At 37.7% G+C, this 72089-nt stretch overlaps 3 protein-coding genes across 4 annotated transcripts in view; 2 read left to right on the top strand and 1 right to left on the bottom strand.

Annotated features, from left to right (window-relative positions):
• Positions 1–6414, top strand: part of LOC111874659 (macoilin) — a 50948-nt gene extending 44534 nt beyond the window's left edge. For both annotated transcript variants that reach the window (XM_023870351.2, XM_023870352.2), the window contains exon 13: positions 1397–6414. In XM_023870351.2, the coding sequence (XP_023726119.1) occupies positions 1397–1632 (236 nt within the window). In that variant the 3' untranslated portion in view covers positions 1633–6414. The remainder of the gene's footprint in view (positions 1–1396) is intronic.
• Positions 6415–14696: 8282 nt separating this feature from the next.
• On the top strand, positions 14697–46121 carry LOC111874639 (homogentisate 1,2-dioxygenase). Its single transcript, XM_023870295.2, has 10 exons — positions 14697–14875; positions 22406–22541; positions 24458–24588; positions 25602–25785; positions 27924–28003; positions 30563–30662; positions 38221–38447; positions 39513–39639; positions 41662–41843; positions 42070–46121. The coding sequence occupies exons 1-10, from the start codon at positions 14858–14860 to the stop codon at positions 42211–42213; spliced, it is 1329 nt and encodes a 442-aa protein (XP_023726063.1). The 5' UTR covers positions 14697–14857; the 3' UTR covers positions 42214–46121.
• Positions 46122–47793: 1672 nt separating this feature from the next.
• LOC111874678 (probable histone-binding protein Caf1) lies at positions 47794–65406 on the bottom strand. The gene is made up of 10 exons (XM_023870377.2): positions 65211–65406; positions 63470–63617; positions 62015–62160; positions 56900–57104; positions 55239–55416; positions 52427–52621; positions 51872–51949; positions 51057–51191; positions 49901–49999; positions 47794–49184 (listed from the first exon to the last, which is right to left on the bottom strand). The coding sequence occupies exons 1-10, from the start codon at positions 65227–65229 to the stop codon at positions 49104–49106; spliced, it is 1284 nt and encodes a 427-aa protein (XP_023726145.1). The 5' UTR covers positions 65230–65406; the 3' UTR covers positions 47794–49103.
• Positions 65407–72089: the final 6683 nt, after the last annotated feature.

The following is a 72089-nucleotide window of genomic DNA, read 5'->3' as shown; positions in this document are numbered from 1 at the left end:
TGCTAATCAAAAATTGTTTGTTACCATGATTAATAGTACTCAGCATCAGACTTGCCAAATATTCCTTTAAGCATTTGTATGTTGATATGAGTGCCAGTGCCCCACCTTATAATGTAGTATGCACTGACATTGCATCAAATGGTGAGTTGCTTTTTCTGGCTACTACAGTAGTCAGCGATGCTGCTCAACTGCATGTTTGATGGTCACAAGAGATGTATACTGAAGTAACAATATGCTCCTTCTGGCTTCCTTCACTATTTAATTGTTCTCACAATTGTCACATCCCTAGAACAAAATTACAACATGGGAAAGGCATTCATTTTGTTCCTAATATAATTTCAGGATCTTAGATTATCATTGGGTATGCCAGAAGATATTGGTTGCCCCAGTGCTGTTTAATCCTCATGGCATGCCCTGTGGGTAAAGGGTTTCAGAATTATGTTCTGTAACTGCCTTTTCAAATCAAATTTCTGGCACAGAGCTGCCATAGCCATAATGCTGTGGTGTGATTTAAGTTTAATAAATTTTGTGATTAGGTTTTTTCCTCATCTGCCACCTTCATTATTTAAGGTATGCCTGTTTCCTTCCCTTTTGCTTTTTATTTTTCCCGGGCCATAGGTTGGGTGTCTTCAGAGTCCTTCACCTGCAGCATAGATTTAGAGTGTTGAGAATCTCCTAGTGTTGCCACTATCTCTTTCAGCTCAGCCATCAGTTTCCCCTCTCCTTGACTCCAGAGGCTGAAGGATAACCTAAAGCTATCTACTGCAAGGAATTCTGCAGCCCATAATATGACCACTGTGCAATCCCATTAACAGTGTGTCATGTTTTTAGATAATTGCCCATGATGCAGGTCATTTTTGTTCTCATTTGGACATTACTTTTACTATGTATTTTTGTATTAATTTATCCTTTATCCTTAGGCTGACCCCTAAATGACCTGTTACTGTTTATCACACCACTTTATACAGACTTCTTTCTTTGTTATTAATTCATGAAGGAGAGAGAGAAGGTTAGTGGACAGAGATGCTTTTGTCCTTTTATTCCAGTTATTCCATGTTACTTCATTCTTGTTTTGACATTTGTCTACCTCAGTATGAAGTAGGTAAATTTGTGTATCACCATTATCACCATTACCACCACTGTCATCACCACCATCAAAGCCCTTTGTAAATATCCATATTTGAAATTGGGATCACATGCTGTAAAGATTTTAAATTTTTTTAATTTTCTACTAATTTGGCTGTTTTAAGGTGTATTATAAGCCTTTCACTGACAGACAGATAATGTTTCCATGACTAATGTATTAGCAAGTCATTATAAGAATACATGGCATAAGAAACTAATAAAAATATTGTGAAGAGCGAACACTGTTCTTATGTTCCTTTGAACTTTGCAGGTGTAATCCGAGCACAAGAAAAGGAAATAGAAGAATTAAAGAGCAAAATAGCGCAGGTATTAGCAGTGATGCCGACAGACACATTTGGTCCTGGTCCAACAAACAGTAGTGGGATGTCAAAGCTGCGACTGGCTGAGACACCAAGCCCCTGCCCTGGCTGTACTGTGTCTAACCTTGACCCTAATGCTACAGCTTACACCCCTAAGGGTAGTCTCATAGCATCGACAGAGGCCTGAATTGTCACCAGGCAAGTGTAAATAACCACGGGACAGCGTAAAAGAGAGGAGAAGAGTAAAATGTAGTATTCTGTACAGCAACAAAGTTGAATATGTTGGGCACTTTCCCATGACATTCTTTCTTCTTACTGTAGTCAAACTTTTTTCACACTATTTTCGTGGCTGCTCTTTTCCTGATTTTGAAAGTTGGGCAAATTACCTTCATCTGAATGGTTACACATGGCAGAATTGCTGTTTGCCAGACTTTGTACAATATTAACATTTTGTGACCCAAGCATCAGAGGAGCGCCTAATTTACATCGCCTGTACTTGCGGGCTTCCGTACCATACATTTCTGTTCAGTCTTGGAACATGCCAAAGTAAAAGCTGTTACACAATTTGACCATGTTGCCTTCCATTTTTCAGTATGTGCAGTATACTTGGTAACTTATTTATGCTTCATGTGATAATGGCTGTGGATCAGTGTCTAACTGTAGGGTAGTGACTGTTGAACGAGTACAATGTGAATGCTTTCAAATATTTATTTCTTGCACTTTGTTTGTAGTTGGTGGTGAATTAATTTAAGGCGCAGATTCTTCACGGAAAATGAAAGTTGTCTACTGATCCACATTACCTATCATAGCGAAGGTGGATTACTGCTTCTCATTTTTGAAGTGCTGAACAGATATTTGAGTAAGCCTGTAGGCATGCTACAAGTGATATTCTGAGTTCAGCACTTTCATTTACTTGTCATTTTTCTGGCTGTGCCAAGTTGTTGCATTTAGTGCATAGTTCCATGTGTTCAGTTTCTTAGATGTGTTCTCACGGGATATATGTATTACCTTGATGGAAATGTCCAAAATTGTCTCAAGATCTATTGCTGGAATGACTGACTCTGTAATTTGCCTCATGAAATTCAAAGAAGTGTGTTAATTTATTAACAGCTGGTTTGGTTCCAGTGCCTCTCTTCTCATATTTATCCTCTTCTCCCTTCTCTTAACTTACTGTGATGTAGCTCTTGAAAGAGTGTGAGGAGCAGGACACAGGCAGAGAACAGTGATTTGTTCTGTAATTATATCAGTTATTTATTACGATGCAGTAGTCTGGTAGAAATAACAGTGCATATGGATGTCACATTTTGGCAGTTTTATCTAAAAATTCATGAGTATCCACTTCGGTTACAGGAACATTATTTTTCACCAATCATGCTTACAACTATAGTGTAAAATGTTCATATCTTGGTGTATCATATTGGAAGTTCTCCATTGCAGAAATGGGTATTAAAGTGGCAGAATAGCTTAGTAGATTGTTTTGTTTAATTTAATATACTCTTTAATCAGTACATGTTGCAACTGCACTTGTCACAGAACTACCTGCAAATAAAAATTGAATGTGTAATTTCAAAAATGTACTGAAAACTGTAGTTACTGCTGACTGGTGTACATTGGACACTGTATGCTGATGACTTACATGTGGTAAGTTTTGGTTAGTTTAAATTAGTGAAAGTTACATATAATGGTAATTATAATTTTGGTACAGTTTTCAATATTACAGACAACTTCTACATGGTTAGTTTAAATTAGGGAAATTTAAATATGGAATTACAATTTTGTTACAGTTATAATATTACAGGTGACTTGTACATGCAGCAAGCATATCACCACTATCATTGAATGCCACAGCATGTAATGTACTCTAGCTTGTTACTTTCCTGATCCATGTGTACTGAATGTGGTAGTCTTTAACTTTCCATATTTGTTATTGTTACCTTTCATAGATTTATAGTTTAGAAGTCAGAAGAACTGCCATAGCATTTTGTATTATGGAGTCCAGTGATATTGACAAGTCACAGTGTTCCTGCCCAAACCTGCAACCTCCATCACATCAGAGTTGCTACAAGTAATGCCTGTCTTGTTTGCCTGCTGCTGCTGCTGCTGCAGTAATATTGCATCAGGGTTTGACCCTTCTTTCCATAGAATACATGGAAAGATGTCATGCAGGACAGAAATGTTTGATTCATATTGTTGACCCAGTAGGGGCATTAGCTTCCCTATCGAATTGCTTCCATGATGTTTATTATTTAACAGTGTTCTGTGTAGGTCACTGCGATTTAAATACTCTTGGTTTATTGCTGCTTAGATTGCAGCAAATCCAAATGAAGGTTGGTAGCATTATGTAGGAGAGTGTCTCTTTTTTTTATTGTGTGATATATTGCATGTAGACTTAGATTGTAAATATTTAATTATAAGTATTAAAACAAATTATTTTTTCATTCTGTATTTAAAAGAGCACAAAGGTACTGTAATAAACCTCAACATTTCTAGGAACTTTATTTTATGTATGCATGTATTTCTCCATTACTAAATTAGAAATATGCATTTAGGTACGTGTTCAGGTTAATTTCCTGGCACTGCCCAACTTTGAAGTACTTAATTAAATATTGGTTATTTGGTTTATCATTCGTGATAAATTAATAAAAAGTACCTTGATCCGTTACTGTTGCTTGTGCTGTTCAGAACTCATAAAATCACTTTCATGCACAAACACATACCAGTGTTGCAGCAGTTGAAGGAAACTATTCAGTATTTTATATATTTTGATAATGTGCACGCTGCTTTCCAAAAGCATAGAGAGTATGATTTTGATTTAATATTTTAAATTGTTAAACAGTTTAATTTTATTTGAAATGTTCTTGTAGAACAATGCTGAAAGTAATTTTGCCTTGTTTCTGTTGTTAACAAAGTCTATCATGTTCCTCTACTTTTCTTCTGCTAGGTACTGTAATTGATATTGTAAACAATATCCTTTCAATGAGCAACAATACAATTCTGCTCATTGCTTTTGTATATTGATTTGGGTTGTGTTCACTGAATGTCTAGATGAATGTACTGCCTTATGTTTAAAATCTTATGTCTTGTTCATTCTATTAGAGTGCGATCTAAAATTGTCATTATGGTTACAGATAAATCTAATGATCTCGAAATCAAAGCAAAATTATTGTTTATGACAGAAGTTTATTTCATGTTCACATGTTTGCTAGTCTCTACTGGGTCAATTCGGGACATTTTGCAATTTTTACTTGAATCAGGGGGATTGATCTTACTGCACACATCTTAGTTTCATATTCTTGTGTGCTTGATGTTTTGTAAAATGCTTTGCATACTTTAATATTACAAACATGAAAGCTCTGTTGATCTTAATTATAAAAGATTAAATTAATTTACTAATTCCTTGATAGATGATTTTTTTTTTGTTGTATAAGGTACCCACGTACTGTTTTAAATACTGATAGAAGTGTGTGTGCCTAATTCCAGTGATGGATGATTTAATATAATGATTGTTTTTACTTATTATAGGCATGTGCATGATGAAAATGTGATAAAGCATAACAAGGTAACTTTTACTAGACTGTGGCTGTTATTTAGAAGCTATACAACCTAATTAGGTTCCACACTCTTATTCACCAGATAAGGAACCCAGTAACCTTACTGAAAGGATCTGCAAGAGGGTGTTGATAATAGGAACTGCTGCTTTATTACACAGAATTTTATTGTACGCATGAAAGGATAGTAACAGACATGTGGATTAGCTATGTTTCATGCACACCATATTGTGGATGGACAGTCGTGCTAATGAACAGAAAAGATAAGAGGGCATGTGCTTTTGTACCAGAGATTTCCAACATTTTCATTAGACACACATCAGTACAGTTAGGAATCATTTGCTTTGCAAAATAGAAATGGTCTTCGTACTAAACTTAATTGTTGCTTTACAGTATTGAGTAATATACTATCCATTATAGAAGTGGTTTATATTGGCTTTCAGTACACCATATTTCCCCCCCCCCCATTTTGAAGAAAATGACATTGTAGACTATATGGGGAAAATTATGTCATGGAGTATCTGTGATTATGTCAGACTTATAACATCACTAGCCAAACTTTTACATCCAGAATCCTGTACCATATGTAAAAGAATCTGAATTTTGGACAGAGCACATTGAATGTGCCTTTAAAATGCCCTGAATATATTTATCTGTATACACCTGCCTAAAATATTTTCAAAGGATATTGAAGTTGTTTTGTTTGTTATTATTTGATGCAGCTCATTTTCCATGCACTTAAGAGAAAAATGTAATTCTTAATAAAATATATTAAATGAAACTACTAACATATTTTATTAGTTAAGTTCTGAAGGTATTCTGAAATTATTTGGGCATACAGGTTAAAAATGATATGATTTTAGACTTAAGTGCAGGATGCCCCCATATTATGAAAGGGATATTTTGCTAAAAATTTGTCTCTATCATGAAATTCCAAAATATGAGCCCTATTTTTCCATTTAGTTCCCTTGTAAGTGAAGATGATTTTCTGTGGCCCCTTTTTCTTTCACAGTTGTAATGAAAACATGTTTACCTGTCAGAAACAGTAGTATGCAGACAGCTGAAATAAGGGAAGTACTTTGTATAATCTAAATATGTTGGGAATAGCATTCAGCTTTCCATTTATCCCTCCTATGTCACTGGTGTATGCACATAGGCTACCCAATGGCTAGCTACATATCCTGCTGCAATAATGACATGTGCATATGCAATCTGAATTTATTAAAAAGTGACAATTTCTTTAAAAATTGTTTTAGATGAATTTTGTGTTTAAAAATCATATGTTAGTACAAGTGAATTTAAGGTCTGTATTATGATTTTTATGGCCACGTTTTATAATTTGCATAAGGGCAAAATTCCTAACTCAAATGTCTGTAATGTTGGGATGTATTGTGTTCAGAATACAGCCTTTAGCATTTTGATCACTGACTTCATATTTTATCCATGTCTTAACAAACTAACTGCTGACTTCACTAGTGAGGTCTGTAGTATATCTATGTGATATAGCTCTAACCTCTTTTTTTTTTCTGTGGCGCTACAGCCCCAATTTGGGCCTAGGCCTACCTCCATGAAACTCTCCATTTCACTTGGTTTACTAGATCTTACACATTTGGTAGGACTCCTTGGGCGAGTGATCAGCTCGTCGCAAGGCCTCTACCTGTAGACAAACACAGAAAAACGCGCACAAACATCCATGCCCTGAGTGGGATTTGAACCCACGATCCCGGCTTCCGAGCGAGTGAAGACAGTGCATGCCTTAGACCGCTCGGTTACCGTGACCGGCAGCTCTAACCTCTTGCACATTATAATTCTGTGCATACTTAGAGAACCACCATTGCTTGTGCATGCAGTAATCACTGATGTCATATTTCAAGTTCATGGCTTGGATACATGATGCAAGCATTTACACAATATCATGCGCAAGTCATAGAACATGACTGTAAGATGTGTGATGAGGAATTTATAAAGTATGCAGCCTCTTGTAATCTGAAATTTATCTGGCTGTAATGCTCTGTATTGATTTTAAGTGAAGTGTCCTAATAAGTTATTGTGTTTATGAATGTGGTACAAATAATACACTTGCAGTTTGCTGTGAATTCACAGTTAACTGGCTGTTGGAGCACTGAACATTGAGCATAAATAAATGGATGTGGAAAGCTGATAGAGAATGTATCTTACACTTTATATTCATATCGATCTTTAACATTCGAATCTTACGAGACGTGAAGAATTTTTCAGTAGTATTTAACACAGGTAGCTTTTTTCAGCTTATGTTAAAGTCTGTAGTTGGTGTTAGAATCTACTGTGTTATTTGCAGTTTTTCTTAACAGTTTAAAACTGTAATAGAGCTGATGAGGACTTAACCCATACCTGAAAAACATGTAATTTTATCCTGACAAACAATACAAAGCTATACAGCAGTGGAGGAGGCTGCTGGACTTGCCCAGTCAACCAGTGTTGCCTGCAAACCTATTGCCATATTTTGTATGTGGGAATTTTGTACTCTCCATGTTGCCATTTTTCATGCATTTTTTGTATTGTGGTGGGAAGATCTGTGGGCAGTGGTAGATATCACATGTGGGAAATGTGCAGGGAATGCTGGTAATGAGGCAACAACTCAATCTTTGTGACCAGCAAAATAATATTTCGATGTTTGGAGATATTCTGCTCTCTATATGTGTCAAGTCAAAGAAAAATAAAAAAAGAAAGTAAAAAATCTGGGACTATGAGAACCCAGAAATTGCATTATAAATTTCTTGTAACTTCTTTGTATTTTTGTATCCCCATAGTACCCTACCCATATCCATACTATTCAAGATGTATAATTAATTAATTATTTAATTAATCAAGATGTCTAATCAGTTCTATGTTAGGTGGGTCCCTTGTCACCACAGCATGGCTCATCCTCAGGTATGGAGGGAAGCTGCAAATATATTGAATAAGTAGTCGCGGACAGCCAACAAGGGGTGGTCCTCCTGATTTGGGGTAAAAGAATAATCCTGTTACAAAAATGAACACAAAGGCTCAGACCTGGATGCATCCTGTGGATAAATGACCTAGGCTAAAGAAAATGGACATGAGATTTGGTACTTGGAATGTCAGAAGAATGTATAGGGCAGGTTCGCTCAGGGCAGTGGCAGAAGACATCTTAAAATGTAAGTTAGATTTAGTGGGAGTACAGGAGGTCAGATGGGATGAAAGTGGCATCAAACCAGCAGACGAATATACATTTTTCTATGGAACGGGGATTGAAACTCATGAATTAGGTATAGGCTTCTTCATACATAAGAGAATCGTATTAGCAGTTAAGAGGGTCGAGTTCATTAGTGGTAGGATATCATATAAAATACTAAAAGGTCGCTCGTGTGAAATCATTATGAATGTTCATGCCCCAGCAGAAGATAAAATTGATGATATAAAGTACAGATTCTATGAAGAACTAGAACATGTATTTGATAAATTCCTGAAGTATCCTATGAAAATTTTGTTGGAAGAAAATACAGTGCCGAAGTAGGGAGGGAAGACATTTGCAAACCAACGATTGGGAATGAGAGTCTGCATGTAATTATTAATGATAATGGAGTTAGAGTAGTAAACTTTGCTACATCAAAAATTTTACTGTCAAAACTACAATGTTGCCACATCGTAACATCCATAAATTTACTTGGACATCTCCTGATGGGAAGATACACAATCAAATTGACCATATTCTGATAGACAGGAGATGGCATTCGTGTATACTCAATGTCCTGTAATTCAGGGCAGCAGATTGAAGACTGGCAGTGAGCAAACAAACAACGCACAGAGTTCATATGGATAGGTTCAATCTCAAGAAATTAAATGAGGTAGAAGGTAAAGAGCAGTATTGTGTTGAAATCTCAAATAGGTTCATGGCTTTGCAAAAATTGGACACTAAGGTGGATGCTAATAAAGCTTGGGAAACTTAGAATATCAAAATTTCTGCCAAGGAGAGTGTAGGTTATTATGAACTGAAGAAGCATAAGCCATGGTTTGATGAAGGATGCTCAGAATTATTAGACCAAATAAAACAAGCCAAATTGCAATGATTACGGGATCCAAGCAAAATAAATTGGGATAATCTGAACAATAAGCCGTGAAACCAGCAGGAACTTCAGGAATAAAAAAAGAGAAAATCTGAAAGACAAAATTAATGAGCTTGCAATAAACAGTAAGAACAAGACATTAGAGACCTGTATAGAGGAATAAGTGACTTTAAAATGGGTTACAAACCTAGCAGTAACTTAGTGAAAGATGAGAACGGTGATCTGCTTGCAGATTCTCACATTTTGAATATACATAGGTGGAGGAACCACTTCTCTCAGTTATTGAATGCACATAGAGTCAGTGATGTCAGGCAGATAGAAATACATACAGCTGAGCTGTTAGTACGTGATCCTACCCCTTTCGATGTTGAAAGTGCTGTTGCAAAATTGAAACAGTATAAATCGCCAGGTAGTGATCAAATTCTGGCAGAACTTGTTCAAGCGGGAGGCGAAATATTACATCCTAAGGTTCATAATCTAATTACTTATGTTTGGCATAAGGAAAAATTTCCTGATCAGTGGAAGGAGTGTAGTATTGTACCAGTTCACAAGAAGGGTGATAAAATTGACTAGTAATTATCAGGGGATATCACTGCTATTAACTTCATACAAAATTTTATCCAATATTCTTCTCTCAAGGTTAAGTCCATATATAGATGAAATTACTGGGGATCATCAGTGTGGGTTTCAACATAACAAATCAGCTACAGATCAGATCTTTTGCATTTGTCAGATATTGAAGAAAAAATAGGAGTACAGTCAACTCAGTCTCTAACAGATGTGTACCAGGAATCTTCCTAGGGGTAAGGGGCTGCAGGTGCATAAGGCTGACAACCTCACCACCATCTGTGAAGCAGCTGTCTAGAAAATGTGGGAGCCTCAACGTCTCACAACCCTATGGGCCTCCATGGCCTGTTAGAGGAATAGCTTTACCTTAGAAATACAAATGCCATAATCTTGCAGATTGTCAGTGTAATAACCTTACTATTGCCTGAATGTCTGAACCAGCCTTCATGAATCATGCCAACTGAGGCCATCTCAACTGTGTACTTCATAATTCAACCTCAACAGTGATACCAACAAGTATGAGCCATTTTCTCAGGAGACAGATGTAAATTGTATTAATATTTTCAAGTTTCCATTGATTTCATTGACCTTTGCGCTTAGTGAATTATATTGAGTCCTGTGTATTTCAAATATCTTCCTTATTAATGTTGAAATAATCCCTGCGATAATATTAGGAGGAAGCTACAAATATGTATACTCTGTTTATGATTATGTGAGATGAAAATTAAAACCCATTTATGTTTTATAGTTTCAGCACATTAAGTATGAACGTCTATATGTGATGGATTTTTAGCACATTAAGTATGTTACATTACATTACACTGCATTGCATTCCATGGATCCAGAGTTAGTCAAAATGACTGTAGGATGTGGAATATGTCATATAAATACAAAATATATGTACAGTCCCAGTGGAGTTCTCACACAAGAGAAACCAAGAATACACAGTGACTACACACAAGGCTATTTAAAGATACATAAGTTATTTTCTAGACAATAGGTATTGAATGTCATTTCAGTGTGATTTTAAATCGTCCCTCTTCATTCATAAGACCTTTGAGATCAGATGGCAGGTTATTAAAAATGTTGATTCCAGCATATTATGGGTTTTTCTGAAAGCATGAGAGGTTAGCAACTGGTTTATAAAGACAGCGTTTGTGTCTTGTGTTAACACTTTGTACATCCACATTCATCTGAAAATGTTCTTCATTATTGGTAATGAAGTTTATCAACAAATATATATATTCACAAGGAAAAGTTAAGACCTGTAGTCTCTTAAATAGATCTCTACAATTTTCTTTTGCAATGTAAATACCTTTTTACTGTCAAATGAATTACCCCAGAAAATTATTCCATTCTTCATTAAAGAGTGAAAGTAAGCAAAAGAGATTGATTTGAGAGAGTCAATGTTACTAATATGTAACATGAATCTAACTGCATAACATGCTCTACTTAGCTTTGGAATCAACTCATCGATATGGTTTTTCCAGTTTAAATGATTATCAATTTGCAAGCCAAGGAATTCTATGTTTATTCCCTCTTCTATATATTTATCGTTATATCCTATGTTTAATGGATACTGTGGTGAGTTTTTTGTTATAAATTTTATTACATTTGTTTTTTCTAGGTTCAAGGACAGCTTGTTTGCAGAAAACCATATACTCATTTGCGAATGAACCTTGCTTGATAACATGCAGAAATCATCTAAATTTTTACCAGAAATTATAACACTAGTGTCATCTGCAAATATTATAGGTATTGATGATGTCCATAGTGTAGGAGGGAAGTCGTTTATATAAATTATGAAAAGCAAAGGCCCCAAAATTGACCCCTGTGGAACTCCATGTTTTATTATTCCCCAGTTTGAGTAGGTACTTTGGATTGAATTTGATGATTTTATTTCAGTCTTTTGTTTTCTATCTGTTAGGTAGGATCTGAACCAACTTAACGTTGTTCCTTGAATGCCAAAAAAAAAATGTAATTTATTTTATAANATATCAGTATTTTATAAAAGTTCATGATTTACACAGTCAAAAGCCTTTGCCAAATCACAGAATATTCCACCGATGTGCATTTTTTGATTACTAGATTTCAACACACTGTCTGTTAAATGCCTGCATTTTCAATGGAAATTCCTTTCCTAAAGCCAAACTCTTCTGAGGCTAATATAGTTTTACTCTGAAAATAATGGCTTAACCTATTGTGTGTAACTTTTTCAGGTACTTTAGAGAAAGTAGTTAGCAGTGACATTGGCCTGTAGTTTGACATACTAGTCTTGTCCCCTTTTTTATATAGTGGTCTTACTACTGAAATCTTAAGATGATCAGGAAAAATTCCTGTGGATAGTGAGTGATTACAGATTTTAGTTAATGGGCTACTGATTAGAGATGCACAAACTTTTTAAATTTTGCTTGTTATTCCATCATAATCTGAAGAGCTTTTTTGTTTTGAAGGAATGTATTATACTTTTTACTTCAGTTTCAGTGGTTGGAATGGTTTTAATACCAGGGAATTTTCTAGGAAATGCCTCTCTTAAAAATGAAATGACATTATCTCCCACTTCCTGATGCAAGTTTAGATTTTCTGTAATTGTTAGAAAAAAGTATTGAAGGCATCTGTAATTTCTCCTGTGTCCTCAACTTTTTCATCATTTATAAGGAGAGATGGTACCTGTTCAGTCAGATGTGATTTTCCTGTGTCATGTTTTATTATATTCCAGGTTGTTTTTATCTGATTATTTGATTTTGCTGTAAGCCTACAGTAATGCTGCCTTTTAGCCCCTTTTATGACTCTACTCAGAATTTTGCAGTAACTTGTGTAGTATGCTCTCATGTAGGGATTATTACTGCTTCTGCTGTCTACATACAGATGCTTTTTATGTTTACAAAATATTTTTATTCCTTGTGTAATCCAGTGGTTTTATATTCTATACGCTTTTATTCTGCATAGGAAAACTGGCTTCAAAGATGAAGAAAGCAGTCTTCTGGGATTTGGCACCGTGTATATGTGGTGTTAACCGACGTTTCGGAGGAACGTATCGCCTCCATCTTCAGGGTAGAAGAAAAAATATAGGAAATCTGCAAGCAAAGAGACCGTGAGAACCGGTAAAAGCAGACTGTGTGGAAATATACACAGCTTTGTGAGAGCAGGGAATGTAGGGGGGAAAGGGCAAGTATATAAGTGAAAGCAGTAGTGTGGGAGGGGTAGGGGAAGGGAGCTGGGACAAGCATGGTTTTTGTGTAGGGGAGAGAAAGGCAAGGTTAAAGGCTGGGCACTAACCCGTAAGCTGAGGGTGGGGGGGTTGTTATGTTGGTTGGTCATGGCCTGTGTGGCCTTCTGGATCTGGCGTCATATCCCGGTGGGGGTTTTTTAAGAGAACAGATGAGAGGTTCCCAAGACTTTCTGAGACAACCCCCCCCTCTCTATTCTGAAGCTGAATGCAGTGTCCCAGATCGATGCTGTGTTCAGCTATGGCCGACTTGTCCGGTTGTTCGAGATGGATGTGCCGCTGATGCTCCTTCAACCTCATGTCCACGGAGCGGCCTGTCTGCCCAATATAGACCTTCCCGCACTCGCATGGGATACTGTATACACCCGGTGTCCTTAGGCCCAGGCTGTCTCTAGCCGGCCGGAGGAAATTGGATAATTTGTTTGGAGGCAGACCCACTGCTTTGATGTTGTGTCGGGACAGCTCTCTGCTGATACAGTATATACCACATATACATGGTGCCAAATCCCAGAAGACTGCTTTCTCCATAGTCACTGCCGTGAAAGCCTCAAATCTTACATGGCTTCAAAGATATTTAGAAAAATATAGAAAGAAGAGTTAAACTTATAATTTGTATCCTTCTTTTTGAAACAGGTTCCCACGTTTCATTTTCTAATAGACGTTGAAATTGAGCAGTGGTTTCACTATTTATTTTTCTGGTTCTCTGTTTCAAGGGTGATATGTGATGGATTTTTCTGTAAAATGTAAGACCTAACACCACTAATGAGAAATGTGTTTCAGACATGCTAATGGCCTGCAACGTATCTGCAGGATAATACTGAGTTTGTTGTGTAAGCTCCCATTTCTGCTGCACTGTAAAGATGTACGATTTATTTACAATCTTGGTATCCGGTCAGTATAGTTCACTTGTGGACTAAAAACCATGGAGTTTGTTTGTTTGTTGCTTGGTATGAGAAGACTTGTGTCAAATGGTAGGATGATTAAATAAGTAATGAGATATAAATGATGTGGAAGAAAGTGACTCTGGCCTGATTTTAGTAATATCCTGCTATTTGTGTGGAGGGACTGAGGGACCTCATCAGATATTTCAGGATATTCAGTGTTCCAGCCAAATTTCGAACCAGGCACCTCTCATAATTAAGTCTGAAGCATTACCACTTGAGCCATTCTGTCCTGTAATGTGATGATTTAAACAGAGTATTTGGGGCTTAACATTCATGAGAGCCAAGGCAGAGTGATCAGTGTAGTGACTGGCTACGAGCTGGACAACCAAGGGGGTCGGAGTTTGAGTCCCAGTAGGGTCAACAATTTTACCTTCTCCATGTCATCCAGACTAGTGCTGAGGCCCACCCAGCCTCCTGTCCGTTGGGTACTGAGGGCTCTTTCCCTGTGAGTAAAGCGCCCAGGATGTGAAGGTGACCACTGATATTAAGTAGTGCTAAGGTCAAGGAAACGTGGATCTATACATCCACGTGTTCTTGGCGTAGTGCTTAATTAGTTAAGCACAGGCCAACTTTACCTTTTATTCTTAAGGTGGTCGGTTTTTGGTAGTTTCCTTCAGTCCCTCCAGGCATATATCAAAACAATATCTCGCTTAGGACACGACCGCTTCCATCCAAATCCCTTCCTGTTCATGTACCAACCTACCTTTCGACTCTCAATAGTCTAGACGGCGTCGTGAATACCCCCCCCCCACACACACACACACACACGTGCGCGGTATCATGTTGACGAAACGAAAAATGTGTTTGTCTGCCTAGAATGTAAATACCAATGGATATAAACATCTGAAGAGATCTGGATGACCTTAAAAATCCTTCCCTCTGGATCTGTTTGGTGTTCACTCTCCTGTACAGTCTGTAACCCAAGAAGCTCTGAACCGGTCGTGTTATTAAGAGTTGTTTTTACCCGTTGTTTTATAGCGAGCAAGATACAAAAAATCAGAACTTATAACTGAGTGGTATCTGAAATAATTAATTTGGTTGTATTTGCCCAGTCATCAGAATGGCTAGCCAACTGAAGGTAGGTGAATGCTCTGAGTCAATTTTGTTTTCCAGATACCTTTAAAATTCCCCTGATCACATTGGATTTGGAATTCATTGCAAGTTTATTAAAATGATATAATTAAGCTTTATGCCCACTCAGTCGTAAGTGAAAACTCCGGAGTTTGATCCCCAGCTTGGAGAATAACATATACATCGCTATACAATAAATTCGTGAGTATATCTCTTGATTTCGGTATGTACGTTCAGAGAAGTGATCCCTAAGAGATGTGCAATCTGCAATCTGTTGCAAACTGTATTCCCTACAAAACGGACATAAATACATCGTACAATGAGGCACCGACCAAACAATTTATGTTAAAACTATACTTCACGGGCCTCCAGACAGTTTATCATATAAAAGTCTAGGATATAGCACGTCCGCGGGAAAATACAAGATTGCAACGACAGACTTCGTGATATAGATTATCGCTTGAATAGTTTTAACCTTATTTTACGAAATCACTCTTGTTTTATAATAAGTTTATGTTTCATTGTGATTTTTATTCCATGTGTTTTGTAATATGATAATTGTCAAGTATCCAGATTTACTTTTTTTCAGTTAACCTAATCCTTCCAGCTGCACTATGGCCCTGGGGTTCACTCAGCCTCTAACAGAAATGAGTACCAGGAATTAAATAAATAATTTTCCTGGGGAGTAAAGCGCGGCCGGCGTGTAAGGCTGACAAACTTACCGACATTTTTGATCCGATTGTCTAGATCAGGCATGTCAAACTTAACTTGTACAGAGGGCCACCTCAGCCCTATAAATAATAGCCCAGGGCCGCACTTCAAAATAGAAATATACATTAGATTTTGATGCAAGGAAATTTAATTCTATTTATTATTTAGGAATAATTTCAGTATAATTACCTAAAGTCACATATCTTACAGTTTTAAAAAGCAAGAGAATGCCATTTTTTACAAGTATCGAACAACTTTTCAATATGTAAAAGGAGAGATTACACAAGAAATTATGTTAGAAATGGCAAAACATTGAATTTCCTGCAGCCTGCTAATTTATGTCTGCGTGAGACTTCTTGTCTTCTTGTCTGTTGGAAAATTGTCTTTACAAAAAATATTTCTACTAAAATTTTAATATTGATTTTAATATCAATTAGCTCTAAAAGTTGAGGGGCCGCACTTTGTGGCTATGGGGGCCGCATGTTTGACACGCCTGGTCTAGATAATGTGGGACCCTCAACGTCTCACAACCCTATGGGCCTTCATGGCCTGTTACAGGGATAGCTTTACTTTACTTTTTACTTATCCAGACTTACTACGCAACTGCAGTTCACTAGTGTGTAAACATGATGATCGTGTATTTGCCTGATGATGGCTATGAATAGCCGAAATATGTAGCAAAGCTAATTTAGCCTAGAACTCTGTATTGTTGTGTTGTGACGGTCTTAATAAAGAGTTGTATGTAATAACACAACAGGATGCATGAAATGAAAATTATCATACAGACGGCTGACGTCTCGCTGCAGAGGACTATTAGTTGGGTGGTTTCTATTACGGTAGCCCAGATTTGGGTTTCAGAGATGGGGATGGGATAGAACTTTAAACCAGACTACATGTATTTAAACTATACACAATTTAGACCACAATAATACATGTCATAATCCTGTACTGTCTTTTCTCTATCACTGCTTGAGACGGAAGAGAAAACGCTCTAATTCTGCGACATTTGTGATTTCTGAATTTATTGTCATGTGACATAACTTGCTGATGAAAGGCTATTTAATTTTTTAATTAATTCGCTTAGTTGGGGGTGGAGTCCAACTGGGTCCACTCGGCACGGCGGCCACTGATTGGCCTATTGTAGCCTTCCCCGGGTAATTATGATAATGGAGAATTTGGTGGAATGAAGATTGACAGGGGAAACCGAAGTACTCGGAGATAACCCTCCCCAGCGCCAATTTGTCCACCACAAATCCCATTTGACCAGACCCGGGATCGAACCCGGGCCGCAACGGTGGGCTTGGAGTTACAAGCAATGCGCAAAATATTCTAGTCAGGTAAATATTGTATTAGCTTATAGAATGCAAATTCAGATTGCTAATAAATGATAAATAAAAAAAAAGTAAATATTGCGTGACTTCCTTCGGATGAATGGAAGAGTAAAATACATTGACTGTTGCACTCGTTTTGTGCTGATCAGCCTGGAGTATTCATGGTAGAACAATTTTTAGTTGTTATCCCTTTTATTTGGTACACTTTCTTCTTTTATTCAATTATGATTTTTAATACATCAGGGGAAGGGGGAAGATACCTGGTCTGCAAATTTACGTTACTGTCCTTCATACATTTATAATTGCTCGGCTACATTAACAGACATTATTGTCGATGTTCATGAAAGTTCATAGAAGACAAACTCGTACCTAATAACACAGTTCAACTACACTTTTAATCCACTGCGTAGCCTTTCACATGTTTTGGCCATCGCAGCATAGAAGTCGCCCTTGAAAATTCTGGTCTCACACAATTAGTTGTCCAGCGACATGTTTTTTTTTCTACTGGTACAGGAAAACAAGATTTGTTTATCTCTCCGGTCTTATGGTAATGACTTCAAAGGACACAACGCATTTCGAAAGAAGGACTACCTCTTAGGACACTCGTTAAGCGTAATATAACGAAGAACAACATCAAGGAAAGATCAGTTTTTTTCCGTTGTAGAACTCACGAAAGGATATTAATGAGAGAGCCTACACTGTATTGAAGATGATTGTTAAATAATATGTAAGTTTCACGAAATCAAATACAAGTATAATGAGTACCCGACTTCTCTCCCCAGGGATAAACAGGCCGGAGCATGAAATAACCAGCCACCTGAAAATAGAGCTGACGTTGATACTAAGTAGAGGTTTATCTTCCATCAGCTCCTCCCTATATACTTTCATAGCATGGTGCTTAGGCACAGGCGCGATTGATTTGGGGGTTTAGTCAGTAGCGATTGGCTACGGCCTGAATGACCAAGATTTGATTCCGAGTAGGAAAAGGGACTTTTTCTTCCCCCCCACATCCAGAACACCTCTGGTCCCACCCAATTCTTCTTCGAAGGTTCATCAGCCTGGACGTGATATCACTATTCACCACTATATGGTGCCGAAAATTAGAAAGCGGGTAGCTCTAGGCCTACGTCCACTTCTCCTAAGTATGCTTTAATAGTTCAGTAAGTAGGTACCCGAGCAATTTTACGTTTCACAGTTACACTTTTGGATTAAATGAACTATTGAATGGAGAGAAGAAATGTTTCATGGTAGGACTATTGTGTAACGTTGGTAACCTGTGTCGATTAATAAATTTAATTTTTGAGGACGGAACGGGATAGTAAGCAAAACCCTTGTAGATGATGATGATGATTATGAAGAGTACCACGGATCACGAAGTTTATGCCATCATCATCATCATCCTCATCATCATCATCATCATCATCATCATCATCAGTAATCTGTCAGACGACAGGTCCACAGTCTCTTCCAAAACAATTCCTCCACTTAATGCGATCTAGAGCTTTCTCCTTCAAATGACAGTATCCTCTTCTGTCCCCAAGGTCATCCAGCATCTTCTTACGTCTTCTTCCTCGTCTTCTTGTCACTTCTATCCGCCCCTCTATCTTTCCTTCAATAACTTCTTTTAGAAGGCAGTTTCTGCGTAAAACATGACCAATCCAATTAGCCTTCCGTTTTCTTATTTCGTGTAGGATATTCCTCTGCTCACTGATTCTAATTAACACTTCTTCAATTCTCACATAATCGGTCAAACTGATCTTCTCCATCCTTCTCCAACACCACATTTCGAAACTTTCCAGACGTTTCTGATCTACTGCCCTAAGTGTCCATGTTTCAACCTCATACAGAGCTATGCTCCAAATGTAGCATTTCACTAGTTTCTTCCTCAAATTTTAGTCCAATTTGCTGGTAAAAAGATCCTCCTCCTTCTTCTTCTTCTTCTTCTTCTTTTTCTTCTTGCTAAATGCCGACTAACAAAATTGGACTCACTATGGTCGATAACACACGCAGACGAGAGAAATCCGCACCTGCAGTGCTAACTTTGTAATCCGTGTCTATTGAAACAGTTTACATGGGTACAGAGAACGACGATTATGTAATGTGGCAATGCGGGTACCGACTATGCGCTAACGACTACTCATTTCATAGCATAATGCAAAAATTAAATGATATGCACTGACCAGTGAAATGTTTCATTCCAGTGCAATTAATCTGATTTAGAACATTCGAATCATTCGAATGATGACAAGGGCTGGTTATACAGACTGGCTGGTTTGCGACTGTAACAAATAGCTGAATGGAATATGAAATCTGCGTTCCAATTTATCTTTTTATTATTCCAAAATGCAGTGCTGTAGTCGAAGTTGTGCGGTCCAGCATAGCGCCATAATGCTTTTCTTCAGTAACAGGGAAATTCCCCCTTCCTTCTTTTAAAGACGGTTGATAAATAATCAATGATCTCTGTTGTTCTATTTTGGTTAACGGCACTGTCTAAATTGAAATTGTATAACACTCAATCCATACCATCTCATCCTATCTCTCTAAGATCCATTCTAAGTCCACCCACCTACGCCTTGGTCTTCCCTGTGGACTCTTTCCTTCTGGCTTTCCCACCAATATCCTATACGCATTCCTCGTCTCCCCCATTCGTGCTACTCTTTCTGTTTTTGTTATATTTAAAAAGGATAATTTTATTCATCATAATTGACTAGGCCTATAATCTTCCTCGAAGAACATTTGGCATATTTCCTTCTTTCATAAACTTTGAATTTTTAAAAATACAAGGGAGGGTGCATTTGTCCCCCACCCCCCGGCTTCATCTACTGAAGAGTGATTTATACAAATTTTGGTTGTCCATTGTCCACATTTCTCAGAAACTCAAAGAAAATTGATGGTCTACCAGTTAAAAGAAGCTAGAATGATTTTCCCTCTTCCACCCTCCACACGTTACATGATCGATGAAACTACATTACTTAAATGAACGACCATCAGTATGGATAGCAAAACAAATAAAATAAACAAAAAAAATCAAATATCAACTTCACGAAACCATAACACACAAAAATGGCTAATAATGTTTAAAAGTAGTCGATTAAAACTCCTTGAACATTAAAGTTAAGATTTTTTTTTCTGTTTTTATTAATTCACATGTACGCAGTAATTTGTATGACAAGACGTTTTACCATACATATTACCATGCTCCCCTTTTTCTGGAAGGTGGAGGTCAAAACATTTTTCTGCAAATTTAAGTTTGAGCCAATTAAAAAATATTTTTACTGATTATCCTAAAGTATTCAGGATAAAAAATAATTTTGGGAGATGATTAAAGTAACATAAAATGAAATAATTTCTTTGACTAGTGTTTTGGTTTCTGAACAGAACTAAATTAGGCTCATCTTGCAGTGATTAATGCCTTTTTGCCATAATATTCATCCATTTGTATGCAAGAAATAAATTTCCTTTCCTCCTCTCTATGGTTATGCATCCATTCGGACTTCGTCCATCTCTTCAGTTTCTTAATCCTAAACACAGCCAGTAGGACTCCTTGGAAGTAGGATCAACGCGTCGTAAGGCCGCTACCTACACATGACAACACAAACGCATACTAAACGCAAAGATACACCCATGACTAGAGTGTGATTCGAATCCATGATCCAAGAGTTCGACCGGGCAAAGACGGTTCATGCCTCAGGCCGCGCGGCCACTGTGATCGGCTAATGCAAGAAATAACACCACACTAATTTTAGTAATTGTGATGAAGTTCGTTATTTATAGATATGAGAAAATTTTAATCGCTTGTTTCTTAGTCCATAATGCGTCCACTCATATGCATATGCCATATTAAGGTTAATAGCTTAATAGGCCTATATTTTTTAACATTTTCATAAATATTGGCAACACAGAAGATTACTTACCTACTTATGGAGCTGAGTCCTTCTTGAGGAGATGCCAAATCTGCAGCTACTCAGGAATTTCCCAGCATTTTATGGAACCCGAAGGTTCATTACCGTGTTCACAGGAGCCCTTCACTGGTCCATATCCTGAGCCAGATCAATCCATTCCATACCATTCCATCCTATCTCTCGAAGATCCGTCTTAATATTGTCCACCCACCTACGCTTTGGTCTACTTTGTTATGAAAATAAACGTAGAAGATTATTTTAGACAAAAGTAGCCTTTTAACACGATGAATATTTTACGTTTCTTTCCTAATTTGTAATATGTGTTGTGTTGGTTTCAGCACTAATACTGAATTCACTTTCGTAAATTTATGAACACCAAATGTATGTACTGGGGTTGGACAAAATAATAGAAACACTACCGAAACTGCAAACATTTCTTTATCAATAGGCTTGGACCACCTTCTTCCTTCAATGAGGCCGCAGTCCTTCTGGGAAAGGACTCATACAAGTTTTGAGCAGTCTCTAGAGCAATTTTATACCACTCTTAGTGAAAAAGAAAGTCTTCCACTTGTTTTAGAGGTGGGAATCTGTTCCTCACTCTAGTCCAAAAAACTGACCAGAGTGGTTCCATGACGGTCAAATTTGGTATTTGTGCTGGCCAGAGAAGATGTCGAAGTTCACGTTCATGCACCTGAAACCATGACTGAACATTTTCATCTGTGCGAATGGGGGCATTGCCATCTTGGAAAACTGCAAAGTTGTTTGGAAAAGAACTCCTGGATCACTGGATGCACCTGATTACCCACCCTGTCAACGTACTCCCTCGCAGTAATTCGGTCATGAAGGGTAATTGCTGCCCAAACCATCACGGAACCTCCCCCATGTTTCACTATTGGAACCAGGCATACCGTATTGTGGGCTTCCTTGGGTGTTCTCCAAATGTAAACTGTTCCTAATATAGAGAAGAACGAGAAGAACGTGAAGGCCGACTCACGTGACCATATCACGCCAGCGTTTCCTGTTGTCTGACGCTCAGGTTTTATCGTCGTGACACCATTGTTTACGCATCTGAGCGTTACTTTCAGTAATGAGAGGTTCAGAAATTGCAGGCCTACCGTTGGTGTTGGATTTGTGAAGCTCACTTCGGACAGTTTTGTGGAAACTGGGCATTGAAGATGATTATGCAGTTCCGCTGCCACCTTTGTTTCAGTAGTTGTGCGATTTTTCTAAACAGCCCTTCTCAACGCACGACAGTTTCTTTCTGTCTATGTTGAGTTCTACCCACTGTTCATCTTAACCGCTGTTGTCTTCCCATGATGCGTTGTGTATGCCGCCATAACTAGAAACTGTTGCTGTCGATACGCCTAATAATGTGCCAGATTTTGTCACAGATGCTCCAGTATAGTTCTTGTTTTTTTGCATACTGAAAGTTAGTATTCACCAGCGCCATTTGGTTGTACACTGTGTTTTCAAAACACGGCTCTGCCGTCCAACATAGCAACAGTATAACCTGTTTTTTTCCCCAGAACCACAGCTACTTAAAATGTGGTGTGTTTGGAATGTCTCAGCCTTTTCTTATTTCTCTTGTTTCAGTATTTATGTGGATTTGGTAGTGAATTTGTCTCTGAAGATCCTCGTTGTCCTGGTTCTGTACCAAGTGGGCAGAACAACCCGCAGAAATGTCCTTATGGTCTGTATGCAGAACAGCTGTCTGGAACGGCTTTCACAGGTATGTTTAAACTGCAAATTCGTGGAAAGGCAGTAAATGTCACTGTAGTAAATTGTTACACAAATGTGTTACAAAAATTAACATAATTTTTGTGATCAACATGAGGAAATTAAGTAATGTAAGGTATGTGATATGTGATAATAAAAAACGTGTTGTGTAGTCGGTAAATTCACTCTACTATTAATTGTTTTCAATTTACCTAATTCTTCCACCCGCACTATGGCCGTGTGATCGACTCAGCCTCTAACAGAAATGAGTACCAGAAATATTCTTTTCATGGGGGTAAAGGGCGGCCAGTGCGTAAGGCTGACAACCTTGCTGCCATATATTAGCCAATGTCTAGAGAAAATGTGGGAAAGTCAACATCTCACAACCCTATGGGCCTCCATGGCCTGTTACAGTGATACCTTTACTTTTTTTACTTTTATATGAGAAAATTCTAAACTTTGATCCAGAAATTAAATATACAACAAGTCCCTGACTTACGTGGGCTCGAGGTACACAAATCCATAGATACACAGATATGCAAGTATGTAATTTTTATTGGAACAATTTAGGTACTTCAGTTTCTACAGTCATTACTACTGGATAGCACTCACTCATGGAGCTGAGCCCTTGTTGAGAATCCACCAACTGTGCAGCTACTCAAGAAGTTCCTGGCACACATATACTTTACTATATTTTCACAAACAGTATGAAAGGAAAGTAAGTTTCAGTGTGTGACAAAGCATATATTTATGACGGACTGCTTGTGGCTTCACAAAATAGAGTAATTGTTATTGTTCTGCAGTGATTGTTATACTTATTGAAGTTCATTATACAGTAGAACCTCGCTTAATGAGCATAATTTTTTCCACAGTCTTACTCATAATGCGAAACACTTGTTAAGCAAAACAATTTTTCCCACATAAATTAATGTAAAATACAATAATGCGTTCCATGCTGAAAAAAATACTAAAAAAATTTTATGTATAACGTTTATTCAAAGAAAATTATATATACATTGTTAAGGAGCATGAATCATCTTCATCGTTTCTTCTATGCGGAATGAACCAACCTGGAATGCGAATTCGATTTGCAGGAAAAAAATCGAAATAATTAGTTTATTATTTATAATACATATCTAATTCTTTTTTCTAGAAAGCTGTCTAGAGACATTTGTTTTTGCCGAGGCTTCAAAATTTGGTGAAAATGCAACACAGCATTATCACTAAATAAATTTGTAGTGTACATAGCCACTGCCTTATTAGGGTGATGCTTCTCAATGTACGATGCAACAGTTTCCCATGCTTTCAGCATTTCTCTTATTGCACCAGAAGATTGTTGCTTTGCTGTTACCTCCTCCTCCTCATCTGACAGACTCTCCTCCACAACTTCTTGCTGTGAAACACAATGCAGCTCCAAATCGTGCAAATCATTGATGTGGACCAATTGTATGTTCGCGCTAGATCAGCCACGCTCACACCTCGTTCTCGCTTTTCAGTGATTTTACGTTTCATTTCTACGGTTATTTTTATTCTCTTATGACTGTTTTTTGCAGCTTTTTCTTCGGGGACATTTTTGCAAGGGTTATTAAACTTTGCACAAAAAGAATCATAAATAATATGTCTGAACACAAGTTTGGAAAAATGTGTGATCACAAGCGACACTAAGATGCTAGCGGAACGAGTGCTAAACACAGACTGATGTAGCATGTATACAATGCGGGACTTCCCCTCTCGTCACGCGTTAAGCGAGTCATTTTTGTTACAATTTGTTTTCCTCGTTATGCGAATTACTTGTTATGAGAGGTGCTCGTTAAGTGAGGTTCCATTGTATTTTATTAATTTCTACTAGAAAACTTAATTTTGTGACAAATGTAATTTAATTTGAATTAAAGTGTTAAAAAATGTTTGTCTAATGTGTTTTTCATGTAGCTCCACGTACGGAGAACAAGAGGTCTTGGCTGTATCGAATTCATCCATCAGTAATTCATCATCCTTTCATTCATTTAAAGAGTAATCATATTTCCCATGACTGGAACCAGACCCTACCAAGTCCCAATCAGGTACAGTATTTCTTGAATGCTGTGTTATGATACCATGCATAAACAATCAATTTATAATTGTTTGTAATTATTTAATTAGTTGCTTTGGGTAGTTTTAAGACATTAATTTATTGTTCATGTTATTAATTACAAAATAAATTGTGTGTGATTGAGTTTATAAGTAGTCAGGCATTCCCCATATGAATTTTCATTAAACATTTAATACCCAGTACTTTGACATGGTCAAAATGTTGATGATGTAAGATGTCTGTGTATAACATAGTCCATCAGTAATGCAACAAATTGTCCCTTTTTCTTCCACTTACACTTTTAACACATGTATTGGCACTAGATGGCCATCTTTCAGTGTTTACACTGCATTAATGTGCACTAAAATCACACACTGTAGTCCACTTAATCAAATAAAATCCACTAAAATTTTCTGTTAAAATATTTTCATTACTCATTGTAAAATTCTATTCTACCTCACAAGGGGTGTCATCCACTTGTTTGGAACTATATATTTATCACCAGGTGTTTTATGATTTAAGGTGGTATATTTCCTATTATGGCAAAAAGCATATAGGTGGTGAGAGATGTGTATCATATGAAGTCAGGAAAAAAAGAAAGCACACTAAGGAGGGTATGAGAGTTAAAATTTAAAAGAAGGTCTCTGAGTTAGCCCAGTAGAAGTTGGTTCATCCAGATATTGGAAAGCAGACAGAAGAGAGGAAAGAGAAGAAATTGGAGATTTCAATCCATTGACCATGCAAAACAGAAACAGCACTAGCAAAAGTAATGCAGTTTTTAATAGACGGAAAAATAGTTTCTGCTTTATTTGTTCAGTGATAACAGAAACTGAATATGAGCAATTTTAGAATTAAGCATTTCCTAAATCTCTAAAAAAATTAATTAGATATTTTACTCAAGATAACCAATTTCATATTTTGATTCACTGATCCTGACCCAAGTTGATTTTATTGTACGTGTCTTCAGTGTGAGCATATTTCTTTTTACTCATTGCTAATTTGTAGATACGATGGTTGCCATTTGATATACCAACTCCCAGTGAGGTTACTGACTTTGTGGATGGTCTTCACACTGTATGTGGAGCTGGGGACCCTCGTACTAGATCAGGCATAGCTATTCATGTTTTCTTGTGCAATACTTCAATGAAGGATAAATGCTTCTATAATGCAGATGGAGACTTCTTAATTGGTAAGTACTACTGGGGATAAATTCAGACAGTCATGTCTTAGAACAAAAAGATTGAGGGCTGGAAAATCTGGTAATATGTTTGCTGCTGATTTTCATATCTGCAGCATGCCTCTCATTCTAGGTGCTGGTGACTTACATGTTGGCGGGAAATGTGATTTCTTTTATTTCAGTACAGCGGTACTCATATTGAGGTTACAGTTGTTTGTGCATAATTTTGGAATTTTATCACCAAGCCTTTTTTAAGTCTATAAATCATGGACAGTAGACCTGAAAATTCTTGTAATTCAGTTAAGGGTCTTTTGTGATCAGTACTACCTTAGCTTGCTGCAGTAAAAAGTCTGAAAACCCTATCAGAATCCCTATCAAAACAGTCATGTATGTACTTAACAACTTTACTTCTTGATTTCAATTTACAAGCACTGCAGTATCCAAATCATCAGTATCCTGAACAGTAGGTTGGTATTAGAGGTCCACAAACATGGCCAGTTTGGTAACCAAATCTGAACCTACTAGGTTTGCATATGTGTGGCCACATGAAAGACATCGTGAATAAACAGAATGAATTTCTTTATCAGACCCTGGCCATAAATTATCCTGATATTTTAACAGGTTTACACATTCAGTAGAAAAATAAGTGTGCAGACTGACGGTTACCATTTCATACAAAATTAGTGTGAAGTGAAGTGTACCATATAAAGGCTTATTCAGCAATGTAGATTAAGGCCATGAGACTCATTTTTGAAGTTTAAATATCCATAGATTCATAATGATTGAGACTTTGACACATATTCATGGACATTCCTGACTGGAAATAAGCTTTCAAAGTACACTCAACTCTTGATTATCTGGGATAATGGTGGGGATGGAAATTACGATTAATCAAAAACCCGGTTAAGACAAATTTTATTAAAAGTAGTACTGTAATACTGTACCTTCATACTATAGGCCTACCTGTATTTAAATTTATTCAACCTCATTTTTATGTCATCTCATGGCCTATTTAATACTTTTTTTACATTACACTGAAGTATGAATTAGTTATTTCAGTCACAGTGTTCAACAATATCCAACACTTTTTACAAATATTCACAATTAACACTTAAAAAATGTAATATTGTTGTTTGCTTTTTTGCGGCATTTTCCTTTTTACGGATATCCATACGAAGCCTACGTAATATTAGCTTCTCACTTAATAAACTGCTCTCTTCACTCTCAAGATAGTCTAGTAAGGATTCCAAATGATTAAGAGCAGCACCATGTGATATTTTCTTACTAGCAGCACTGTCCACCTCTTCCTCATTCTCACTTTCTTCCCGCTCTTCTGGCTGCACCCCCACTGAACTAACGATTTCGTCACTGCTTAACATTTCGAAGCCCGGATCATACGAATCACAGTCAAACCACTGTCTTATATTTTCCTTGGTGATTTCTTCACCACCATGAATTTGGTTAGCACAGCTTTCTCAGGTTTTTCTCTTCTTCATTCCGCTTGAATTAGTAGACGAAGCAAAGGAAATTAATTGATTCTTTTGTTTTTTCAAATCACGAACAGTTTGTTCTCCCATACCATATTGCATTGCAAATTGTTTAACTACAACTCTTTTTCCCAGCTAATTGATAATTTCAAGTTTCTGTTGAATACTTAACACAACATGCTTCCTTTTACACCCTGACATTTTGCTAAGGCACTTGAAGATCGATACAAGGAGACTAACTGGGGCGGTGTATCTGTCCTTGAAACTTTCCACAAATCCTTGCATTCTTTCACCCCTACCCTAGAACATTGTGTTAGCATAACAGGACCAAAAAATGCAGAGCTCAGTTGACACTACCGTGAAAATAGTGTTACAACTCACCATGTGAAACAAAAGTGAATGAATATTAAAGAACATATAAGCCTCAAAAGAGCCCCGGTTAAGCCACAAACTGGTTTATCCGCCCCCGGATAGTTGAGTATACTGACATAAAGGCATGAATCATTATGTGTATTGGTATATGTGTATAATGTAAGATGTTCAAAATAGAATTATGCAGGCCCTAAAATTACTGTGCAGTTTTTTAGGTGCAACATTTCATCTTTGTTACTTTCAGGCCTGTTTGTTCAGTATGATAAATTATTAATATTTCCATTATTACAGTCCCACAGCAGGGAGTTCTGGATATCACTACAGAGTTTGGCAAGATGAGAGTGGAGCCCAATGAAATATGTGTCATACAGGTGAGAGTTTGTTTTGGGTAGTAGTTCTCACTGTTTTGTTATATGGAGAGTACAATTGGTGTCTGTGCCAGGGCCTTTCTACCATGTATGCTCACTGTGTGGATTGTCACCTATCCTACCTGTTAAACTGTGGAGAAGTGAGACTATAGCTGCACTGTAGAATGAAGGTTACTTGTAGGCTTGCATTAACACTTATCTCCCAGAATTATTGATCTCTGCATAAATCACAGGCCACATAATCTTCCTTGCACCCAGACACATCAGACATCAACTTTCACATCACAGATTTGAACTTCATGTATAAGATATGGATTTCTTATTCTGCAGTACCTCTTGTTTTATATGCTCATGTGTCTGCTGAAATAAAAGTGAGCCCTATCTGGGAAAAGAAAATGCCAATTTGGGATCAGGCTTGGCATGATGATTTAACTAAAGATAACAGTCACAGGGATTACTCTCACGTGACTGCAATGGTTGCACAAATGTAGTCCTGTAAGACCATAGTTTGAGAAATTTTGTCATTGTCCTCACAGATCTTCTTTTTTTAAGTGCCATTTTCTGTGCAAGATGCGTAAGATTTTTAGGAGGCGAATGTTATACCTGTGTCCTCCATTTTGTTTGTGTGTGTTAGTGTTGGAAGCTGATGTTTGGGTTTCCTGCCTACTAACACACCAGTTGTTCTTAATTTATTGACAAGACTGTGATAATGTTTCTGTGGGTAAGTCAGACTCCTGGAAACTTTCATCTGAATTTTTTCTGGCCCTTTCTAGGGAATATACTGCCACATATTAGTGATTAGAGGTGTTGTTTGATTTGGTAACTGGATTTATTGGATTTTTGAAACTCGTTAACTACAAGAAATTATAGGGCTGTCGCTAATTCATGCTTTTTAAGTTCACTAAAGCTTGCAGTAAGTCTTCATAGTCAGCTTTCATCATCATCATTACTTGGTAATGGCTTTCAACGTTGTAGATTCCTCAGCTTCTGGGTTCACTGGCTTCTGTCCTTGCCTGCCAGTGACCCTCTGGCATCTCCCATGGCTCCAGGTATGTCTCCACCTTCCGAATTCCTTAGAGCCAAAGTCAAAGTTACGTTATAGACAGTGTCACGTAACTTCGAACAAGGCCCCACATTTCTAGTCAAATCCCGTGCATAGCTTGTGGTGGGAGGAGTTTCTTAACACTCGTTCTTCCACTTTCACCGACCCCTCGTGTTTTATTGAAACTACCCTATTCTCTTTTCAAAGAACATATTAACAATAATACAAATATATTGTCTCTCGTCATGCAAAGAAAAATTCGTTTAATATGTATTACTAATTTATACTTTGAAAATTAAAATATAATAGTCATATGTAATGAAGAAAAGAATTTAGCCATTCGTCGTTGAAGTACATGTAGAATTAACTAGTGTGTCCATGTTAAAAATGTAGTCTATATCGTGAAAATTAAAACTGGTCATACCTCATATCTCTTATTTACTCATCATCATCTGACGTTTTACTATCTGATGTGATGATTATATTGTCTGTCCTGGTGTCGATATCCATTTCCCTTGTGAAGTACTGGTCCTCTCGATTTTCCATTTTATTGCAATATGCTGCCCAGTCTTCAGCAGAAATGGAATTAAATTTCTCCTCTGCTAGACACATTGCATCGTCCAACTTAAATGTCATGTTCCATTGGCCCAGCCAATTTTTAATGGTGCCCCACACCATCTCAATAGGGTTAAGGTCTGGCTGATAAAAATCTGGTCCTTAATCATAACACAATTACTGAACTCTGTCCTTATAAATCTACAGTTATTTGCAGTTTACAACTACATGTTCCAGTAGTTTCTGTGTCTGGAGTGATCATAGTGATTGAGCTTGATCACAAGTTGACATTTCTTGAGTTTTATTTGTATCATTATGTGGACACACAAAACAACAGCTACTTGAGCACAAGAAATCTGCATATTACACACAAAGTTCCACCCTGATGTCAGAGTTCATGTTTGGTTCACCCTGTATATAGGTGCAATTAATTCTGAGAGACATATCAGGCAGATGCCACAAGTGCAGCAGTAAACTTCACTGAGTGATGTAGCTCCAGTCTCATAGTGCCACAACTGACTGACTGGGATAGGCAGCAACCCATACAGTGAGCATACATAGGAGAGGAGAAAGTCTCTGCCCCGTCACAGTCACAATGTATTCTCCCTGCAGATGCACATTTCATCATCATCATCATCATCATGATTCCCAGCATTAGATCTATACAGTATTTTATGGATATTAGTAACTTAAATTCTTCCTAAGTATCTTCTGATTTTGATTAAATTCAAGACCGTGGTATCATCAAGATATTTCTTTTAAATGGTCATCTACAATTCTCACAACAATTTTTTTTTCTAATTTATTGTCATACCTATTTTGGGTTGTAAATAAAAAAGCATTTCCTGTGATAAGCATAGGTGGCCATTTACAAGACAAAACCTTGATCTCTTTGTGAGTTGATGTTTCATAATTTCCTTTGGGATCCTATATGCATTAACAATTCAGAATGAATTTATTCTCAGCAAGGGATGCGATTTTCTGTCAGTGTCAGCGGATCAACACGTGGCTACATCCTAGAAGTATTTGCTGCCCATTTTCAATTGCCGTATCTAGGACCAATTGGTAAGTCTTGACTAATGTGTCTAAAGTATGTGTATATCACACACTCTCTATAGAATTATCCCACTATAGAGTTCTCATTTTTTATGTGGCCCCAGCCAGAATCTTATATAAGACCATACTTATTTCCCTTTCATACGATTTAAAATTATAATAACTTTGTGCTCATTATGTTTGAAACTTCTGATCATTCCATGTTTCTTTGTCATCTGTTATTCACATTTTATTGCTTTATAATTTTCACCTAGAGCAAGAAAATTCTGATTTTTTATAATGGAAGAGGAAGTATTTTTTAGTTTTGAAAACAGCTGTCACTGTATTACCAAACTGAAAAGAAATGATTGAACAGTACCACAAATTAAGAAGGGAGAGATTTTGTCTGTCCAAAGAGATCTACTGCTGGAATTAAAATGAAAAAATGTATGTGAAATATATGCTCTGAGTATAGGACACACAGACATCATGGATAAAGCTCCAGGTTTGAAAGTTGCCCACAGATAGGGCATAGGGGATAGGTTCAGCGAATGCAGCAGTCGCAGAAGTTTCTGTCTAATACCCCTCAGTAGGAAACATGAGGTGGACAAGTAAGCAGCATGCGTTTGCTGTCGAAGCCTATTTTTTGAACAACCATTCATACGTAGTAGTGCAGCGTGCGTTCCATACTCACTTCGGAATTAAGCCCAGAGGTCCAGTTCCCGAACGGAAATCGATTGTTTTGTGGGTAGAGGACTTTAGGACAACTGGGAGTGTGGTGAAAAAATCATCAGGACGACAACAGACAATTACAACGCCAGAAAATGTGGAGGCAGTTCGACAGTCGATTTTGAGATCTCCAAGACGCTCCACTTGCAAACATGCAGTTGCCCTAGACATATCCAATCGTTCAGTGTGCCAAATTCTTCACGAACATCTTAATTTCCATCCCTATAAGATGGTTGTGCAAAAATTGTCACCACGCCATTTCCAGAACCGAATAACAGCGTGTGAAACGTTATTTGAAACTTTACCCCCTAATGCGCTTGTTTTCTTTAGTGATGAGGCACATTTCCGCCTATCCGGACATGTCAAGAAGCAGAGTATGCGGTACTGAAGTGGTAACAATCCCAGAGAGCTCCATGAGAGGCCACTTCACAGTGATAAGGTGACAGTATGGTGTGCGTTGTCGACAGTTGGAGTTATTGGCCCTTATTTTTTTGAAGAAGACAGTCATGCAGTTACTGTCAATTCACAGCGGTATGTGGACGTGACTAAAAACTTTTTCGAACCAGCTCTTGAAGAAATGCATCTAGGAAATGTGGTTCCAACAGGATTGTGCCAAGGCCCACACAGCCCAAGCTTCGATGACAGTTTTGAGGGCAAAGTTCCCGGACGGCTCATCTCGCTTCAAGGTGACATCCCGTGGGCAGCGCACTCACCTGATCTAACGGCCTGTGATTTTTTTTATGGGGATACCTTAAGGCAGAGGTTTTTAAACATCGCCCCACAAACCTGCTTCAGCTGAAGAATGTTATTCGGCAGGAAGAAGCCCAAATTCCGGTGCACATGTTGGAATGTGCAGAGGGGAACTTCAGAAAACGGTTGCATCAGTGCATAGAGAACAGTGGCCACCACCTTCAAGATATTTTGTTTCAAAGTACAGGATTTAAAACTTTAAGTATGTTCTTTCCTTAGTTAAACATAAATTTTGTCTATCAGCAATAATTTTTCTTTTATTCGCCTACAAAAAAGGGAAGTTTCTGCGCCCTACTCTGTATATATATTTACTATTATGTTCAATGTTTAATGGATATTGTGGTGAGTTTTTTGTTTTAAACTTTATTACATTTGTTTTATCTATGAGTAGATTCAGGGACAGCTTGTTTGCAGGAAACCATTTACTCATATGAGAGAGAACTTTGTTTGGTATCATACAGAAATCATCTAAATTTTTACTAGAAATTATGACACTAGTGTCATCAACAAATATTGTGGGTATTGATGAGGTTTTTAGTTTAGGAGGGAGGTTATTTACATAAATTAGGAAAAGCCCTAAAATTGACCCCTGGGGAACTCCATGCTTTATTGGTCCCCAGTTTGAGTAGGTACTTCGGGTTAAATTTTATGATTTTATTTCAATATTTGTTTTCTTTTGTTAAGTAGGATATGAACCAACTTGCTGTTGCTCCCTGAATGTCAAAAAAAAGTGATGTAGTATATAAAATTTTGTGATTTACACAGTCAGAAGCTTTTGCCAAATCATAGAATATTCCACCAACATGCATTTCTTGGTTAATAGATTTTGTACACTGGCTGTTAGCTTAAAGGCTGCATTTTTAATGGATATTCATTTCCTGAAGGAAAGTTCTGTAACTAGTATATTATTAGTTTGTAAATAATGGCTTGACTTCTTGTTCATAACTTTCTCAAATACTTTAGAGAATGTAGTTAACAGTGAAATTGGCCTGTAGTTTTTGACATACTAGTTTTTCCCATTTTTTGTACAGTCGTCTTACTACTGAAATCTTAAGATGATAAGGAAGATCCCTCTGATAGTGGGTCATTGCAGATGTGAGCTAATGAGCTGATTAGAGATGCACAAACTTTTAAAATTTGTCTTATAATTCTATCATAACCTGATGAGCTTTTTGCTTTGAGGGAATGTATTATACTTATTTATCTCAGTTTCAGTGGTTGGAATGGTCTTAATACCAGGGGATTTTCCAGGAAATGCCTCTTTTAAAAATGAAATGGCATCACTTTTTACTTCCTGATAGAAGCTTATATTCTTAGTAATTAACAGAAAAAAATTGTTGAAGTTATCAGCAATTACTTCTGGGTCCTTTACTTCTTCATCATTTATAAGAAGAGATGGTGTGGGAACATCCCACATACTATCGCGCTGTTTCACCGGTCCACGGACAACACTCACTCCTAAGTCAATAGCACATTGCTCCACATTGCTGTCAGCTCTCATATTTATACAGCACTCGCCGTCCAGCTCACTTGTAACCATCACATGCGCTAGCCAATAAGTGCTCACAATAGCAACTACAAGTCTAAGCTCCGCCCACCAAGTTTGGTATAAAAGGCGCAGCTCCAACCCAGCAATCATCAGTGACCACATCAGCCAGTCAGCCATCACACATAGTCCAGAGCAATCAGTCTTCGGAGTCATCGGCTCTTCACTGCGTCAGGGACGGTGCCTTGGCTCTCTGGCGGTCATGCCCAACACACTGCGCAACTGACACATCTGCTGCCACTCCAGCAACCGCGCTCCACGACCAGACGTCTTCTAGCAACCACGCTCTGCGACCAGGCAACTTCTGGCAACTGCCGCACTGCGACTGGACAACTAACTCAGCTGCCGCAACATTAGCCAACACACCGTAGCCAACATCTAGTTCTACTGGCGCACGCAGCCCTACATCACGGGCCAGGCAGACCAGCCGAACAGCCATAAAACTCTATCTACCGCGGTGGAATAATGTATATTGGAGTATTGACAAATCTCACAGTGGTATCTGTTTACTCAGATGTAATTTTCCTGTTTCATGTTTTATTATACTCATGCTGTTTTTAACTGCTTATCCACTTTTGCTCTAAGCCTATGATAATGTTACCTTTTATCCTGTTTTAAAATCCTGCTCAGGATTTTGCAATACTTAATGTAATATACTCATTTGTTGGATTATTACTACTCCTACTCCTGCCAGGATCTCCAATCGGCCATCATGTGTGCATGTCTGGCGTCGGCCTTTTCTTCAGCAGAAGTCCAACATCTGCTGCGTCTCCATTTTGTACCAGTAAAATACTCGATGCACAATAATTTGTTTATGGCATGTTTAAGTTCGTAACCAATTCTGACACCAGTGTTACGTGTTTTGTGTGTCACACAACAAATAAATCCGCGTAGGTCTCAAATTCAGTAGAGCCTTTATTGTCCTTCACTGATACAATCACACGCTTTACAATCATTATCACTTGCAGTATTACAATGATTGCTTGCAATATCTCGGCCAGTACATCTGTATCTCTCGGCGTCTATCGTGAGACTCTTATCGAATGTATTGCCTTCTTATATGTCTGCGGCCGTTGCTATGCATTGGACCTTCTGTTGTAACCGTGGAGACTCCTCTTAGATCTATAATATCACTATTGTTGTTTCCAATGCAATGGTCTATTCCAGCGTTTCCATAGAAGTGGCTCTTCTGGATTCCAAACACGTTACAATATGTACAGACTCATTCTATATTTGCAAGATATTTTTCTTCCTTGTGTAATCCAGTCATTTTTTATTCTACCTACACTTTATTTTGGGTAGGAAAACTAGCTTCAAATATATTTAGAAAAATATATAAAAAATAGTTAACTTATAGTTTGTATCCTTATTTTTTAAAACAGGTTCCAATGTTTCACTTTCAGATAGATGCTGAAATTGAGCAATGGTTTCATTATTTATTTTTCTGGTTCTCTGTTTAAAAGGTATTAAATTTACTTCTGTACTAGTGACCAGAGTGGTTTGAATGGCTGTTGTACTGCGATGTGGAAAGCAAATGGAAAAACTACCACATTATCACTCTTTCCACAAACAGAAGATCACATTAAGTGGAGGAACTGTTTTGGAAGAGACTGTGGACCTGTCGTCTGACAGATTACTGATGAATGAATGAAGGAATTAAGTACTGTGGTCTGAGAGACCTTTGGCTGTAGGAGATGTACAAGAACAGCTTAACCTCATACTGTCTATAAAAATATCAATGGCTGTACTCGAATTTGAATTCCTGTTGCAAAATTCACAGTGTGTGACAAATTGTATGGCTTTAGTAAAGAGATTACTTGTATTTTATGGTTATTTTCATTTAAATAGTATGTGTTCATGTCTGCCCAGATTATAAACTCAGATTTGGATTATACATATAGTTTAAAGTTGCATCTAGTCTCCTTAGAAATTCACTAATATCTCCTGAAGGATCTCTCTACAAGCTTAATATAATAAGGTTGCTCCTTGCACTGAAGAGAAATATAAATTTTACTGAAATATTGATCTGCCCTAACAAAAATACACACATGTCCTCTCTGTAGGCCTTTTCAGCAAAAGCTGGAGTTTAATAAGCCACCGTTCATTGTGAGGTGCAGCAGCTCCTGTTCAACCTTGTGATGAGGGTTTATGTTGTATATTTCAAAAGAATGTTAATTCACTTTTGCTTCTCAATCCTCTGATATGCTGGTGAAAGATATTTATTGAGTTGGATGATTGTGCTTTTGAATTTAAGCTAAAAAAGGAATCACCCTAGCATGGGTTATAACAGGAATACTGCTTGTACTTGAAACGTGACCACCAGCATCCCTCTCAGCAATAAGTTGCGTGAACTTCTTCTTGCTTCGAGAGTTTAGGTGCAGGCCATGCATAGTGAAATCTTCCCTCAAAATAGATGATGTGTCAGTAACAACGGTGGGAGTCATATGCCTCAACAGGACTCAGTCAAGCGGCAAATTTTATGCTCCTAACCTTCCTATTCATCCACATCTTGTCATGCCTCTCCAAGAAACACAGTCACATGTTCATAGTGTTTAAGTATAGAGTGCATGGGTGTAACATGTTCAAATGATGATTATAGCGTATGTTTGTATGAGTATAGCAATTTTTATGACAAATTGTAAGATAGGTAAAATGGTTCCCATGTTCTCATACCTGGTTTATTCCAGTAGTTGAATTACAACTACAAACATATTTCAGATGTCTCAGAAATACAAACACATTTCTATACGTGGTGTGTTCAAAAAGTATCGAACCTTCTTTTTTCCCCCATAAACCAATGAAACGTGGGAGGCTCCCTTCGGTGGAGATGTGGAGGGGACATTCATGCGCAGTCGTGAATTTTTTCCCGCCCCCAGAAAGCGTCAGTCGCTGGCAGTCGGCCTATGAGTGAAGACGTGTAGTGAGCACTCGTCAGATTCCAGTAAGGTGTAAAATGACGGAACAACATGAGCAGCGATATTGTATCAAATTTTGCCAAAAGCTTGGCGATACCCAAGTGGAAACCATTCACAAGATTCAACAGGCTTTCGGGGACAATGCCATGAGCAACTCACGGATAAAGGAGTGGTACAACCACTTCAAAGATGGCCTCCGCAAAATTCATACCAAAACTGCTAATAATGGAGCAGAAGCAATGCCATCTGGAAATCGCACAGGACATGCTGGACAATGCAAACAGGATCCCCAAATTTCTGAACACCGTGATCAGGCGATGAGTTGTGGGTTTATGGGTATGACCCGGAAACCAAGATGCAGTCATCACAGTGGAAACATCCGACATCCCTGAGGCCAAAAAAAGCAGGGCAGGTCCTCAGCAATGTCAAGGCCATGTTGATCGTTTTCTTTGACTCCCATGGGGTTGTGAATCATGAGTACGCACCACAAGGCCAAACCATCACAAAGGAATACTACCAGGTCCTTCGTCGCCTTCGTGATGCTGTGCAGAGCAAATGAGCCGATCTGTGGGCAGCAAAAACTTGGCAGCTCCATCATGTTAACGCACCCACCCATTCTCCACATCTGATTCAGACTTTCGTCGCCAAACACAACATCCCTGTGGTTTATCAGGCTCCCTACTCCCCCGACATGGCTCCGTGTGACTTTTGGCTAATTCCCAAGCTGAAAATGCCACTGAAAGGAACCCGATTTGAGTCAAGAGAAGACATCATGTGGAATGCGACAGCTGGGCTGATCACCATTCCAAAAGATGCATTCCAGAAGTGTTTCCAACAATGGCAGAAGCACTGGGAGAAGTGTGTGCATTACCAAGGAGACTACTTTGAAGGGGATTAGGGTTTTGTATCTCCAAATCAATAAATGTATTTCTGCCGACCAAAGGTTCAATACTTTTTGAACACACCACGTATATACCTTTGATCATGTTGATTTATATTGAATGAAGGGAAATATTTCCAGTTTTTGCTAACTCAGTTATATTTGGTCTCAGTATATTTGGGTAATATGTTGAAAATGTAGAATTGTTTTCATTTTCATTTTCAGAATTTTGATTCAAACATTGTGATCTGTCATTACCAGTATTTTAAAAATGTCATGTATGAACTTCATGAACTTATGGGCCATATTAGTTATGAGGTGATAAAAGTTGCATACTTCTGTTAAATATGTTTACAGAGGAAAAATACCTTCTGTGATATGCTGCCATGTGACTTTGTACAAAGCTGTCTATGTTTTCAAGAAACCTGCTGTCTCCATCTCTCTTTTCTATTTAAGAACAGAGGCAGCAAATTCCTCTGAAATCTGTACAGTGTAACCCCACAGAAGACCATGATCATCATATTCAGACTTCACATTTTCATAGATTTTCATGATGATAAACTTTGTTTGAAGTGTTCTGATCTACAAGAATTTGATGTATTCAAATTTTGCTATAGTGCTTTACTTGTCTGTAAAACATGTATATTAGCTTGTTTATTTATTTTATTTGTGCTTTATTTGCCAGTCTCTGCCATACTGTTCAGAAAATAATTTCCCAAATCTCTTTCATAAATGTTCTTACATAACGTATATATTTTTATTTTTCAGGAGCAAATGGTCTTGCCAACCCCCGGGATTTCTTATGTCCTGTGGCATGGTATGAAGACAAAGATGTGAAGGGCTATCAGGTGGTATCCAAGTTTCAGGGCCACTTGTTTCAAGCTGAGCAGAACCACAGCCCATTTGATGTTGTTGGTTGGCACGGCAGTTATGTTCCATACAAATACAATCTGGCCTTATTCATGGTCGTCAATGCTGTGCAGTTTGATCATTGTGTAAGGGCCTTGAAAGATAGGCATATCTTATTAATCTTAATAGTGTGCATCCTGTTGTGTGTCATAAGTAAGATATACAAAAGTACAGGGAGATCGAAAAGTCCCACACATCAAACTAAAAGATGTTATAAATTGTATTGCAGTTAATATAATTATATCTCCTACCACTATATGGTACTGTAGGAATACTAAAAATGAGTAGAAACGCCATCTGTTGTGTAACGGTCATACAACATCTACAGTATAGCTTTGTTTATTGCATGACAGACATGTCATTTTCCCAAGAATGCGTTTTCATGGTGGAACATTATTTCGCCAGTCGTTCTTATGCACATATCGCAGACAAGATTTGTCGGGAATATCTGGATTCTTCAGTTCCTAACAATGCGATGATAACGAGAATAATCAACCAATTTTGAGAATGTGGATCAGTTTCAGATAGGAAGAGATCCAGGATACCGGTCATTTTGACTGAGGCTAAACTGGCCAATGTGGAGAAAATGTTGCAGTGTTCCCCTTCAGAAAGCCTGAGGAGATTATCAGCGCAATCAGAGATTTCATATGGATGTGCTCAGAAAGCAATGAAGAATTTACACCTTCGTGCATATCGTGTTTGCTGTGTGCAGGAACTGAAGGACCTGAATATAGAAAATCTTTAATCTTTGCTGAGACATAAGGAAACAGGATGATCCTGTTATAAGTCAGATGTCTTGTCAGCCTGTGGTGCACGTAGTTTGGATCACAGTCAGTGTAAAATATATTGACATGTAAGAGCATCCAGGCTTTACAAGATAAACATTAATTTCTAGCTTAACTTCCTGAGGGAAGGGAAGAGGAGAGGTATAAGAAGTGTTGTTTTGTGGGTTACCTTGTGGGACATATGAAACTTTTTGTAAGAGAGAGTGAGAGAAACAGCAAAATCTCAAGACTCAGTGATTCAGTCTACGTATTTGCCAATACAGTTATAGTGCATATGCTGAATTAACTTCCTTGGTCTATTCCACATAAAATATTTCCTTCAGATGAATATTAATTTGTAATTCACATGTTATGATTTTATGTTAGGATCCATCCATTTTCACGGTGCTGACATGTCCATCCAACAGGCCAGGAACAGCCATTGCTGATTTTGTAATTTTCCCTCCGAGGTGGTCTGTGCAAGAGAACACCTTCCGCCCACCCTATTATCATAGTGAGTACATCATATGTTCAGCATTACCAACATTACAGATATAATACCCTTGATCTTCGACTTACAAATGAGCTAAGTTCCGAACACCATTTGCAAGTCAAGTCATTCTGAAGTGAAAGGAATAATGTAGTTAACAGTAGACGAATACCTAAGTTTATGAATCAGCCTATTTAATCTGTAATACTGTTATGTAGTTCACCTCACAAATGAATGTTAAAGCACATTACATATCCATACAGATAAGAAAGAAATAAATGAATAACAGTTCTTATGTTATTCGTACATATGGATATTCAGAAGTCAAGTGTTCATATTGTGACATGACGCCCATCACTGGTCAGTGGCTAGCAATGCTTAGGAAACTGTTGCCCCAGAGATGAAAGTAACAGTGGGGTTTCCACCATTACAAAGAAGCTAGCAATATCTAAGCAACGAATTGTTTGAAACAGTAAACATGTATTCCCGCGACAAGAAAATCGTTTGCATAGCAGCAGGAATAATGTATTCCCGCAGCAACAAGAGATTCATTTGCATAGCAGTGGGTGAAACTAAACCCTTCAACAAAGTGTTGCCTGCCTGTTCAGCCCAAGTACAGGATATAACAGTCCAACTTTGGCAAGAGACCAATAGAGTTTGTATCCAACTAGAGCAGAAGCAAGTTCATATCCAACAAGAGACCAGGCAGTTTAGCTTCAATGAGAGCTAGGGACACTGAGATCTGAGCACAGCAGAAGACACTTCACCGAGAATAGCGGTGCAAAAGTGTATGACATTGAAGAGGAAACGTCCGAAGACATTATAAGTGTGAATAATTGTATTTGTGAGTGTAAAGAGTCTAATAAATATTCATCCAAATCTGAGACCCACGCAAATTTTCTTGTCGCGAAACCTAGGAAACACGTGACGCCCTTATAAACTGAGATAGGATGAATGAAAAGAGCAATAAACTGCAAAGAATCACATCCAAATTTCAGGCAGTATTTAAACCTTCATTCATTTTTTTTTATTTCTCTGCGAATTTACAATCTACTCATGAGCACAACCCATCATTACCGACATTCAGTACTACTGTAATATCAGATTTTTAACCCACCACACTGAAAGTACATGTGAGGTTTGATGTTTAAACTAGCAATTTCAACTGAGTATTGTTTGATCACCCTCCTTACAGCTCTGATCTTGCTCCAAGTGACAACCACCTGTTTACTTACGTGAGGAAGTGGTTTGGCATCATAGCCCATCAACAGTAATGGTTAATGAAAGGTATCAAAACATGGCTGAGCTCACAGGCAGCAGTTTTTTGACACAGGCATACAAAAATTTAATTCCCTGGTACAAGTACCTCAGTTCTGGCATTGACTACACTGAGTAGTAGCATGTTTGTATTTTTTCTTGTTATTGCTTATTTTGTTAACAGCTCACTCAGGTTACTTTCCAAATGGCCCCCATACTTTTAAAATTCCCAAAGTATGATGAAGTTTGTCATATGCTTAATCTTCAAGGCACATTATGGGCAGTATCCTCAGAGATAATTGTGGAACATACTCGACATTGTGGCATTCCTTTGTGGTACAGGGATTGCTTCCATTTTAGCTTCAGGTTTTTGTCAAGATTTTTACTGGCCCATGTAGTCTGTTTTATGGGGATTTTTAAACAAAATATTGTATTGCTGCCTGCATTGTACCGAGTGTTGGAGTCTGATATGTCTCTCTCTTTAATTAATGGTTCATACAAAGTGATTTAATCTGTTTTTATCTAGGTGCACATAGCCATTGATACTGACATGCCTTTAAACCCATGACACCCATAGTATGGGTGTCAGTGTTTAAAGTTTCTAATTTTGTTTTTTTCCAGTGAATGGTTTAGGAGTAATAACAACAATTATGACTATCATCATAATTTATTTATTATTTAAAATATCACAACAAACATTGACACTGATCTTTATCTTTGCATTTTATAATTGTGATTATCCAATGAAAATTGCAGAAACATTCTCTTAATTTTTTTATGCTTGGTTAGGAAACTGCATGTCTGAATTCATGGGTCTGATATTTGGAAATTATGAGGCAAAGAAAGAAGGATTTCAGCCTGGTGGTGCTACACTGCACTCAGTGATGACTCCTCATGGGCCTGACACACAGTGTTTCGAAGAAGCTACCAATGCAACTTTGTGTCCCACCAGGGTGGCTGATGGCACACAGGTAAAAGCCAATGGCATAATTTCTTATCTATGGTTGTTACACAGTGCTTACAGCATGAAATAGCAAAATTTAAGCCCCTTTGATATACAACACAAGGAGAGTGTATAAGTAAATTAAAATTCTCATGCACTTATTAAAAGATAAATGATTGTATTATCTGCCATCTAAAGCTCATATCTCTGCATCACTAATCAACCTGATACAATAGAAATTCTTTCATTTACAGGCCTTTATGTTTGAGAGCTCACTGAGTCTTGCTGTCACAAAGTGGGGTGAAGAAACATGCCAAAAGCTGGACAAGAATTACTATAAGTGCTGGCAAGGTCTCAAGAAACACTTCAATCCAAAATGGCAACCTGATGTGCTCTAAAGGTCCATTCAACTTTCAAACACGATATATTCTAAACCATAGCACCCACTCCTTCCTGTAGGTGTTGCCTGAAACTCCTTCATATATCCAGGTATATAAGTAGTTGGAAGATACAGCACAGTGATATAAAACACAAGAGATTGGTTGAATGTGTGAAGTGACATGTAAAGAAACTCAATTGTCTGTCACTAAGCCTACATATTGTTCTAGATTTGTCACCAGTAATGAGACACAAATGTAGCTTGTAGTAATCTCTTCACCAGCCTGCATTTTGGGGTTACACACATTATGGTAATTTGAGTATTTTGTGCATCATTTCACTTCACACATAACTTATTAACTAATTCTGTGGGGCATACTTTAGAAATTGTTGGCTGGTCAGCTGCCTTATATTCAACCTCAGGTTCATTACTCTGTTCACAAGTTGCAACCAGATGTTATCCTGAACTAACTGAATTTGTTCCACTCCTGATTTAAGATGCATTTTAGTGTTATCCTCCCATCTGTACTTCATGATGATGATGATGATGATGATGATCATCATCGATTCAACCTTTTGATCCCTTCCATTCCTCCAGAAGATAGGTTGAACCTTCTAGCAAAGCTTTCGGTGACCAGTGGACCTTCTTTCAGGTGTAGTTCATTAAGTGCTTTGGAGTATGTTCTCATTCTGTCCTTTCATCTTGAATCCAGTCTGTTATTCTGAATCTACCCTTCTCAAAAATATATCTTCTCCTCTTTTAAGGTTTTGTAGCCTTTCTGATTTTGCCATGTGAACTATATGACCTGTATTCCTCTCTCTCCACAGATAATACATGTCCTGGTCACTTAATTCCGTATATGATCATCTCCATAGTATTGGGTGAAGAGTGCAGATTATGAAGCTCTCTGTTATGTTTGCCTATTTCCCTACTACTACTACTTCCTCTTTTCATTTAAAATTAAGTTCTTTTTTTTTTTTTTTAGGATAGGAGTTGTAAAGTTTCTGAACTGAATGATAGCAAGCATTTCCTTAATTTAATGGGTCATTCTTTGGGAACATAAATGTGACTTACTGTAATTCCTAAATATTTTACCTACACCATATTTTTTAAGGTTTATTAGCTAGCTTCATATTATGATTTTCTCCTGTATTTCTGTTATGAGATGTAAATATATACCTAAGTTTCCTGTGTTTATTTTTACACCAACCCCTTTTTTAGTATCTAATGAAACTTCCTTTTCTTTATGGTAGTTATGTTTTAGCCAAATAAATAATCAGCAGCAGCATAAACCTGAAGTTGATGTGATGTATTCAATTTCAGTCCTCCCTGATTTTCTTCAGTGTTCTTACTGGTGTATTCTGAATCACACTTAATACAATGGTAACAAAGAATCTATTTGAAACTACACTGAACAGGACCAATTTGGACTCTTAGAGTCATGCATTCTTAACCTTGAAACTCAATAGAGTAAGTAGTCAACTTCAAGCCTAGATTGCTTTAACCCTAGAGAGAACTGCTGATAGCAACTGAATGGAAGGCTGGTTGGACCACAGAAAGTCTTGATAATGTGAAGAGAAAATCCTACCACTCATGGGAATTGAACCCTGATTCCTCAGTCATCCAGTCCACAGCCTAGTCACCATATAAACTTGGCTCTCTCAGCTCAACAGCATTATACTTCTCACAGGCTCTATTGAAGTCTATACACAGATGATGCAGTATATCATTATGTCCCCAGGATCTGTCAAATCCAGAATCATAGTAGTGTATCAGAAACTGCATGGATCCCCAAGTCATATGTATGGAGTTAATGGTGAGAATAGAATCCTGGTTGAAATTTTGTATTAGGTTGATAAGAGTGATATTTATCAGTAGCTACTAAGTTCTGCTCATACTCAAGCACAATACCGTAACATTACATTCCTTTACTGCTGTCCCATTCCTCCTTATTTCAGATCGAATTCATATAAATTCATTCCCAATCGTCAGTTTGAAAATATTTTCTCTCTCCTTTTGTACTCTGTATCTACTGCTTACTCAATGCTACAGAACCTGTCCAAAGCCAAAAACCCCTTACAAGATTTAGTAACATGCTCAAGTGGTGGGACCATACTTTTGGTTGTCCACAAATTCATATTCAACATATTCACAGGTACATTCCATATGAGGTCATCTCCATCTGCAACTTGAAGACTCATCATGCTGTGATGACAAGGCCACTTAAAATGGTATCACACATAATATATGCAATAAATAAGGCTTTTATGGAATTAAAAACTGGTGAATTCAAGTGGCCTTACTAGCCAACTGCAGCCACCAAACATTTTGATTAACAAATCCTTATAACACTGATTGGTGTAGAGCCTAGATAATGAATACCAAAACACAATTTGATACCAGCATGACGAAACAGACACCTGTTTCAAACGTGTGAAAATCCATTAGTGAAACATAAGGGAATTGTAAAATCTTTAAATAAATGTAAGTACGAGCATTCACTTTGGTGGCACAGAACATGAAGGAAATATATATTCATCCTATTCCAAAAATTTGTCCTCTATTTCTGAATTGAGTACCCTTCACAGGAGCAAATGCAGTGTCTTCCAATGTTCAGCTTTCAAATATCTGCAATTCATGGTCTGAGTTGTTCGTCTTGGCACAGAACACAACTATATAAAATGATGGGAAAACAGTTTTCACATATAATCTTTGGTGTATGAGAAATCTGGCAACAACATAAATATGTAGGGCTTACGGTTATGATGAGTTCCACTTCTGGGATATAATGCCGTGCAGTCCACTGAAAGAAAACCAACATTTCAGAGGAATGTGTTTCCTTCATCTTCAGTATCGAAGAACAAGGTTGCAAGAAACCAGTGTGAAAATAGGAAGCAAGCAGAGGCTCTTGCTAGGCTTGTTCTGTGACCCTGAAGATGAAGGCGACACACTCCTCTGAAACATTGGCTGACTTTCTCAATAGATTACATGGCATCAGAAGAACTCAAAACAATAAATTTTTAATCACGTAATAAGCAATTTCTAAACTGATTCTCCTTTTTATTCTGTTGTGAATCTCGCTTTTGTTTTTTATTTCTCCACATACTTAAATTCATACACGTCTTAAATTATGTCTTGTTCCTCATGATTTCATGTACTTTGATCTGCATTTGTTCTGGCTAATAGTAATGGATGTATACAGTTGTCTTCAAAATTTAATGTAAATACATATGCAACACTATTGAACAATTAACACTAACTGTTTCACACTTCAGAGAAATGCAAACAATGATATTTATAGAATCATAAAAGATGCAAGCATAAACCACAAAGAATGCCCACCTGCCAGATAAGAAATGTGTATAGGTACCATTAAAATAACATGTTACATATAAATACGAAAATGTGGCTAGAATTACTCCTGAATTTGATAGATGGAAAAGGGAATATGTCCACATCTCAGTCAGCATGTATGTTCCCTCTTTCAACTGATACAGCTGCTTTATTTATTCTGAAGACTACTTATTGTGGCATGCTGCTTACAGAATTTGCAAAGTATCTAGTAAAAACTAACACATTTATTCATGGTATATACCAACATCATCTTTAAAATTATACATGAAAGTGGAATATTAGGTTCATAAAGTCATTTTCTATTTATTGACATGTTTTCTGATTTCTGCTCCTGGCCAGTCCTCCTAGCAGAAAACATTACAGTAAAAGTACAAACATGCTAATTCATAATACTGAGCTGAAATTGCATACTGAGATTTGAAAATGTCATTACTATTATAAAAGTTATCTGCCAAGCCATTTGACATTCACTTTCCTCCACAGCGGAAATATGTTCAAAGAGGATACAAACCCTTGGAAATCATTAACTTTTAGAGTTGAAGCTTACAATAAAAACCAGTGTGTTACAGGTGACCAACAGTTTACTCTCTTGAGAGCACTGATTGTATAACACAAGTTACCACTACATTTGCTGTTAAAATAATTAGAACAGGATATGGTCTTTCTTTTTAAAGTTCATGGTTACAGCTGGCACACAGAAATGGGTAAAAGACAATTTTTATTCAAGTGGAGAAAAACTGTGAACACTCCACGAAGATTTCCCAAATGCAAAGTCAATATATCAGGCCAAAACGAATTAAATTAATATAATACACTGAAAATAATGCTTTCAAGTATAGTGCATTATAATATTTATATGAGTTATATGTAAAACATATGGCATTGTTCATGTCACAACAGAGTATACAGAGATAAATTTCATAATACTGAACCTGAGCAGTTATTAGAAATTTATTCAGTAACATGAAAATTTGTATCAGATCCTGAAAAGTGTATATTACATTAACACAATATTTGCAACAATACAATACACATTTTCTGGTACTTTTATCTGCATTGAATAGAGCATGGAATTCTTCAGTGTACACTCGTCTCACATATCATTCACATGTGTATTAAACCTACTAAAGCACTTGTTAGTTCCTGACAATGTATAAAACATATAAAGAGGAGACTGTAAATTCATCCTCCAAACTTTTTATGGAATTTTAATACAAAGGGAGTACAGCTCTTTTTGCTACATGCTGTGATCATCATAAGTAATTACAGCAAATTATTTTCTGCTATATACTGGGTGGGTGAATGTAACACTGTTCTGTTGATCTACTTTCTTTTACGTATTTTTTCTTCCTGTTCCATCACACTTAAATGCTGCATGAGGTGCACATTCACTGACACATTAGTTTCAGCATGTTTTGACTTATAGACAGCCACATGCATTTAAATTTAATAAAAGAATTTCCAAACATCTATATAAAGAGAATGAAATGTATTTTTTGAACGTGAAAATCTGAATAATTCTTCTAATTTTACGGATTTACTATGTAAGCAGTCATGCTGTCACCTGTGTAGATGTAATTGTTAAATTTGACTTCATTTTCAAAATTGGAAGGAATAAGTTTAATTTCAAAGGCAAAATACTGCACACAACAAACTACTTCTTTAACCGCTATTTACACAGTGTATGTGCCATGCCAGCAGTTCTTAGCGTCTAACAAATGCAATATATCATACATCCTTCTGATGCAAAGTGAAGACAATCTAGCCCCACCACCCAAACTCCTGCCTTTACTATAACATATCAAACATAAAACAAAGAGCACACTTATTAAAGATAAGCAGCGGCATGCACAAAGGGAGCCTGCACAGAATACCTGAACAGTGCTGAAAGCAAGAAGTAGCCACTACAGCACTGTAGACCTAGAGCAGGTATCCCTGTGAATTTTAAATTTTAATATTTAAAAAATAAATAAATTCAAATTGAAGATTTTAAAAATACCAAAATTCAAAAATCAAATTGACATATGTAAATTAACAAAGATTTTATACATATCTGACAAATATCAGCAAGAGGATTCTGATATATTGGGATCTATTAACAATGGAGAAATGAACAATTAAGAAAGCTGGTGGATTTAAATTTTAAACTACGTGCATTGTAACAGCTACGTGAGAGAAATACACCTGATGGCCATTTATGGCCAAAACATGTAGTGTAGAAGAAAATAAGACAAAAGAACTACAATAAATTGTTGCACTTAGGACGGAGTTTGTCATACATTGTGTAGAGTGTAACAGGATGCTTAAATATAAAACAAAGACTTTAAGATATATGCTTGGTGGAGCATTATCATGTGCAGGATTACTGCTTGTGCAAACTTGGAGGAACAGAGAAAAAACACCGACACTGCTGAATTACAATAGGCCTAAAAACCATAAATATCACATACTTAAAAGATATCCCCTCTTAATATATTGCAGGCATCAGATTCAGTTTAGCATTCTTAAATAATTTATTAATAAGACTATTGCAATTATTTTTATTTAATATATGGCTCCAATTATGGCTGACACATTATCTGCTTCTGGTCACAAGTAACCCATGGTTGTAATGATAATATAACATACCAAAGTATAAAAAACATATATATTTATATTTAGCATCCAAATTCAGTGCACATACTTGTGTAATATGAGGATCCAGAACCTTTAATATTTGAACATAATTGAAGTCATTATCAAAATTACCATACAAATAGTATACGCACTTAGCACACAAGACAACGCTGCACTTTTCATTGATATTAAAGAACCCTCTTAAATCAAAAATAAAACTTACAGAGGTACTTCCAAATGATATACAAAGAGTGCTCTATGCAGGCATTAGTGACATTAATACCAGAAAATGAACCCATAAAGACTGAGAGTGTAACATGGGACTCTTCATATTCACATAGCCCTAAACACTACCAAAATGTGTGATACCGTACTAATCAAATATGTGAAATGGTCTAGTTCCAGTTAACTGAAAATGACCAACTGCGCAGTCATATAAAGTGCAACTAAACTGTGTACGTATGATTTGAGGTGCTCGTGTTGGTGAATACTGAGACTGTGTCTTCTGGGATGACTTGCAGTCTGACAGATGGTTTCCAGTATTTCAGAGGAAACTACAGACTCTATCAACAGAGTAGGAGACAGCAGGTTCCTCCAAAAAACCATTTAGTAGACTATATGATTTCACATTCCTGAAGATTGTAATCTTAACAGTGATGTATACATTCAAATATTAATTTTTCTACCTGATAATACAAACGTTTATATTTCTTCATGAAGTTTTCAAATCTATTCCATAAAATATTACAGTAAATAGTTTAGCAGCATTTATCTTATAATTCAAAAGGGAAGCAGACACAGCTAACAATCATAACATTACATATGGGCACATACACTACACTCTCTCTCACCTTGTAACAATTTCCACGGGTTAAAATCAAGACCTTAGCTGTTACAATCATACTGTACACAGTGTTAATTCAAAAGTCAGAATTATTCTTATGAAGCTCCAGCTTCCAGTTCTGATGCTGGAGTTTCTGGTTCCTCATCATTATATATGTTTTCTGCCATTTGCCAAACCTGCAACAGTATAATGATATTATATAACACATCAATGAAAATATAATACATGGACAGTGATCGATGGAAATTAAAAGTAAGGATTTTATGTCCACTTCCACAGAAGAAATACTATGGCAGAGTATAAGGGTCAATGACTGTAGGATATTTCTGTCAGAGTGATGCTTTTCATCTTAAAATGTTATGACATATCTCAAAAGAATATTCTATTTATAATTACACCCAAAGAAATATTTTAAATATATTGGTTTCTCATATATGTTCTATATTTGCTTCTGTGTGGGTGACTGGTGATTTTATTTAGCCTCCTGTAGAAATTACATGGTTATATCTAAGCTATACTACACAGTCTCATGTGGACTTCTTAAATCCAAACATGCATCATTTAGTCAATCACAATACTACCTATAAAAATTACCTGATATAATAAAGTAAATGATAAATATTATATAATATGCCACCATTCCAGTTCTCAGTGTGTTGCAAAGTACATCAAACCATAATAACACATTCACGGAATATGTAGATATGCATCTCACTTATGAGAAGGAAACCACTGTCCGCAAGTCACAATTTAATAATTTGAGAAACAATGCTTTACTTGGAAAATATTACCTTGAGAACAAAATGTTATTTACCTTCTACTTCAAAATTATTTAATGGATATTTTTAAATACATTTCAGTCCTTGTGGCCTTACTATATTGCATGGCTTACCTGCATTATGTTATCTTCAGAAACTGAGCAAATTACCCATGGTTCATTTGGATTCCATGAGAAGTCTGAAATCTTTGCTGTGTGTCCACCATGAATGAACTGTGAAACAGGTAATGAATTAGTACTACTACACTGCCAACCTTTGTAAATGTTTGAAGTTGTATCTCCAGGAGACATTTACATCTTGGATATGTACTTAGAATTTTCTCACATATTACTAAAATGACTGACTACAGTTTGGGTGACCAGGCTTAGCTTCCTGGAAAAGCAAGGGATTTTTCTCTTTGCCAGTATCTCCACACAGCCTCTGCACATTCATCTCTTTGTCATGCCACTGCTACTGAGCTCTTTCCATAAGGATAAAACCAAAACATGACGTTAACTGTTCACCACTGACCTTATCACCCATATGCCTTCATGGCAAGGTGCTCATGCACAGGGCACTTTACTTCTTCCAAAAACTAAGTGAACTATTATACTTATATATGGATATTACATAATAGAATGTTTAAATCTGTTTTCAGGTCCTAAGTCTCTTCCTGTTCTTATTTTATCCAATGGATAGAAGGTTGGGTAGACCCTAGAAGTGGTGTAGACACAGGGGAGAAGAGAAAAATTCCTTTCCCCTGCAAGGAATTTAACTCCAATTCCAGTTTTGAGTCTGTCACCATACCACCCAAGGTATCCTGGCTCCATTCCACAATCAATATTTGACACCTTCAGGTGACAAAAACTGAGTAATATTATCCTTCACTAGCTTAGTATATGATTCCATATGAATTGCCATTTTGGAACTGTGATATCAAACATACTTATATTCACAATTGCATGAGCCATAGCATATGCACATGGGTGATGAAAATGCAACATAAAAAAAACAATACTTCATGGCATGAAAGTATGTTACAGTAGAACAGTTAGTTTCACCTAAATTACCCACATGCAATTCTAGCTCACATATACTGTTAAACATTTCTGAAGACTGGCAAATGAAATTCACTCATTTCAGAAAGCAGCAGTGAAAGGAGTATCAGATGACTGAAAGTGATAGTATCTCAAACTACTTCCCAGAAAATTACAATTATTTCTTATGAAAAGTATTATCAGAATTAGGATGGTAGAAATTAACAAAATTTTAGAAAGATACTGAACAGACCAAGAGTTCTGGAGGTCCATCTTCTGCATCCTCTCCTGACTGCTCTTCTCCAATTTTGCTAAGGTCCCACACATGCAAACGTCTGTCTGTGCCGCTAGATGCTAAGATAGTTTCATTATGTGGTGACCATTGTACCTGTAATAAAAAAGGTACAATTTTTCACATTCACTAAGTAAATTTTTAATCACCAAATATCCCATAATATCTAATCAGAATTAACCTCTCACTGGAATAGTTTAAAATCTGATTTATTAAGATGATAATGCAGGAGTACTTTTTAGTAGTTTTTTGCACAAAATGAAAATGTGATAAGGTGGTTGTGTCCATCACCCCTCATTGAGATCTACATATCTTATTTAAAAAAGCTGTCTGATATGTAATTCAAGAATGAAATTGTATTCAAAAAGCTACCTTTCTACATTCATCACAGCTTTTATTGCTTACTTCTGCTATAAGACAGACAAAAAACGAATTTTAACATTTTTGTAGCATCTGCCAACTGATCACCTGTTCATGTTGTCTGTAGAAGGTTAATGAAATACAAGAAAACATAATTTTATTCACGATCAATTACATACAATAATGTAGCCCTATATTCCTGATTAGCTAATCAATGACATCTGCAATAAATGAAAATTAAGACTATATACTGTAAACTCCAAATAATATACTACGAAACTCTGAGTACTTCGTATGTAGTACACGTCTAACACACTTGTCAAGATCAGTATACATACAATTAAATGAGAAAATTTCCTTAAAAAATTCAGGACTTCATTGCGTATGTTACTTCAATATTTAGGAGTACTCCTTACCTGGAAAATTTCATCTTTATGTGATTCAAATGAATGTAGTTTCAGCTTCAGATTTCTAAGATCCCACAGTGCAACAGTCTGCAAAAGTCACAAAATTAATCTTAGTAGAAATAAAAGCACTCCATTTTACAATGACCCCTGTCTAATTAAATTTTAATATTCCTCTCTCAAAATGGCTTTAGAAATAAGCCTTTCTTTTCGACCCAAAACTAGCAGCACAAGTGACTGGAACTGCCAGAAGAAAATTTCTAAAAAGCATACCAAATTAAAACTATGGTTGTACTTCAGCTTTTACAATTATATAAGCTCAAACTGTCACATGTTTTACTGACAGAGAAAGAACCAATATACACTGGAATACTACATGATGACACAAGAGTGAAGAACAGAGCATTAGCCAAAAATGCATCATATCAGTCTAAAGTTCTGATACTGCACTATTTTCAAGTCATATTATAAAATCCCCATATATTTCAAGTCCATTTTCTATGGGTTAAAAAAGAAAAAGTATACACCATAAGCATTAAGTAAACCAACAAAGTAAAGATCTGTTACCTTATCAGCACTGCCTGTAGCCAAAATAAATTCTGAATATGGATTGAATGAGAGGCAGTTTACTTCTGCCGTGTGTGCATCTACTGTGTGTGATGGTTTGCTTGTATTGTTGCAGCGAGTATCCCAGATCATAAGTTTCTGATCATCAGCTACTGACCCAAATAAAGACTCATGTAACAAATGCCATGCAACATCCTGTAATGGAAAGTATGCTGTCAGAGATGTTACAATAATGTGTACCAGCCTACTGAGACTTCTATATTAGGTGAGAACATTTGTACATTCTAAAGGAAAAGACATAAGGTAGCACACTCTTCCTCTTAATCATATACATATCAGCCATGCACTCATACCTCTGCTAACTTGTATTTTCTTCAGCTTTATGAATTAGGCCCCTGGCCTGATTCAATTCAGAATTACCATCTAACAGTATGAATCTCTCACACATCTAGTATGGCTCCTCAGACAACGGACTGCCTCATTGCAGAACACAAAGAAAAAACATGGACATATAACCATGCCTCACGTGAGATTCAAATACACTATCTCTGGCAGAAGACAGTATGCACTGCATGGCCACTGTGATCAGCAACTTCCTATATTTAATTTTGCTAGATTAAAGGCAACTAAAGAGTTGAAGGAATCACAGTGCAATTTAAAGTAACCCCTTTAAATTCTATCTGTATATAATGTGGCGTGTTATATGTGGTCCACTGCTGAGCAACGAAACAACAGAAATTGTTGAGACTGTTGTGTAGGAATATCCACAGCAACGAGTGTTCATTGCATAAAAATATTCAGTACACATCCCTCCCCACTAGGCTGTGATGTCACGCAACAGGGGAGTCTGTGCAGCGAAAGTTGCTAGGCAATCAGTAAACACATTTTTTGTGTGATCGGGACAGCAGCTACATAGCTACTCGTCAGTGTTGATTCAGCAGTCAGTTGAAATGTAGCAGCCGCCGAAGAAGTTAGTCACAATATACACAAAGGGACTTAAAACTGAGGAGCAGCATCCAGTACCCCTGCTTTCTATACACTAGATTGCTAGTTCAAAATTGGACAAGAGATTGATCATACTAAGGCATTTACGATTTCTGTCACTTTCCCTGCAAAAATGACTGGACCATGAGAGCCATCCCAATCATTCTATATAACAGGCATGGCCAACACATCAATCGCGGGATGATTTTTGATCGATCTCATAGGCCTATAAGGATATTATAGTGAAAAGCATGTAAATTCACTTGTAATATAAAATAAGAAAGAGATCATAGCTACTATTCAAGATCTTTAATTATCAAGAAACACACTGTGCGGCAAATAGAAATGATGTGTGGAAACATAACTGAACAGTTGTTGAAAGACGTTTCCAACTGTGTTGCTTTCTCCCTCCAACTGGATGAATCTACAGACATCAGAGACAGCCCAGTTACTAGTTGCTTTTACAACAAACATCATGTGTCGTGTTATTTTTACCAATATTTTTGCTTAAAGTGAGGTACGATGGGAGGAGGTGGTAGATCACTGGCAGTTTTGACACTAAAACGTCGATCACAACCTGTCTGAAGTTGGACATGCCTCCTATATAATATAACCTCTTACAGCTGGCACCACACCATAAACATATAAGGAAAAAGAGACTGGCAAATAACACAAGACTTGTGATAATGGTTCATTGCCACAGGCTTCTTACACTGCTCAAACACACAAGTAACATACAGTTTCTACCAAACAATATGTATGTGGTGCATTAAAATAAGAAAATCTCAAGTATAATAATGTATATACAGCAAAACTTGGTTATAGCAACATCGGTTTCTGCGACACCTTGTCTATTGCGTCAAATATTCAATGGTACGAACTAATTCCTCATAAAGCAACTGTTTTTATACCTTGCTTAGTACGACATGCACAAATGCATCAACCTCGTATGTAACATCATTTTCATTCCTGAATTTCTCTGATATCGTGGGAAAGTTCAATGTGTCTGCCCACCCTCACTTTCTCTACTTGCTGACATGACTGTCCTGGAAGAATACGACCGTAGGCTGCAAGAGCAGCGTGGGTTTTATGCAAAAACAAGGGTGTGGGGTGGGACTGCGTGAATAGTGCAAGAGGACGCGGCAGGTTGTTAACTGCATTCCTTTCCTAGAATCTCGTCTAACAGGACCTCACATTGTCTACTTACCCTATAGTGTTCCTGCCTAAACCCAGAGAAGTGCAGTAGCGAAAACATGGCAATGAAAAGGAAAGTTTTAAGCATTGAAGAGAAAGTTAAAGTGATTCGTGAAATATTGTGTGTATTGTCAGTGAAAAGCGCTGTAATATGTCTTTGATATTACACATTTGGGCAATTCCACGTTAATGTTACGTTAGTCTGTACTTAACTACGTATTTCACTAAAAAATGCAACATTTTAACTCGGTTTTTGGTAGATTTTTACGTGACTAACATAAGGCTACTGTGGAAGTGCCCATTTCGGTTACAACGACATTCGTTTATAACGACACTATTTTTAGGTCCCTTTGATGACGTTATAACCAAGTTCTACTGTACATTTATCTTGACATGCTTTCCTAACTGGGATTGCCATGCAGTACAAAAACTTAAGATCTTCAGATATACAATGCAATGAGATCATACCGGTCTCTCCAAAGGAGATATAACAGTATCCTATCAAATGAAACAATCTTTACCTGAAATAATGATCAATTATGAATGGAAGGCTAGTGTGCATGTACACATCTAATAAGAGATAATAATTATACAAATTCTGTCATTAAGAAAGGTATGTTGGATTAAACATTACCTCCACAACAGCTGTATGGCCTGTGAAGATTGTTTTTGCATCAATGATGCGATTTTCTTTTGGAGTAGCATTAATGTCCCACAGACAAATAGTATGATCATCTGAAGCACTGAGAAGATAGCCATTCAGATTTGGATTCCAAGACAGACCATAGCCTTCTTTCTGATGACCCCGAAGCCTGAAGCAATATACAGAAATAAATAAACTGAATTCTAAACTTCATGCCCAAGGACAATTGAACACCATCCAAACCAAGAAGTTGAAGCATTTTCCCCATAGCCTAATTTGTTTCACTATAAATTTATGTATCAATAAAACTAATGTTGAATAAATTTCTCAGTCTTGTGATAGGCTGACTTCTACACAAAAAATGTAAGGGTCAGAACAAAATGTTAACACGCGCCCCCATATGGCAACAATGAATGCTCTACAGCAGACAACATACTTCTGGCATCACCTGATGAGTGCCAAGAAGAAAAGGATATATGATTATTAGCATGACATACCTTGCTCAAATTATATATAACATATAAACCCTTTAGCTATCACAAGTAAACATGGCATACAAAGGTGTACAATAAGATATTTGTGGGAATAAAAGCAATATCTATATTTTAAGATGAAAAAATTAATAAAATCTCATTTACTCCCATTTGCTACAAGAAGGATTTTAAATTAATTTTCCTGCAAGTACCGGCCAAATTTAAAAAGCCCAGAGACATTGTTTGCAGTAATTATGTGACAATCAATCAAATTGTGTGTACTGTCACACAATGGCAGCTGTCTTATACAGTCTCTGATCTGATAAGCAAAAATTAATGCTCTGTGCCATAACTGATTAACACAGAGTACCACTGGTTCTTACTCCGAGGCCGTGTGCTTAATCAGTAAACAATTAACATCAACCACTGCTGATCCTTGCATCAAGGTTGTGTTCCTGACTGACTTCATTAACTTAGTTAAGGCACCTGGGATTTATACCATATGCATGAAATACTGCCAATCTGTGGAGTATATAACTCTTAAAACAAATGAAAAAATTTCTTAAAGGAAAGTGACAACATGAAGTTCTGAGACAGGAAATTTTAAGGTTACACTTATGAGACTTATGGCCAGACTTAAAAGAATGAAACTTCTTAAAGGAGAAAACTTATCTGGAAACACTCCATTTGCATCAATTCTATACTGAAAACCATAACACAATATTTCCTGATCTACAAAGATACAGACCAATTATCTCACCAACATAAAAACAACTATAAGCTGCAACCTAGTTTCTGGAGATGCACACTGAGAAAATACAGTTACTGCTTCTCTGAATGGGTCATGACTCAAACCTTGAACCAGCAGAAAAACAGGAGCTACTTGTGCATCTGTTAGGACATCATCTTTGATTAGAAACTTTTGATACTGACAAGCATAATTTGACATGCATAATGTGCAAGTACACATTAATTTCTAAGGTTATGCAGAAGACAACTGAATTTCCCTCTTCAAATGTGTAATATTTTAATACTGATATGGATAATATTTATACACATACAGACACAAGATACATAAGGTAACCCCCAAGAGAGAGAGAGATTAAAGATAATTCAAACATAAATTAATCTGTCATAGTTTCTTCGTTCTAACATAGTTCCTTATAGACATGTGAGTACCTGAGATCAGGGTGGCATTCTCCACTAGGGTCAGGTTTTGAGGGATGTTTAGTGTAGTCAAATACCAATACATCACTCGAGGGAGTCTTTGTTGCAATGACACATGGATTCTGTGGCATATATCTGGCTCGATTAACCTCACCTTCATGGTTTATCTTGATTTCAATCTCAATCTTACCACTCACAGAACCAAAGCCACCAAATTCTGCCAAAAGAAAAAAAACTCTATGAAACAGAAATGCATGTGGAAATAAATCAACAACTTCTGGTCTGGTTTGTGGGTAATGGTCAACATAAAATTCTGAAGCTTATTACCATATTTATTTGCATGATTAACAATCTCTTAACCATAAATTTGTCTCTAAAGTTGGTGATGCATGAAATACGTGAATACTACCTTTCAAGGTATAATTGTACATGTTACACTGAAATTTGGAAAATGATGTCTGGCTAATATTAAGGAGATGGGCCATGTTAAAGATGTTATTGCCATTCCTTGTGGCGCAATTTATAACCATGTGTCTGAACCCCACTGTATAACTGTTCTGAATGTACTGGCTACAATACAGCTTGATGGGGAAGTCCCACTAACAGTAAGGCATTCCATCTGCTCCCAGACTGTTCTGGGTCAAGAAATTGGAGAAGCAATAAAAATTAAAAGGCAAAGACATGCTAATATTATCTAAAAATACGTGGGGCAATCCAAAAGTTTCTGAAATTTGAATTTTGCGCGCTAATGATTATGAGTATATTGAAATACCAATAGGTGTCTCCTCACACACCCTTCTTGAATCAGTGTGGCAAGCGGCGTCAAGTCGAGTGGTTGGGTTTATTATTGGTGAACGTAGTTCCATTGTTGTGTTTGTTGAGTTTGCGGTTTTGCGATGGCTGACCTGAGAGAACAGCGTGTCTGTATAAAATTTTGTTTCAAACTTGGGAAAACCGCTGCAGAAACGCACCAAATACTGAAGCAAGCTTTTAGTGACAACAGTTTAGGCCAGACACAAACTTACAACTGGTATAAGCGTTTTAAGAATGGCTGAACATTGACTGATGATGACGATCGTTCGGGACAGCCGTCAACAGGCAAAACACCAGAAAATGTCACGAAAGTTAGGAATCTGATTCTGGAAGACCGTAGACTGACCATCCAAGACCTCTGTAACACCTTGGGACTAAGTTATGGTACATGTCAACGAATTTTGTCAGAGGAACTGAACATGAGGAGGATTGCGGCGAAGTTTGTGCCACGACTGCTGCAAAATGAACAGAAGCAGCATCGCTTGGAAGTCTGCAGGGAACTTCAGCAACAGCTTCAAGAGGACCCAAACTTTCTTTCGAAGGTTGTCACTGGTGACGAAAGTTGGGTTTATGGCTACGACCCTGAAAGCAAGCAGCAATCGTCGCAATGGAAGAGCCCTTCTTCACCTCGGCCAAAAAAAGCTCGACAAGTCAAGAGCAACATTAAGTCCATGTTGATTTGCTTTTTTTTTTTATATTGACGGGATTGTTCATAAGGAGTTCGTCCCTCCTGGTCAGACAGTCAATAAAGAGTTCTATCGCGATGTTCTAAGGCGTTTGAGGGAGAACATGAGGAGAAAACGTCCAGAGAAGTGGCGCACGAACGACTGGGTACTCCACCATGACAACGCACGACCGCATACGGCTTACATTGTGCAGGAATTTTTGGCTAAAAACAAGATGGCAGTTGTTCCCCACCCACCGTAATCGCCAGACTTAGCTCCATGCAACTTCTTTCTCTTCCCCAAGATGAAAATCAAGTTGAAGGGGCAAAGATTTGATACAGTTGAGGAAATTCAAGCGGAAACGCAGACGGCACTAAACACCCTAACAAAGAAAGACTTCCAGGATGCATTTGAAAAGTGGCAGAAACGCTGGGATCAGTGTATGCGCTCCCAAGGGGACTACTTTGAAGGTGATGGTGCAGAATAAGATCTAGGTAAGATGTAATAGTTTTTATTAATATATTTCGGGAACTTTTGGATTGCCCCACGTAGCTGTCATTCTTAGACACAGAGGGATGGGGTGGGGCAGATATATAAATTTACTTGTAACATTACTGTGATGTTTTGCAATAGTACACACATTCTTTTGTCCACAAGCCATTTCATTTATGAAATATAGTAACACTGACATGTTGCGCAACGGAGAACCCCTCCCTACCCAGCAGCAACGTGGCAACTCAGGCCACAGTGACGTGGCAGATGAGTCAGCGCTCCGTCACCCCCCCTATGCGCGGTGACGTAAGATGGCATGAGGTAACAGCGTTGCTAGGCTATACACAGACACTGTTACTTGGCACGCAATGACGCTGTTGACGCGGGCAACAGGTAACAGCGAACGGAATATAAGCCGGCTGAGCAGCAAGCGAGAGCCAGTGTGTTATCAACAGTTCTCAAGGCAGCAGCCTGCGAGTTGGGTTGGAATCTAGCCAGTGGTGAGTTACGAGTGAAAGTGTGTGATAATCAGTGACAGTTTGTGATAACTGAGAACTGACTGGGAGTGTCTGATACAGTAACACTTATATAGCTCCCGTACTGTGAAACGTGTAGACTACTGACAATAGAGTGAATTGAATATTGCGAATAGGGTTATAAGTTGTGAAACCCCGCAACATTGTCATAATTAATTGTAGCCGTTACTTGTAGGTTGTTGAATAAACCAATTAACAATCTCTACGGCGTCTTCAGTAACGAAACACGTTACAATACATTAAGGCACATACAGGGTGATTCACGAAGTTTTACCCCCACTTAGGGAGGGCATTCCTGAGGTAATTTGGAACAAAAAATATTATTATACTAATGGTATCCAACTCATAATTAAAGAGGTACAGTAATTTGAAAACTGGCAAAAAAATCTTTTCTTCTTCGAATTTCAGTCAAAACAAATTAGAAATACAACACAAACACTTTTTAAATCAATGTTTTAGGAAAGAAGCATTCGAAAACCATTTTTTTTTTCAATTTCTTAATTTTGCATTGTGCAACATTTTTCATCGATTTTATGTTACAAAATACATTATTTTCAGCATCCCATTCTGTAAACATACCAATGGTTGCATATCACACCCTTCTATCAGTCTGTTTCCTTTAACCTGTAGTCCTTTAGAAGACGACTGGATTTACAAAAGATTTTCAAAAATTTCTCCCTGCACGTCAACACAATGCGTTGCACACACATGAACTGCGCTCGTAGCATTTCGCAGTTCCACACGTTTCTTCCTTATTGTCATTGCTGCGTCCAGAATACATTCAAGCAACGCTTCACGTGTTTGTACCTTTACCTGGTACACAATGTCCTTCATCCAGCCCCTAATGCAGTAAAATGAACGGCCCGATTAGCTGATCATACAGAACACCACACCAGACATTGACACTGAATCTGTGTTGAAAATTTGATTCTATCGTGGCACGGGGATTATTGTCTGCCCAAACATGTAAGTTGTGACCGTTGTTGACCCCATCCCATGTAAACTGTGCCTCACCGCAGAACTCATGAAGAGTCCGCCATGCCATGGACCAAGAAACACTGAACCACTGAGCTAGATGTCTTGTACTGGCACGCGGACTGCGCTCTACAGCATCGAGAATGTTTTCTTCTTCACATAATTCATGTTGAGGATTTCGTTCGTATTGTATACGAATGCCGGGGAGAGAACCAGTTTATCTTAATGTGTTGAATGTACTGCTAATGGATTTAGGATTCGGAATCCTGGAATTAGGATAACGCCAGTCATATTCGGCAGTAGCAGCTATCGGATTTCCATCACATACACCCAAAACAAACACCATATCAGCGTATTCCTCAGTGGAAAATGTGTACAGCATCTTAACTTCACAGTCACCAACACAACATCCTATTTCTGACTGGAACACTCTCCCTACCTGTGTGCAACATTCCAGCCGGTCTCCGTTATCTGCTGACACAGCTGACTGGAATGCACGGTTGCCCAGTTGGGGGGGGGGGCATAGCGCTGCATTCACAATGATGCATTTAAAAAAATCCATTGTTACTCCGTAACTATTGAAAATCGACCACAAGTTTATAAGGAAATTTTGCAGGAAATAACCCCAGGAATATGTACCATAAGCCGGGGTAAAACTTCGTGAATCACCCTGTATAGCCTTTTCTGCACTACTAGACTATTATAGAGGTTCAGAAAAAATATTCTACAGTAACAATGTTCAACAATCTCTAATCAGCTATGATCTGAACCAGGCATATCCCCAATACTTGTCACAGGCATTATAATTTGAACAAACTTGCTGAGCATAAAGGGATAGATTACATTATTTATTATTTACAGTTATATCTATTTACCAAAAATTTGTCATTAGAAGTTGCGAGTAATATGTGGCATTTCATTCTTTCCATAAAACTTTGTCTAAAAGTAGGAGAGTGTAAATTATATGAGTAAATATGGTACAATTTAAATGATCTGCTAAATTACAGTACAATGAAATATAATTATAACCATATAAGTAGGTCTTGAGATTTGTTCACTGAAAGTAGTTTTCATGCTGAAAGTTTATAAAAAATAACTGACAATTACACTGCAATTCATGTTCTGAAGTACATGACTATAGCACGACTGTTTCTTAATTCATCAGGCCACTCACTAGAGTCTCCATGTGGGTGTCACATGGGTTGACATACATCACAGGTTAAATTTTCTAATTGTGGTTTAGCAACACTGCCAATAGTTTAAACTACATAATGTAAAATGATAACTGCAGAATGAACTGGAGAAGAGGTAAAGGAAAAGCTCAGAGTTTAGTTTAAAGTACAAATGCAGTACATACATGGAGGGCCTGGGGAAAACCACTCAAAACCTGCCAAGGCAGTCAGTGTTCCAGCTGATTCCACATGTAACGCCCACCCCTCAAATACAAGTCAGAAGCATTACCACTTCAGCCAACTTGTTCCTTATCACCAAGCATAAAAGAATTTCATCATTTAACAAGAAAAAGAACTTTATGCCCTCTGTCAATGACACAGACTCATAGCTAGTGATGTAGCGAGTTACAGATACTATATTTACACAAACTATGATTTAAATTTATATGAAAACTTTAACAGAAACAAACTCACCTCCTTTCTCGTTGTCATAATGTGAAGCATCAAACTGCGCATCTTCATTTGGCAACTGGACACTGGCTATCAACAAATGATTTTGCTCATCAGATGTGTGAGTCCCTAAGATTAGTCGATGCACTGAATAGTCTTTGCCCTCTGGCCTGAAAATTTAAAAACTTTATTATATGCAGGGAAATTTTCTAACATTTTGAAATACAAATCTACTGGTAATTTTACAATCCTTTTCATGCTAATAACAAAACAGATTAAATCTGATACACAGCTTAAAAAACCAGCAAATGGCCCTTTTGTGTGCACATCATTGAAGAACCATTTATTTTGGGACCCTTATCTCTTCAGAAAAAGGTAGGAGAAGGTATATGGGAGGACGGAATTTTACAAGTGAGAAAAACTTATCATTCATGCTGGCCGTGCCATAGCTCAAGCGGTTAGTCGCTGGCTTCCCACCATGGCAGCCCAGGTTCAATCCAAGGTCTGGTCAAGTTGGATTTGTGGTGGACAAAGTGGCGCTGGGGCGGGTTTTCTACGAGTACTTCGGTTTCCCCTGCCAATCTTCATTCCACCAAATTCTCCATCATAATCATCCAGGGCAGGCTACAATAGGCCAATCAATGGCTGCCGTGCCGAGTGGACCCAGTTGGACTCCACCCCCCACTAAGCGAATAACATTCATGCTATTGAAACATTTCATTTAAACAAGATACAGGTGCATGTTGGTGCCAATGACTAATAATTTTGTTCTATCATGCATGTCCTTTTAACATAATGCAGTGAGGAAATAAACTTAACACAGTGCTACACACATTAAAAGAGGTCAGTAAAATTTTCATGGCATAGAGATGTTAACCCATGAACCACTGTCAGCTAGAGGACCATTCCTTCCACTACATCTGTAACTGCTTATACAGCATTTACAACAATTTACATACCTGGAATCCCATTTCCACTTACCTCCTGACAAGTTATCTATACATATACCATATTCTACAATTAAAATTGTATCATCAATTGCATGTTTTATTCAAAGGGTAATTATATAACACTCATGGTCTGTGTGATAATTGTTATACCACAGTATTATCATTTTTGGGGATGTAACAAAACAAAGTGTTAAAAATCACCACATTCTTACATTTGGGCAAGGAAGGAGAAAGAAATGTCTCACTACTTTATGACACCGTCAATAGCCATAATATATAGTGTTGAATGAAAATATAATAGATAAATAATGAATTGGAATGGATTTAGAGGGTAGCAGTCATGGCCTAATTGAGGAACTATTTATTCCAGGATTCACCTGGGGAGACTAAGGAAAACACCAAAAACCCTGTCAGGATAGCCAGTGTCCCAACCGGGATTTGAATGAAGCACCTTCTAAATATGAGCCAAGACTATCACTGCTACATTAACCCATTTGGTGAAAAATTGTTTTACACATAGTCCAGATACCTTGTCACATCTGGCAGCCACTGTGCCGTCAGTGATGGCCACTCTAATGCATGGGTCATAACCAAGTCATACAAGAATGGTGTATTTTTCTTCCAAATTTTGTACTCTTCATTAATAACACGTTCCTCCACAGCATCGTCAAAGGTTTCTGAAATCCAATAATTGGGACAGTTAAATGTATACAACATGGACTTCTAAGTGTAATACTGCAAGACAGAGTAGAAAATAAACAATTTTTTGAGACAGAGAAATAAAGATGCACAACAATCTGGTTTCATTGTACAGAAAAGTCCTTATTCTAATTATGTGAAATATAACAACACAGGAACAAAAGCTTGTAATTTGTTTGGATTCTCATTATTATAGACAATAATAAGATCAGTTTTCATGATCTAGTAGGATTAGAAATGGAAGGCTGCATGAGGTTAAACACTTCCTTTGCGAATAAGGACAGAGAGAGACCAGCAGAAAGCAGTATCTTCTTACATACACAAAATTCCAAATTCTTAAAGAGAAAAAAGTAAACAGTAATGCTGATGTGTAACTGATGTTGGACATTCATTAATTACACGATGTGGTTTGCCTGGTCAACTTGGCACTGTCAGAAGGGGATGCAAGATGCTACAAAACATGTTAAGAAGATAAACATGAGAGCTGGGTGGTATGACCGATAACATGACTGGATAATCAAGGAAATTCTGAAGATTGAACTACACTCTGATCTAGAGAAAGGAATCCATCTCCCTACCTGTAGGCAACTGAGTTTTTAATATTGTACATAAGTCCATCACTATAACACTGCACTACCTCAGTGATCAATAAAACATCATAAAGCTGCGCCTGCTAATTAGAGGCAGATTTATACCCTAGTTGCATACAGTTACTCTCATACTGTGTGCTGTTACTGGTGGACAACTACTACTGCTGGCTGGTGAACTAATCAATGAAACACTGTGATAAAGAGTACAAATACATCAGATTTATTTACAAAATAAACCACCAGAGATTAGTATTTGGGGGAGGCGGGGTCAGAGCTCAAGATTTCTGTTAAAATATACAAACAATAAAAACTTTCAAACACACACATGAAAACCTATAATAAACGGGTACAAATAGAAAGTATAAATGATAATAACCAGTCACTTGAAACTCGATTTTTGCTTCCAGCGGTATGCACTAAAAATTTAACCCGATTAACTAACCTATTATAACTGATTTACTCTGCATCCAGTATGTATTGGTGTACTCACTGGTCACTGCCTTCATGTACGTATACACATGTTATTACTAACTACACAAACCCTATTTGGTACCACATGCAGTAATATCTGAAAACATTACCACGTAGCAATTATCTTCTCATTGAACCATAAAATCGTCATCTTATAAAACAGTCCATGCGTCTTTGCCCTCCGAACTAAAATACTAAATTGTGGCAACGTACAAATAGAACAAGCAAAAAGATCCAACAGTATCCAAATTAAATGCTGTCAATATACATATATCAATTAAAATCGTTTGGTTAATTACTTCAGCTGAACGATATTCACATTTTCATTCGTGTACTACTAATTGTGTATGCTTTAGCAAAAGAAAGCATTATAAAATACATAATATATTCCTATCGAAAGCCAAAATCGTCCAGTAAAATAGCCCATGCGTCCTTGTCACCAAACCAAAATACTGAACTGACACAGCAGGTACAGAATATGCGAATAAAAAGTAATACTATTAAAATTACCTCCATCTTTATCTCCCATTTTATTTCGGTGCACAGAAACTAAATACTCAGCTCACAACACAAATTTCGGAACAATAATACCTCCTACTAATCACAAACGCTCAACTCCCGCCAAAGTTCTTCCCGACCACTACAAACGCTACATACAGTCACTGCCGGTCCTTGCCGTCGTTGCTTGTCTCTCGAATCTAATCGAATCTAATGATGAACAAGAATCGCCAATGATTATATAACAGATGTCAAAGAACTAGATACGGAACATGCCAGAAAATGCACTAATTACCTAATTATTATTAGCTTTGATTCCAAGGAAACTGGCAACCGCAATTTCCGAGAATTGTAATAAACCTGAGTTGAACACATGTTGCAGAATGGAGCAGCGCAAATTGAAGAAACGGAAACGCAACTCGTGAAAAGACTGAGAAACTCTATTTCCAGGCAACGGAGCATGCTAGTCTTCTCACATTTGCGTTGCCGCGTGGTTTCCTAGTGTCAGCTGTTTTGTAACGCGCCGTCAGTGAATTAGTCTGTTTCTTTCGATGGCACGAAAGATTGGCAGAGTTGCTAATTTTGTTTCTGGGCAGAGAAGTGAGCAAGAGCCTGGTAAAAATGACAAACGCCACTCAGCTTATGCTAGACAGGACAAAATAGATTTGGCCTGGGAAAGAATTTCTCATGAAACGAAGGAGTCTGGATCCAGGTTAAGTTTTTCGAAACAATATAAGCGCCTCACTTTAAATTGCCACATAACTGATGCACCCGAAGTTTCCTTTTCTTAATATTGCATTTAAGCATCCTTTTGCATTAATATATCATTTATTTCACAATATTTCTGTCTTCAATACGTCATACTATAAAGTCATCCTTCTCACGCTGGTTCGCTCGCAGATTTCTTGTGTTCTACCCTGAAGATGGAGGCGATACGTTCCTCCGAAACGTCGGTTAACAATATCTACACGGCGCCACACCCCAGAAGGTTGCTTTCTTCATATATAAACTTGATTTCGCGTAGCTTGTATTGAACAAAGTCTCTGGATTGCTTGTAGTCCGCAGAGGATTTGAAGCAGATACCTACCGAATACATGGCATGAACTGAATTTGCCCCCACCTTGACTCAAACTCCGATTCCTTGGTTGTCCAGACCTTAGCCAGTTGCTTTGCCGACTACGCTATCCTGGTTATATATACAGGATTGGATTCCATTTTCAAATTATAAGCCTGCAATTTCACCATGGCGTTTTAACATCCGCTTTGTATGTGAAATTCTTTTGACTCTGGATGCCCCAGTATGAAGGTATGTGCCATGAATTTGATGAAATTCTGGGAATTGAGTGGCTGAGCAACTGCTGGCTTGTAAAGAATGAGCCAGCTCCACAGATTTAGTTACTTGATCACTTCCATAGCTAAGTATTCAAACCACACTGTATCATCATCGTCATCATTGTTATCGCCATCATCATCATCATCATCATCATCATCATTGCCGTCATTGTTTCCTGTTGTTGATGTTTTTGTTTTTGTTGCTGCTGCTGCTATAATTAGAGACCTGGGACACCTCAGTCGGTTTAGTGACAGGCTACTACTGGCTGGATGGTCAGTGCTTAATTCGCAGTATGAACAAAATTTTTCTCCACTCGTGTCCAGACTGACCCTAGGATCCACCCAGCCTCCTATCCAATGGGTACCAGGGGCTCTTTCCCAGGGGTAAAGCAGCTGGGACATGGAGATGACCACTAACTTCCAACAAGTGCCAGAGTCAAGAATGCTGGAGCTATACCTCCACTCTCCTGTATATTTTCATGGCACAGTGCTTAATTAGTTAAGCATAGGGACAACTTCACCTTTACCTTACACATGGTTCTGCTGGTTTGCAGACACACTATACATTTAATTTCCTTTAAACTACCTCATGTCTCTTCTGCTGGCAGTGATTCCACTAAAGGGAGGGTTTATGGATGATAAGCCTCCAGCTATGTTTGCCTACCCACAGTTTTTAACCTGGCACCTCTATCCATACTGTTCCTCTTATTTGTAAGACTATCAGCCACTTGGGTAAGCCACCTCAGTCTGGTCTCCTGAGACTCTAATGTAGTTTCTATTAAGAGGTTTGATTATGCATGAGAAACCATCAAATATACCTGCACTCTCACAGTTTTTCATCTTGAGTCCACAAGTTTCTCCTACTTGTTATATCATCCATCACTCATTTGGGTAAGCCATCTTGATTTGACCTGTGCTTTGGATCTTTTGTCTTTTAACATATGATTCCAAATCCCTACCATGCTGTCTGATTACATCCACTGTTTCAGTATGTCCCAATCACTGCAGCTTTTTCATCTACAAAATGCTAGTTTTTATCCTTGCGTTTCTGCAGATGCTTCTCTGCCACTCCTTTGTTAACAGAAGGAACGTATGCCTCTCCCATCTCCTTCCTGTGTATTCAGGTGGTAGGGAAACTCTGTTGGGTACTATCTCCAGCCCTTCCCAACCAATTCAGTTTTGCTGGAGCCATTGTTGCATCTATAAGTCCTTTGCCACAGACAAGGCACAATGTAATAGGACAGATTGAATCACCAGTCCATGTAAAGCCCATTGATAAGTAACTTTCATTACAAACCTTTTATGTGTATGTTATTATATTAATGCAATGAAATTTGTCAGAGGCTTGTGATATTTTGTCATTATCCCAAACAGAATTGTCTGTATGCCTAGGACTAAAGTCCCCCTCTTTTGTCACAAGCCTCCTCTTCAAAAATTGTCACATATGACCATCAGACATTTGTGTAAAACACAGGGGTTAATGAAATATAAAATAGAATGGCATAATAGACAACAAAATAAGAAAATCGCAAAAAAAGATATGAGAACTTCACAATGCTTCCAACCTACAATTTTGACCTTATACAGAGTTTACAACAAGTGTGTGCAGTATTCCTCTGTGACTGTTGCTAAGCACCAAATTCCCATCCCCCATTCATGCCTGTCTTCATTCACTGCACCCTCCTTTGCAAGTTACTGCAAAAGGATGAAAATGACTACAATGAACTATTTATTTCAATGTTGGCACATTTACTACCAATTAATTTAAATACTAATTGCTATTATATTATGAAGATCATTGAAATGTTCAAATAACTCTTTTAAATACTGAAAAACCATAGAAAATTTTAATAATTTGTGGGGATTTGTTGTTACTCCAATGACAACCCACTTCTTCTGAAAGTTTGTAGGTCCTGAAAAGGATCGTTGGCTGCTGGGATGTTTGGCCGGTGAAGTAGCGCTACGTACGACGGTAGAAATGATGTCGGATGAGGTGTGTTGCGGTGGCAGCTAAGCTGGTAGTCTGGCCGCAGAGCATGATTGCAGGATGAAGCCTGATTGCAGAGCGCGGTCGCTGGAGTGGCAGCAGCTGCGCCAGTTGCCCAGTGAGTTGGGCATGACCACCAGTGAGTCGAGGCAGCCAGTTGCCCAGTGAGTCGGGCATGACCGCCGGAGAGCCGAGGCAGCCGTGCGTGATGCAGTGAAGTGCCGATGCCTCCAAAGACTGAGCGCTCTGTACGAAATGTGTTAGCTGGCTTGCTGGTGTGGTCACTGCTGCTGACTGAATGCGTCTCAGTGCGTCTCAGTGCTGCTGGGTTGGAGATGCGCCTTTTTATACAAAGCGTGATGGAAGAGCAAAAATTTGCTGAGCGCTGATTGCGTATAATGACTAGACAGTGAGTACTGTATAAATGCGAACGTTGCAAGCCATTTGATTGGTTAGCGCGCGTGATGGTGAAAAGTGAGCGCTGTAGAAATAGTGTGATGGTATGTGGGATGTTCCCACAAATTAAAAAAGGCAATAAGCAAATATTATTTTTATATAAGTTGTAAACTCCAAATATAGGACATAGATAGCTTTAATGATCGTTATTAATATAAACACACATAAGCGTGAATGTGAAAGCCATACACATACACACATATTTTTTCCCCCATGATTTATTGCTCAACCCTGGGGTCCCAGGGAACCCCCAATTGAGAAAGGCTGCTTTAACAGACAACTGTTGTTGGAATCAAGGCATGTAGGTGCAAAGAACAAATAACTATTTAATAGGCTCAGTATACTCTTTCTAGCTATGGAGTGCTTATTGGCTCTACGAATATTTTCAGCCAACAACTTGGAAGTGTTTCATAAATATTCGGAATTCCATGCAGTCAATACAAGACACAAGCCTGAAAGCGTTGCCAATATTACAGTCTACCAAAAAGGAGTATATCACACCGGAACAAAACTTTATACCAAATTTTGCACAAAAAATTAAATGTTTATTGCTCAACAGTACACAATTCAAAATATCACTAAAGACAGTTCTTCTGATTCAGAACTTCTACCTTGCAGATTAAATCCTATTTTGAACAAGAGCAACTTCACCAGTCATTGGTCAGATCACCACATAGACAACACGCTTGAGCCACACGGTGATTAAACTAGTGCAGCAAAAAACTAAAATACAATTTCTAATAAGTTTCTGACTGTGTGTAAACATGTGTCTCATAGTGTGGCTGTGTGATTGAATCTGTTGCGTTTCCAAATGTGTTGTGCTGTACTCTGACATAGCCCCATACCCTTTGTCTAGAGCTGGTGGGATACAGTTGTGTCTGCCTGCCTATCTCACAGGCAATGATGATTTTCAGAAACTTGGACTCAACTCATTGTGTCTTGTCTTGTCAGTTCATTGTAAAGCTGAGGAGATCTGATGTTTTCGAGGGCCCAAACAAATTTCTCTCACAGCAGTCTGTGATCACTAGCTTTAGCTTCAGAATTAATCACAGAGAAACAACATAATGTTATGGGGATACAGGGAAAATATTAGAATTTAAATGAAGAGGCTTCATTCTGTGGTAAAATAACAAGTATGGGGATAAACTAAACAATATAAGAATTGAAAGCAGTAGGCATTTCAGGAATAAAAAGATGGAATATCTGAAAGACAAAATTGATGAAGTTGCAACAGACACTAACTCACACATTCATGGAGCTGAGCCCTTCTTGAGAAACCACCAATTGTGCAACTACTCAAGAACTTCCATGTATCTTATGGAACCCAAAACTTCATTACTTTGTTCACAAGAGCACTCCAATAGTCCATATCCTAAGCTAGATCGATCCTATCCATACCATCCGATCCTACTTCTCTAAGCTCAATTTTAATATTGCCCATTGACCTACGCCTTGGTCTTCCCAGTAGTCTCTTTCCTTCTGGCTCTCCCATCAATATCCTGTAAGCATTCTTCTTCGCCCTCATTCGTGCTACATGTCATGCCCATCTCATCCTCCTTGAAGAGATCACCCTGTTTTCAAACACCCTTCGTCTGTGTTCCTCCCATATTGTCAGAGAACAAGTTTCGCTGTTTAGGTTTATGGACAGCAGATGAGAAGACTAGAGGGCCTGACCCGAATGGTAAAAAGCATTCCCCGAGTCCATATGTAGATGAAATTATTGGGGATTATCAATGCTGGTTTTGATGTAACACATCAACTACGGGCCAGATATTATATATAAACATTTCCAGAAGACCAGTGTCAGTCACTGATGCCACCGATACTATCCGTGAATGATACTGAACTATTCTCTCTCTCTCTCTCTCTTCGAGAAGAAAATTAAATGACAACCTTGTAAGTGACGAGAGGATTACGCAACCATTTGTATACAACGAATATCATATTACATTTAAGTGGATAAAAATAAACTCGAAAGAAATTGTGTAAAATGTTTGCGCGTGTACCTGTAGATAATTGTTTCGAGAGAGATTTCGTCACTGCTCTCACATAAATTGCTTGGCTCTATTGCTTTAAATGACATAGACGAAGCGGTTTGGTGCACGAAAGTACTTTTTGGCCGACATTGTGTATGAGTTGACTTGCTATATACCAAACGGCAGAAAGTTCTTTGGATCTTCTTTTGGTTGGTGGGACAGCGGTCACGTTGTCTCGCTAATAATCTCTCACGATCATTAAGGCTTAAATTTTTACGATTCTAGGCACTGCTCTCTTCTTCTCTGACATTTCGTCGCAAATGACCAACTATTCTATTTAAATGACATAGACGAAGCGGTTTGGTGTACGAAAGTACTTTTTGGCCGACATTGTGTATCAGTTGACTTGCTATATACCAAACGGCAGAAAGTTCTTTGGACCTTCTTTTGGTTGGTGGGACAGCGGTCACGTTGTCTCGCTAATAATCTCTCACGATCATTAAGGCTTAAATTTTTACGATTCTAGGCACTGCTCTCTTCTTCTCTGACATTTCGTCGCAAATGACCAACTATTCTATTTAAATGACATAGACGAAGCGGTTTGGTGTACGAAAGTACTTTTTGGCCGACATTGTGTATCAGTTGACTTGCTATATACCAAACGGCAGAAAGTTCTTTGGACCTTCTTTTGGTTGGTGGGACAGCGGTCACGTTGTCTCGCTAATAATCTCTCACGATCATTAAGGCTTAAATTTTTACGATTCTAGGCACTGCTCTCTTCTTCTCTGACATTTCGTCGCAAATGACCAACTATTCTATTTAAATGACATAGACGAAGCGGTTTGGTGTACGAAAGTACTTTTTGGCCGACATTGTGTATCAGTTGACTTGCTATATACCAAACGGCAGAAAGTTCTTTGGACCTTCTTTTGGTTGGTGGGACAGCGGTCACGTTGTCTCGCTAATAATCTCTCACGATCATTAAGGCTTAAATTTTTACGATTCTAGACACTGCTCTCTTCTTCTCTGACATTTCGTCGCAAATGACCAACTATTCTATTTTATTAGTGTCTGTGAAAATGAACTTGTACCGGGTTAATTAATGACCCCATCTGTTGCAAGACTTTTTTTACCTCTCGC

This window comes from Cryptotermes secundus, unplaced genomic scaffold (genome assembly GCF_002891405.2).
Source record: "Cryptotermes secundus unplaced genomic scaffold, Csec_1.0 scaffold56, whole genome shotgun sequence".
NCBI classification, from domain to species: domain Eukaryota; kingdom Metazoa; phylum Arthropoda; class Insecta; order Blattodea; family Kalotermitidae; genus Cryptotermes; species Cryptotermes secundus.
Note: the sequence above shows the minus strand (reverse complement) of the source record. Positions and strands in the feature narration are given on the sequence as shown.

Coding starts and splice junctions, on each gene's coding strand:
- LOC111874639 (XM_023870295.2), top strand. Junction 28,004..30,562: donor ATGAAATATGTGTCATACAG/GTGAGAGTTTGT, acceptor ATTTATTCTCAG/CAAGGGATGCGATTTTCTGT. Junction 38,448..39,512: donor CTGTGCAGTTTGATCATTGT/GTAAGGGCCTTG, acceptor ATTTTATGTTAG/GATCCATCCATTTTCACGGT.
- LOC111874678 (XM_023870377.2), bottom strand. Junction 55,417..56,899: donor GAATGCCACCCTGATCTCAG/GTACTCACATGT, acceptor ATATTGCTTCAG/GCTTCGGGGTCATCAGAAAG. Junction 49,185..49,900: donor CTGAAGATAACATAATGCAG/GTAAGCCATGCA, acceptor ATACTGTTGCAG/GTTTGGCAAATGGCAGAAAA.